General features: G+C 41.6%; 2 protein-coding genes across 2 annotated transcripts; both read right to left on the reverse strand.

Moving 5' to 3' along the window:
• Positions 1-9223: 9223 nt before the first annotated feature.
• On the reverse strand, positions 9224-44445 carry HDAC10 (histone deacetylase 10). Its single transcript, XM_054022525.1, is given in 22 exon segments — positions 9224-11167; positions 12560-12719; positions 14490-14675; positions 15262-15346; positions 21960-22013; positions 22914-22999; positions 24725-24815; positions 25718-26006; positions 28787-28854; positions 30686-30792; positions 34238-34327; positions 34693-34752; positions 35109-35174; positions 39416-39542; positions 40150-40218; positions 40415-40519; positions 40785-40882; positions 41427-41523; positions 42535-42669; positions 43250-43316; positions 44311-44397; positions 44400-44445. Coding segments are annotated over 22 exon segments (2199 nt in total). The 3' UTR covers positions 9224-11141.
• A 3132-nt stretch (positions 44446-47577) lies between these two features.
• On the reverse strand, positions 47578-52356 carry LOC128834071 (secreted frizzled-related protein 2-like). Its single transcript, XM_054022537.1, has 4 exons — positions 52073-52356; positions 51284-51453; positions 49971-50063; positions 47578-48760 (listed from the first exon to the last, which is right to left on the reverse strand). The coding sequence occupies exons 1-4, from the start codon at positions 52354-52356 to the stop codon at positions 48450-48452; spliced, it is 858 nt and encodes a 285-aa protein (XP_053878512.1). The 3' UTR covers positions 47578-48449.
• Positions 52357-55497: the final 3141 nt, after the last annotated feature.

The raw sequence follows: 55497 nt of genomic DNA on the forward strand, positions 1-55497 counted from the left end.
GCACCAAAATATATATATATGCACACACTATTTTAAAATTCTGCAGGATTCTGTAAATTTTATTTGTCAATAAATAAATGTGGAGGCTCTAGCACAGGGTGGCCCACTTTCTAAAGTGTGAAAACCAGGCACTGAGCACCAGAATCTCCTGTTGCTCTGCCTCTGTCTCTCGAGGCCCTGCCCCTCCCCCGCTCACTGTTCTCTCCACCTCCCTCAGTAGCATAGCCGGAGGAGGAGCCAAGGCGGGGTGCCTTTTTAATGTTTGCTCCCCCTGCTCTTAGAACCTGGCTACGCCACTGACCTCCCTCCACCCACCAGGTGATTAGGGTTGCAGGGGTAGATGGGTGACTGGGGCAGGACAGGGGGGGCAGGCGTGCTCCAGGGGCAGAGGGGTGAGTGGGGAAGGGTAGAGGAGGGGGAGCCGCCGGTACCGCTCTCCACTGGAGGGAGCCCTTCCTGAGGGCTCCTCCAGGCTCCAGCAGCTGCTGCTCTTCCCCTGCTCCACGTGGCAGAGGCTGGTTACTGCAGATAACCAGACTTAGTGTCCAGCCAGCAGTGCTAACCAGACATTCAACCAGACTATCCCGTCGAAAACCGTACACCAGGCAACCCTACTCTAGCATGGCAGTGGGGAGTACAGGCCACTGGCTGCATGGAGAGGGGAGATCACCCTGCAGCACCACCCAGTGACACAGAGGCTACACCCATCTCTGGCACAGTGCAAAGGCCGGACTTGCCCCAGAAACACCCCAGGGTCCTGCCCCTCTGCACCAGGTGTGGGTAGACAGGCTCAGCCTGGCAGGATCCAAGTGTGGAGGCTTCCAGGTGTGGAAGAGATGGTTCTGTGTGGGGCAATCGATGCAGGCACTCAGTAGGGTTTCCAACTCTTCCAGATTGGCCAGGAGCCTCCCAGAATCAAAATCGATCTCCTGGTGGCTACTGAAACCAATCTGGGAGATTTTAATAGGCCACTAAAAGTCCGGTCCTCAGCACAGCAGGACTAAGGCAGGCTCCTTACCTGCCCTGGCTCCGCATGGCTCCCGGAAGCGACCGGCATGTCCCTCTGGCTCCTAGACACAAATGTGGCCAGGGGGTCTCTGTGTGCTGCCTCCGCCCCAAGCGCCAACTCCGCAGCACCCATTGGCCAGGAACCGCAGCCAATGGGAGCTGCGGGGGCAGTGCCTGCAGGCAGGTGCAGTGCACAGAGCCCTCTAGCCAGTCCTGAGTCTATGCCAGTCACTTCCAGGAGCTGCCTGAGGTAAGCATCGCCAAGACGGAGCCCGCACCTCTCACCACCTCCTGCACCCCAACCCCCTGCCCAGCCCTAAGCCCCCTCCCACATCCAAACTCCCTCCCAGAGCCCACACTCCATCCTGCACCCCAACACTCTGCCCCAGGCTCAGCCTGGAGTCCCCTCCCACACTCCAAACCCCTCGGCCCCAGGCCAGAGCCCGCACCCCCTTCTGCACCCAACCCCCTGCCCGGTGAAAGGGAGTGAGGGTGGGGGACAGCGAGTGATGTGATGGGGTGAGCGGGTGGCAGGGCCTTGGAGAAGGAATGGGGGAGGGCCGTGGCCTCAGGGAAGGGGTGTGGCAGGGGGCAGGGTAAGGGTGTTTGTGCAATTAAACAGTTGGCAACCCTCCGGCTCCGTGGGGGACCTGGATGCAGGGAGGAGCTGGATGCACATGGGCTCATTGTGGGGTTCTGGGCGCAGGAGCAATGGGATGCTGCCGGGGGTTCCAGGTGAAGGTGGTTGGGGCTCATCGGAGGGATGGGTGTGGCGGAATGGAGCTCAGCACATAGAGGCCTGCGTGTGGGGGGTTGTGGCGCGGCAGGAAGAGACTGGGTGCAGAGGGGCTCTGGATGCAGGGGGGTGAGGCATGGCAGGGTGGGAGTTTGGATGCAGGGAGTTCTGGGGGAGGTGAGGCTTGGCAGGGGGGCCTGGGCATGGGGGGTCCAGAGGCACGGGGTGGATGGGGGAGCAACTCCCCATCCTCAATGACCCCTCCTCCCATGACTTAGGTGTGATGGGGGCAGGAAGGGGGAAGAGCTTCCTGCAGCCAGGGTAGGTTTCTGGGGGTGGGTCTGACCCAAACCCCGTCACTCCTTGCAGGGGAAGAGGAAGTCTTGTCCTCCCCAGCCCAGTTGGGAATAGCAGCTAAGCCCAGTACAGGCTAGGAGCCACCAGCTGGGGCGTCCTCAGCATCCCCCTCCTCTCCCCGCCGCAGTGATTTACCTCTCTGTCAGCTGTTCTGGGTGCCTGAAATGATGCGCCCATGCTGCTGAAAAGGGGCACATGACCACTCTTGCGGTTTCCATTTGCTTCCCCATCAGAAAGTCATTTTTTTTGCAGGAAATTAAAGAAAAATGTGGGGAACACGAATTCTGCGTGCACATAGTGGTGCAGAATTCCCCCACGAGTACTATTTAAACTCCTCTCTTCCCTCTGTCAGTAGTCAGGGTAGATCAGTGGAACAGTTTTGAAACTGCTTGACCTGCAGACAGATGATTGTCTTGATTTAGGGCAAAAGAAGGGCAGAAGAATGGGTACCTCCATTCTGCATTCCCACGCCTTTAAAAAAAAAGTGTAACATCAGTTTTGAATTTACTGTCTTTCAGACATTGAAAAAGCCATTTTGTGTGACTTTCCTGTTTCTTTCAGTAATGTGAAGCCATTGTTAGAAACCGAAATAAAAGAATACAATCTTAGTGAATTCTTTTATTTTATTCCGGTGGGATTCTACTATAAATATGTGAAAGAAGTGCTACAGAAGACTTGTATCTTTAATAATCATTTTGTTATGTGTATTTGTCAGTGAAAAAAGTGTCAAGTTATAACAAAGTATATGTGTTACTTGATTTCTAAGCTACAAAATTAGCATGTACATTAAAATGATAGTATGTGCTACCTGTATACATGATTTTTCTAAATATTTTCATAACAGTGATTTAGGCCCAAAGATGCTTAATTCTCAAAGATATTTTCCTCTTAAGTTTCAGTTACATTGTACTAACTCCAGCTCAACATTTTTTGTCTGGGAATTTTCTTTGGCTTTGAGCAACTTAATGTTAAGAGGTGCTCTGCAATACATTCATGTACATCATTTGCTTCCATGTATCACACTAGCCAGTAGTTCAAGGGTTGCCATATTTTGGTCAACTAAAAACTGAATTCAGCATCGTTTACAAGCTTCTCCTGCTCTGTTCGGTTTGGATCTGCCAAGCTGAGATTTTGCTGGTTTTTGGAAACAGCAGAGCTAAGATGAAGGGAGCAATGTTTACTTGTCTATTTGTAGTGCTGCTCTTGGATCTGCCCCTAGTAACAATAATAATAATTTTACATTGCTTTATGTTTTCAAAGCACAAGATAAATAAGTTATCCCTATTTTATATACACACAAACAGGAATAGAGGAATTTAGTGGGTTGCATGGGACACAGTTTAAGTCTCTCAATTGATTAGATATAGGACACCGTCAGGCAACTTGAGTTCTAATCATAGTGTTACCACTCCCTCACTTTGTAGCTTCTGGCAAAACACTTAAATCTCTCCCAGCTTCAAATTTTGCCACCTGAACAATGGGAACAGTGATACTTATTTATATCATGGTACAGGGAATACAAGGCATAAAGAATATTTGTAAAATATTTTTAAATTCTTGGATGAGATATGCTGTATATGTTAAGTAGTATTAAGGCAAATGAATGTAGCACTTTGGAATAGAACTGATGAGTTTTGGCTCCTAGTCCTTTTCACTCCCGGGGGAATTCTGTGCCACTGCACGCATGCATAAGTAATTAGCCGTGCATATTTTAAACGTTTTGTGCAGAAAAAAGCTGCAGTTCCACCTTTTTCCCACCAGAGGGCGCTGTAGTGACAGAACACAGCAGCACCTCCCAGCAGAAAATAACTTCTACAGTGCTTCCTTTTGCCCACCAGAGGGCGCTTTGGTGATAGAACACATCAGCAGCTCCCAGCAAGCTAGGGAAGAGAAAGAGCCTGCAGAGCCTTCTACACAGGAGACAGGGGTTATGGGGAGACAGCGGGGGCGGGGGGGGGGGGGGCAGACAGGGGCTCATAAGGGCTAGTGGGGGGAGGACAGCCTGGGGCCGGGGCTGAATTGGAGTGGAGGCATAGGGACATAGTGGGGAGGGAGGTGCAGGGCCACATGGTGATGGGGGAGGGGATGCAGAGCAACATAGGGACAGAAGGTGTCTGAGTAGGGGCACAGATACACATGAGGATGGGGAGGGGTTGCAGGGCCACATGAGGATGGGAGGAATGGGTGTCTGAGTGGAGGTGGAGGGACACGTGCCTGACTGAATGGGAGAGGCATAGGGGAAGCTCCCTAACAGTCCCTCTGCACCCCACCCCCCAAAAAAACCTGTTCCATACTTTTCCCATCCACACCCAACAACCCTCCAGGTTTTGCTCCTCTGTTACCCCTGATTCCCCCCAGCCTTTGCACTGCTTCGCGGGGGCGCAGGAAATATGGTTCTGTATTGTAGTTTAAATGAATTATTACTCAGAGTTCTGTGTTAATACGCCTAGTAAGGAATCTATTTGTCAAAAAAAAAAAAAAAATCTGAATCTTTTCTGTTGTCTGTATTGTTACAGACATACTTGCTGACAGGTATTTTGAAATAAATGACCAAAAATAATTGAAACTGGTGTGATTATATTGTGTTATTTTGACAAAGAAAATATGCAGAATTTGAAAGTATTGTGCACAGAATTCTAAATTTTTTGGTGCAGAATTCCCCCAGGAGTAAGCTCATCAATTAGACCAGTGGTTCTGAACCAGGGGCCTGGGGCCTCCTGGGGGACCGCAAACAGTTCCAGGGGGTCCACCAAACATGGCTGGCATTAGACTCGCTAGGGCCCAGGGCAGAAAGCCAAAATCCTGCCACATGGGACTGCAGTCTGGGGCCTCAAGCCCCACCACCTGGGACCAAAGCCAAAGCCTGAGCAATTTAGCTTTACCTTGCCCCCTGTGGTGTGGGGTCCCGGTCAGTTGCCCTCCTTGCCAGGGCCGGCTTTAAGCCGATTCAGTCGATTCCCTGGAATGGGGCCCTGCTCCTAAGAGGGCCCTGCAATGTCCGTGGCTGCTGGCGGAGCAGAAAAAAAAAAAAACAAAAAAAAACGCGTCCTGCTTCTCCCCCTCCCTCCAGCGCTTGCGCCGCCATACAGCAGATCAGTGCAAGCCTGGGAGGGAGGGGTGAGGAGGAATGTGGCATGCTTGGGGAAGATGCGGGGCCAGGACGGGGATTTGGGGAGGGATCCAATGGGGCAGGGAGGGGGCGGGGTCAGGGCAGGGTGGCCGCGAGACAATTCGCGTCCCGGCATGGGGCCCCCACACCTGCTAAAGCCGGCCCTGCTCCTTGCTGCCCCCTAACTCTGGCCCTGGTTTTTATATGCAGAAAAACAGTTGTTGGCACAAGTGGGCAGTGGAGTTTTTAATAGTTTGTTGGGGGGTCTTCAGAAAGAAAAAGGTTGAGAACCCCTGCCTTAGACTATGCTGCCCCTTTTTAGGTGCCCCTCTCATATCCGCTGCTGGTTATTGCAAAGTGCTTTGAAGAACTCTGTATGTTGTTTTGGTTCACCTTATTGATCATTTGAAACCAATACCTTAAATTGGATTTTCCTTTCAAAGTAAGGCTGGTGGTTTATTTTTAGGCTGATTGCTATTGTTGCATCACACTTTTTAGCATTTACACTTCCAATATATTTTTGTGTAGATAAAGTTATAGCAAAGAATGCCATCATTTTATTGTATATTATAATAGCTGGCTTTCTAAGGGTATGTCTATACTTACCTCCAGGTTCGGCGGTAAGCAATCGATCTTCTGGGATCGATTTATCGCGTCTTGTCTAGACACAATAAATTGATCCCGGAAGTGCTCGCTGTCGACACCGGTACTCCTGCTCCACGAGAGGAGTACACGGAGTCGACGGGGGAGCCTGACCGCGGGTCCACACTGCAGGAAGTACCTTGTAGTTCGAACTAAGATACTTCGACTTCAGCTACATTATTCACGGAGCTGAAGTTGTGTATCTTAGTTCAAACTGGGGGGTTAGTGTGGACCAGCCCTAATACATGTCAAGCGTAGAAACAATCTTCTGATATTACCTGCGAAGTAATCCTACTGAAAAAATATACTTGAAAATCTTCCACTTAATTTGATCAAGAGCTCAAGAACCTAATTATTTATATTAAAAATACTACGATCTTCATGTCATACAAGCATTGGCTATAGAATATTACAATTTAATGAAGGCAGGTCAAAGGTAGAACTTGTTGGGAATTTTTCAACAAAATGTTTTTTCATCAGAAAATACTGATCATTTGAAACAAACATTTTGCAGGAAAGGGTTGGTTTAGACAAATTCAAATTTTTTAGAAATGGTAAAATTAGTTTTGAAATTGTCAATGTCCCATTTTGACCTTTTTTTTTTTTTTTTACACAAAAAGTTCAATTTTCCAATTTAAAACAAAATTTTGTTTAAAAATTTAAGTTAATATATAGTTTAAAAAAGTCAAAATCAAAATGAAATGTTTCGATTGACCTGATTTGAATGTTTTGGTTCATGAGAATTTGAGATGTTGACATTTCATCCCAATTTGGAACAGTAAAAGTTTTCAAAATCTCAAAAATTCTCACAGAACAGGAAAACCTTTTCCTGCCCACCTCAAGTCAAAAGTCAGCATGAGCTAGAAAATCCAAAATAGGAATAGCCAAATAAGACCCATCTTAACAAAATACTACTACAATTTAAAGTTGTGATATTCAGATTGTTTAGGACATAAGTATTGTTACGTGATATATCCCCATATGGGCCCCAATCTTGCAAACACATGTGTATGCTTAAATTTTAAGCATGCGAGTAATCACTTTAGGTAAAATTTTCAAAAGCACTTAGAAGTCTCAGTCTCATTGACTTTAAATGGGCTGTAGGCGCCTAAGTAACTTATGAGTAGAACTAGTCAGAAATTTTCAGTAAAGGCTGAGTCCCTGGACCAAAACGTTTTGTTAAATCTATGCAGATTTGTCAAAACTTCTATAAAACACAGCTGGAGCCGGATCTCTGGGGGCTGTTCGGCTCCTTTCTCCTTAGCAGGGACCAAACTTGCTGGGGCTCCCATGGCTGGCAAGGCTCCTCCTTCTGTGGCTCATCTTAGGTGCTTTTGATACCTTTACCTCTGACTTGAGCAAGTTAAGCATGTAAGTATGTGTGTTTTAAGGATGAAGTTAATGTATAAAATATTTACCATTTATTTCAATCAAAGTGACAGGAATGGACTTGGTAGAGAAGTAAAAAGACACTGTTTTATATTAGAACCTGGAATTAATACACCTCTACCCCAATATAACGCGACCCGATATAACACGAATTCGGATATAACTGCGGTAAAGCAGTGCTCTGGGGGGGCGGGATCTGGTGGATCAAAAAAAGTTCAATATAAGTTTCAACTATAACACGGTAAGATTTTTTGGCTCCCGAGGACAGCGTTGTATCGAGGTAGAGGTGTACTCTGATTTCATTGTGCTAGAAGCATTAGTTTTGAAGCTGAGAACTGAACTATGTCACCAGATTAACAAGTAGGCTATTCTTATTCATTTTCAAATGTTCACCTTGTTCGTGTTGCTTTATCAAGATAAAATATTAATATTCCTATATACAATCTCTCCATTGCTTGAAACATTTAAAACTGTTCTTAGTAGTTAAAGTGCTCTATTTTTAAATATGATATTTCTTCTTTTAATTACTTCTTGCATTTAACATTTACAGACCCTACTAATTTCCAGTGTTAGTTGGGGGAGTGAAGAGTGAAGAACATAAAGTCCCTTTGACTAGAGTACTTTTAAAATTATGGTTTCAGAGTAGCAGCCGTGTTAGTCTGTATCCGCAAAAAGAACAGGAGTACTTGTGGCACCTTAGAGACTAACAAATTTATTAGAGCATAAGCTTTCGTGGGCTACAACCCACTTCTTCGGATGCATATAGAGTGAAACATATATATCACGAAAAGCTTATGCTCTAATAAATTTGTTAGTCTCTAAGGTGCCACAAGTACTCCTGTTCTTTTTAAAATTATGCATGTTTCAATATGAGCTAGCTACAAAGAATTTACGGTATTCAAACCTTGGAATTCATGTAGAAAGTTCCTGGGTATAGCAAGAGAATTCATATGGTAAATTACATCCCTAGCAGAACATGCATTTAAAAGCAAAAGTAAAAAACAATGCTGTACCTGGGACTAATTCCCTACCAAGGCTGATCAAGAAGCACTACTGTTGTAGCAGATTGTTCACTGCTATGTAGGTGTTTGCCCATTAACATTCCATTGAAAACAGTGGAATGCAAGGTTGGCAGCCACATTTAACAACACAGCAGGTGTATTCTGCCAAAACATTCCTGGAGTGTTCAGAAGCAAAGCAGCTATTAATCCCAGTACCCTAGGCCTTCATTAGAAATAAGATGTACATTTTAATAGCGAGAGTAATTAATAATTGGAACAATTTACCAAAGGTTGTAGTGGATTCTCCATCATTGGAAATCATAAAATCAAGATTGGATGTTTTTCTAAAAGATATGCTTTAGTTCAAACAGGGATTATTTTGTGGAAATTCTATGGCCTTGTTATGCGTGTGTGTGTGTGTGGTAGCGGGGTCAGACTACATAATCCCAGCGGTCCCTTCTGGCTTTAGAATCTATACATTAATTTTAGTTACATTAGGGAGGGCACATTACTCCAGCACTGCAACACTCCCTGCCTTGTTTTTCTTTTTTTTTTTTCCCTTTAACTTTGTTGTACAGGGAACTTTCTGCTCATGAGAAAGGCTGGCCTGAAAAGTCCACTGAACATGTACAACGCTTGCAGAGCAGTGCTTCAAGCCTGACCTGGACAGGACTACTTCTAAGGCTACATCTACATTGCTATCCAGGGTGTAATTTGCAGCTCATGTAAATGTACCGGCACTAGCTGTAATATAGCTAAGATAGCAGTGAGGACATGGTGGCATGTATAAGCCCACCTGGTCCCACTGGGTACGTACTTGCATTGGTAGCCCACCTGAAACTTGCATTGGCATTTCCTCACTGCTAATTTTAGCAAGATAGCTAGATTACACCTAGCATAGGTGCGTCTGCACAAACTGCAGACTAGGTTCAGTCCAGTCTCTATGCCTAGTCAATCCTTGCTGAGCCTCAACAGCACCAACAGATTTAAACATTTTATTAAAACTAATGTTAAAAAAAATTATATAATACATAGGTTGGGAAAAGAATGTCTGTACATCTGAGTATAGTTCTTAGATTATCCACAAATACAAAATTAGTTTTTTAAAAGTCATATGATACATAGAGTACATGATCAGCAATAACCCAAATTTAGGTGAATACATTTAACAATACAGTTTAGGTATTAGAATCCGAATACATGGGTACATCACTCATGAAAAGTTGTACAGAGATTTGGTTGTGGAAAGCAAAATATATCAATGAGAGGAGATTGTCCCTCAGTAATTGAGAATTAGGTTGGTTGTCCATTTCCTGACTGCGCTTCTCATCGGCACTCCAGCTCATCCCTCCTACTGTAGAAATCTGTCATACAACTTGAAGTACATCAACAAATCAAAACTCTTCTCAGCTCACCTAGCTACCACCTATGTAAATATCTTAAAAGAAACAAAACAGATCCTACTTCAGTGTTAGCTATTCAAACCACTCCATTTAATAATACTGCTTAGTGCAGGGGTCGACAACCTTTGGCACCTGGCCCGTCAGGGTAAAGCCAGTGCTTCACGACCCTCCTACTGAAAATGTTTTTCCTAATATCCAACCTAAACCTCCCCCACTGCAACTTGAGACCATTACTCCTTGTTTTGTCATCGGGTACCACTGAGAACAGTCTAGATCCATCCTCTTTGAAACCCCCTTTCAGGTAGTTGAAAGCAGCTATCAAATCTCCCCTCATTCTTCTCTTCTGAAGACTAAACAATCCCTGTTCCCTCAGCCTCTCCTCATAAGTCATGTGCTCCAGCCCCCTAATCATTTCTGTTGTCCTCCACTGGACTCTTGCCAATTTTTCCACATCCTTCTTGTAGTGTGGGGCCCAAAACCGGACACAGTACTCCAGATGAGGCCTCACCAATGTTGAACAGAGGGGAATGATCACGTCCCTCAATCTGCTGGCAATGTCCCTACTTATACAACCCAAAATGCCATTAGCTTTCTTGGCAACAAGGGCACACTGTCGACTCATATCCAGCTTCTCGTCCACTGTAACCCCTAGGTCCTTTTCTAGGGAACTGCTGCCTAGCCATTTGGTCCCTAGTCTGTAGCAGTGCATGGGATTCTTCCATCCTAAGTGCAGGACTCTGCACATGTCCTTGTTGAACCTCATCAGATTTCTTTTGGTCCAATCCTCTAATTTGTCTAGGTCCCTCTGTATGCTATCCCTACCCTCCAGCATATCTACCATTCCTCCCAGTTTAGTGTCATCTGCAAATTTGCTGAGGGTGCAGTCCACGCCATTCTCCGGATCGTTAATGAAGATATTGAACAAAACCGGCCCCAGGACTGACCCTTGAGGCACTCCGCTTGATACCAGCTGTCAACTAAACCTGGAGCCATTGATCACTACCTGTTGAGCCCGACGATCTAGCCAGCTTTCTATCCACCTTATAGTCCATTCATCCAGCCCATACTTCTTTAGCTTGCTGGCAAGAATACTGTGGGAGACTGTATCAAAAGCTTTGCTAAAGTCAAGGAATAACACATCCACTGCTTTCCCCTCATCCACAGAGCCAGTTATCTCGTCATAGAAGGCAATTAGGTTAGTCAGGACTACCTTGCCCTTGGTGAATCCATGCTGACTGTTCCTGATCACTTTCCTCTCAGGCACACTTTTGCAGACACACAGCAAGAGCTCTCAGCTGAAAATGTGGCCCTTTTAAACAAAAATATTTAATAAAAAAAGTCATAAAACAATTGTGAATGGCTCTTGCTGTGGCCATATCTTGATAATCTCTTTGTTCATTGATTTAAAAGAAAACAACCAAAAGTGACAACACACTTTTTCCTTCTGTCATGATGAAATGTGTTAAATGATAGAGCCCAAAGGTAGTCACGTGACCTCAGCTTCCAGAAATCCAGTCCTTTACTACAAAGAGAAAAAACACAAGCACAATTATTAGTGAAGCTACACAGCAGAATCCCAAAAATCCAGATTACATTTTTACTGTCTATAGGAGCTGGTCAGATGATCTCAACCACTTCCACAAACAGCTGCAGGGTTTTTTTGAGTGTGTGTGTGTATGTGGGGGTGTGTGTTTGAATCCCCATTTTTAATTTTGTTTGTCTAAACTTGTTCCCTTTCCCCTCCCTTCCAAAACAAAATGTTATTTAGTAGAGAGTGTTTAAAGTATATAGCCAACTGATTGACTACAGTTCTGGTTCCATATTAAAAATATTCAAGAGACCAAATAACCAAGCTCAGCCAGTTTACTGCCTAAAGCAAGATTGTATAATACGCAAAAGAGACATTTCGGGAAGCAATTTTTATCTCCCAGCATATTCACTTTGCCCAGTAAGTGCACTTCAAAAGATATTTTCCCAAAACTACCTTTATGTTATGGCTTTTTACAAGTTAAAGCACTTTATATGTTACCTAAGATCCAACCCACCAGATCATACCAGTTTCTTAACTTGTTGTTCTGTACCTTTCCTTATCTCTGGTTTACCACATTCCAGTACCAACAGGTGGGAAGGGTCTTCCTAAGCTTGTACCCAAGACAAATATTTATGTAACTTGCTTTTGGCAGGTTTTATATTCACTACTGCCAAAAGCTACGTTTTGCTTTGCAGATGATTGTGGGATCTCTCTGTCTTGACAGAAATAAGCAAAAACGTTAACATAACCGCCCACTTGCTGGATAAAACACGTTATTATGGTGTGCCCTATCCCTAACATACATGTATTGGCTAAGAGGAAGCTTTCTGGATCCAGAAGTTTGAAAGCATATTTCCCTGCTAAAGTCAGAGTCCTGTACCAACCCAGACCCTGATTCTGCAAATACTTATATATGTGCTTAACTCTGAGTACATGAGTAGACTCTCTGAAGTTTAATGGGACTACTAATGTGAGAATAGGTAAACAGATGAATAAATGATAGAAGACTCTGAGCCACATTCTGAAAAAGTTTAACAGATTCAGAGTCTGTGTGTCTCTTAATTGTTCACTTAATATAAAATATTTTGATACGAAAACTACTTTTCAATGTGAGTGCTTAACATTAAGTACTTGAAGTGACTGCATTCCATGTTCTATGCAGCCACTGTGGTACTGAATTTAGCGCTTTCTTACTTCAATGATGGGAACACCAGAAAGACAGATCTCACTAGGCATTTAAGATCTTGATCCTGCTCCCGTTCAAGTGAATGGAAAAACTCCCATTGACTTTAATGGTACACAACTGAACCCTTAGTAAGTTTATAGCCTTTTCAGAAACATGCTAACTGCACCAAGAAGCTGAACTACAAACAGATTACTTACCTGAACATCGAAGCATTTTCCATTCCTGTTGAAGTTGGTCTTTTAATTGTTTTATTTCACGTACATTTTCTTGGGAAGCAGGTGCGTAGGCTCCAAAGTCAGGTGTAGAAACACCCGATAAGGCTTTGGCCACACTTTGCACTAGTTTTATTTCTGTGTCCTATTTTTAAAAAAATAAATATTGTGGTGAAGCAAACATCTATTCGTTTCAACAACAAAATGCTATATTTTATAATAACCTATTGTAATGAAGTTGACAGTATCAGTAGTAATAATGAGTAACTTTCAGTTTTCAAGTCTGAAAGTACTACCAATGGAGGAGTTGAAGCAGATAATGAAGGAATTCATACTGTGAACGCCTATAAAACTAATTTATCTCAAATACAAATGACCTCTCAATTACTCTTTTATGAGACAAAAAAATAGCACAGAATTAAAGATGGAAAAAATGGAGAAAAATAGGTCTTATTTACTTCATAGATCACTGTATTTTCCATCACTAATAAACAGTGATTTATTTTGCTTTGACCAGTCATGACATTATAAAAAATTTCTGGGATCTTTTAACAGTTTAAATCAATGCTGTAAAGTCACTGAAAGCATTTTCTGTGGTCATTGTGATTAATGGTGAAGAGCATGCCAATTATTTTCATTCTTCAATAATGTTACTGAATTTCATTGAAAAGGAATAACATGGATTTTAGTTCTTCTAGGCCACGCACACCATATAAAATCTCAACATTTTTATTATAGGAACTACCTGCTAAGTGTTAAAATAAATCTGTTTGTTTCAGTCATTCATTAGAGGCTCACATGTCCATCTAAACTTCTCTTTCATCTCTCAAGCTACCCTTCAGACTCCCAATAATTCTTCCCAGCTGCATGCTCCTAATCAGTGTGCACAAATATACAAATGTTTCAGTATACTGTATATCAATGTACAGATTATTTTAATTCACAAAATTTAAATATCATAGCACGGTAAATTCAAAGAAAATGCTTGAGAAATGTAGAATAAAGTATGGTAAGATCACTTAATAGAAATCTTGAGAAATAGCATGTCCCTAACTGGGACAGTTTCCAAGAAAGAGATTCCATTTTATGTATTTCATTAAATTAAAACAATAAATAAATGGTACATTTACCCCACATAAGTACTTGTCAGTAAGTCTGTAAATGGATTCATGGTAACTTATATTTTCCAGGTTTCAGATTAGCAGCCGTGTTAGTCTGTATCCGCGAAAAGAACAGGAGTACTTGGGGCACCTTAGAGACTCTAAGGTGCCCCAAGTACTCCTGTTATATTTCCACTTTTTCTTTTTGTTCACTTTGCTTCTTTCCTGCTATATAATTCTGCTACTACTTTGTACTTATAATAGCACCTACTATGCAATTATCTTAAAAAGAGTTAAACTGCATAACACCTTTGTGGTAAGTAAAGCAGTATTATTCCAGTTTTACACATCTGGAGCAGAGAGAGTAAGAGCCACATCTGTAAAGGTATTTGGATGCTTACAGACCAGGTGCCTAGCGAGATTTTCAAAAATAGCTAACCCTCAATTATTTCAATGCACAGGGGATTTTGAAAATTCCAGTAGGCACCTATCTGCATCTTTAGGCATCTAACTACCTTTACAAATCTGATCTTTAGTGACTTGGACTAGGCCACACACACGTTCCTACCATTATATAGGCTTCTTTTATACAGTTTTTTTTTTTTTTTTAATATTGCTATGTTTTGTTTTTGTTATTTTAAAGGGAATTGGCCAAATAAAATTGAATATCTCCCAGCACAATGTATTCTGGTGAGGCTCTGATAATGAGGATGCTGACAGCCTACTGTTACTTCTACTCAAGGTGCTTAATAGAATAGTTTCTCTTTGTCAGCTAAAAGGATTTTAGGATAATCAAGATTAGCACAACTTCTTACCTGTATTACCACAAGAATTCGAGACTCAGCTAATCCTTGCAGTAAACAAGTAAGCAGAGAAATCGCATTTACACCGAGGCTCCTGTTTGGTCCAATGACTATTATCATTAAGTCAGGTTGATAGCTATACGCTACAGGAAGAATGAATCCAAGTACAGCACAAAAGAAATTGTTTCTTCCAGCATCCTTTAACAAGAAACAGAAAACAGTTTAACATTTATGTGAAACTCCAAAATCCCTGTATGAACCAAAAAACAGAGATTTTATAAAAAAATAAACAAAACACAGAAATAAAGGAGAAGAACTACAAAAAATTTATAGAATAGATCACTGTTGGAAACAGGACACTTGTCAGATCCTATGTAGTGTTCCTATTTTAATATGAGTCATTCATTGTATAAATTACACAGTATGCATTATTCATCTCCCCTTTCATTACAACTCCACCCCTCCAGGACTGGTGTCAGAGGCCATTTTAACCCGCTTCAAGCTGTCACAACTTTGGTACCTAAGATGCACTGTACACAAATGGAGAAAAAAAATAAAGAGGGAGATTTTTAAAGGCCCAATGGCAGTTAGATGTCTAACTCCCATTTGTATCTTTGAAATTTCCCCCCCAATTTCATTAGTAAAAACTTGAATCAAACTGATAATCTTAGACACTATTGTCAGTTTTACGAACTAGTAAATATACTTGATTCTATTCTAACTTAGTTAAAAAAGAAAAAAAATGTCCTTTATCTTATTTGGTTTCCAGAATTTTTTAATGTACCTCTTTCCAGTTCAGAGAAATATGGTATTTGGAGTTAGTCTTTTCAGTTTGTTGTTTCTGGCAAATGTTCATCAAAAGTATTTTTCTGTAGATTAAAAAATACATTTCACTATTTCATCAACAACTTCTAATGAGATAATAAATAATACTACTAAAATTAGTGAAAGTGGATATTAAAAATTATTCTTTGGATGATATTCGTGGCCCCTTATGTAAATTTATCTAGGCAGCAAACACTTCTGAATCATTGTAGTCCCTTGTTTAAATTATGACAAGTAAGATTAAAAAAGGTCAATACCAGTTAAAACTGAAATCTCAATAAAGTAATTTTTTTGTATTAAAGTTTCTAAGAAAATAATGGTCAAGTCACTTTTAGTGGAAAGAGGATCTGGAGAAGTAGGATATTGATATGTAAAGTTGGCCTTCAATAAAGAATTGTCCCTTTGACTCTTCTTCCCCCCACCCCACATATGATTAGTAAGCACATTTTCATAGTATGCAATAAAGAAATAACTACTTTCACAGTAGCAAAACTGGGTGACTATGTCAGGTTGGGAAAGATGCTTAAGGAAATGGAGGCTCAGATGATCTTCAGTGGGATTCTCCCTATTACTAGAGGAGGAGAACGAAGGCAATATAAGCTTATGATCAGATGGCTCAGGCAGTGGTGCTATACGTGGTGCAAACTTTGGGATGTTTGACCACTGGGAGGCATTCATGGAGAGAGGACTGTTCTCATGGGATGGACTCCACCTGAGTAGGGAGGAAAATAGACTTCTAGGATGGAGGTTGGCACAACTCATTAAAAGAGCTTTAAACTAGCAACTTAGGGGAGATGCTCATGTAATTTCCACACTTGATTTTAACACTGAGAGGGAGGAAAATCAAGTAAGAAAGGATACAGGAATGGAGAAAGGAACAGCAGTGGGTACGACAATGTACATTAAGAGGAAGAATAGTGCTGATACCAGTCAGATAGGTGATACTGGCAGTAGAATGACCGTACCCAATCGGGCGAGGAATGTGGGGGAAGCCAAGCAGCAACAATTAAGATGTTTGTATACCAATGCAGGGAGCCCGGGTAACAAAATGGAGGAACTAGAACTATTGGTGCAGGAAGTGAAACCAGATATTATAGGGATAACAGAAACATGGTAGAATTGTAGACATGACTGGAGTACAGGTATTGAAGAGTATGTGCTGTTCAGGAAAGAAAAATAAAGACAATGGTGGTGGAGTAGCACTGTATATTAAATGATAAGATAGACTGTAAAGAAATTAGAAGTGATGGAATGGATAAGGTAGTCTGTTTGTAACAAAATCACTTTGGGGAAGAAAGCTTCTAGAAGTTCCCCTGGGTTAGTGCTTGGGGTTTACTACACCACCAGGATACAATTTGGATATGGCTAGAGACCTCTTTAATGAAATAAATAGTACTGGAAATTGTGTGATTATGAGATACTTTAACTTCCAATATATAGTTTGGAGGACAAGTGCTACCAATAATAGTAGGGCCAGATTTTCCTGAATGTGATAGTTCACTGATTTCTTCACCAACTAGTAGCTGAAGCAACAAGAGGTGATGCCATTTTAGATTTGATATTCGTGAGTAGTGAGGACCTCATAGAAGAGCTGGTTGTAGAGGACAACCTTGGTTTGAATGATCATGAGCTAATTCTGTTTAAATGCAAGGATAAACAAAAACAGATCTGCAACAAGGGCCTTTGATTTCAAAAACTAACTTTAAACAATTAAGGTGAGAGTGTGCTAAGGAAGTGGACTGAACTGAAGAACTCAAGGATTTGAAGGTGAAGGAGGCTTGGAATTACTTTAAGTCATATTTGCAGAAACTATCTGAAGCCTGCATCCCTAGCAAGGGGAAAACATTTGTAGGGAAGAGTGGCAGACCAAGCAGGATGAGCAAGCATCTCAAACAGGTGATTAAGAGAAAGCGGAAAAGCCTACTAGGAATGGAAGAGGGGAGGGATCAGCAAGGAAAGCTAGCCTTTTGGAGGTAAGGAAGTGTAGGGATAAAGTGAGAACTCCAAAAAGCCAAGCAGAGTTGGACCTTGCAAAGGGAATTAAAACCAACAGTAAAAGGTTCTATAGCCATATAAATAAGAAGAAAAGAAGGAAAGTAGAAGTGGGACCGTTAAGCACTGAGGATGGGGTGGAGATTAAAGATTATCTTTCTAGCCCAACACCTAAACAAATACTTTGCCTGAGTTTTTAATAAGGGTAATGAAGAGCTTAGGGGTAGTGGCAGGGTGGCTAATGACAATGAGGATATGGAGGTAGAAATTACCACATCCGAGGTGGAAGTCAAAACTCATACATTTTAATAGGACTAAATTGGGGAGCCCGGATAATCTCCATCCAAGAACATCAAAGGAGCTGGCACATGAAATTGCAAGTCCAATAACAAATATTTTGAATGAATCTGTAAACTTGGGGGTTGTACCCTATGACTAGAGAATTGCTAATATAGTTCCTATTTTTAAGAAGGAGGAAAAAAGTGATCCAGGACACTACAGTCCTGTTAGTTTGACCTTAATTGTGTGCAAGATCTTTGGAACAAATTTTGAAAAAGAAAGTAGTTAAGGACACAGGTGAATGGTAATTGGGATAAAATACATTATGGTTTTACAAAAGATGGATTGTGCCAGACCAACCAGATCCCCTTCTTTGAAAAGATAACTGATTTTTTTAGACAAAGGAAATGTAATAGATCTAATCTACCTGTGTGACGTTGTGCAGTCTTTATGGTTTTATAAAAATATAAGTGAATATAATGTAACTGAGATATGCTTCATGCAAAAGGTCTCTTGGTAAGGTATCATTACAAAGCTCATAATCTACTGAGTGTGATCATCCAATTTGTAGAAATGTACCACTCTTGTATCTAAAACTAGAAATATAAAACATAACTCTGAGGGCCTATTGTAATTATGTAAAGTGTGGGCCATTAAGGATGGTTTGGAATCTTGATGACTCCTATTGTCTGCAGATGGCTGTATTTACCTGTGAGTCTTCCTGTATATGTGTTTGCTGGCAAGTGAGTAATGAAGTCTTGCAGTGACATGTGATCATGTCACCTGAACTGGAATCCATCTTTAACCTGGTGCTTTTCCAGTGAGGGGGGGTGGAAACCCAGGGGGACAAAGGGTTCCCGCCTTATGCAAAAGATATATAAAGGGGTGGAAGAGAACAGAGAGGGGGAGGAGCCATCATGAAGAATCCCCTAGCTATCACCTGAGCTGCAACAAGAGCTGTACCAGGGGAAAGAATTGTGCCCAGGCCTGGAAGGTGTCCAGTCTGAGAAAAAACTTACTGAAGCATCTCTGAGGGTGAGATTATCTGTATTCAGTTTGATTAGGCATAGATATGCGCATTTTATTTTATTTTGCTTGGTGACTTACTTTGTTCTGTCTGTTACTACTTGGAACCACTTAAATCCTACTGTCTGTATTTAATAAAATCACTTTTTATTTAGTAATTTACTCAGAGTATGTATTAATACCTGGGGGAGCAAATAACTGCGCATATCTCTCTATCGATGTTATAGAGGGCGAACAATTTATGAGTTTGCCCTGCATAAGCTTTATACAGGGTAAAAAGGATTTATTTGGGATTAGACCCCATTGGGAGTTGGGCATCTGAGTGCTAGAGACAAGCACACTTCTGTGAGCTGTTTTCATGTAAACTTGCAGCTTTGGGACAAGGGATTCAGACACTGGGTCTGTGTCTGGAGCCAGACGGGGGTGTCTGGCTCAGCAAGACAGGGTGCTGAAGTCCTGAGCTGGCAGGGAAAACAGGAGCAGAGGTAGTCTTTTGCACATCAGGTGGCAGCTCCCAAGGGGGTTTCTGTGATCCAACCCGTCACAACCTGGATTTCAGTAAGGCATTTGATACAGTTACATGTGGGAAATTATTGATTCATATGAGCACTGAAAGGTGCAAGGAACTGGTTTAAGGGGGGACTACAACAGTTCAAATTGAAAAATGAACTGTCAGGCTTGAGGGAGGTTACTAGTGGAGTTCTTCGGGGATCGGTCTTGGGACCAATCTTATTTAGCATTTTTATTACTGACCTTGGCACAAAAAGTGAGAGTGTGCTAATAAAATTTGTGGATGACACAAATTTGTGAGGTATTGACAATATGGAGGAGGACTGGAATATCCTAAAAGAAGATCTGGATGACCTTGTAAACTGGAGTAATAGAAACAGGATGAAATTTAATAGTGCAAAGTGCAAGATCATGTATTTAGGGACTAACAACAAGAATTTTTGCTATAAGCTGGGGACTTACCAGTTGGAAGTGACAGAGAAGGAGAAAGACCTGGATGTATTGGTTGATCACAGGATGACTACGAACCATGAGCGTGATGTGTCCATGAAAAAGGCTAATGCAGACCTAGGATGCATCAGGTGAGGTATTTCCAGTAGAGACAGGAAGTATTAGTATCATTATATAAGGCACTGGTGAGACTTCATCTGGAATACTGTGTGCAATTCAGGTCTCCAGGGTTTCAGAAAGATGAATTCAAATTGAAACAAGTACAGAGAAGGGCTACTAGGATAATCCAAGGAATGGAAAACCTACCTTAAGGGAAGATACGATTGCTCTGTATAAATACATCAGAGGGATAAATACCAAGGAGGGGGAAGAATTATTTAAATTAAGCCCTCATGTGGACACAAGAACAAATGGATATAAACTGACTAACAAGTTTAGGCTCAAAATTAGGCAAAGGTTTCTAACCATAAGAGGAGGGAAGTTGTAGAACAGCCTTCCAACGGGAGAAGTGGGGCAAAAAACCAAACTGGCTTCAAGACTGAACTTGACAAATGTATAGAAGGGATGACACGGTGGGACTGCCTATGATGGCATGTGGCCCACTGGTGACTGCCAGTAGCAAAAATCCCCAATGACCAGAGACAGGACACTAGATGGGGAGGGCTCTGAGTTACTAACAGAGAATTATTTCCCAGGTATCTGCCTGGTGGGTCTTGCCCCCATGATCAGCATCTAACTGATCGCCATATTTGGGGTCAGGAAGGAATTTTCCCCTTGTCAGATTGGCTGAGACCCTGGGGGTTTTTGCCTTCCTCTGCAGCCTGGGGCACGGGTCACTTGCAGGTTTAAACTAGTGTAAATGGTGAATTCTCTGTAATCTTGAAGTCTTTAAACTCTGATTTGAGAACTTCAGTAACTCAGCCAGAGGTTAGGTGTCTATTACAGGAGTGGGTGGGCGAGGGGGACCATCGTGATCATGTAAAGTTTATGAGTTGAATGTCACAATTGACTTGCCCCACAAACCTCTATATAGCATTATTATTAATTAAGACCCAATTGTGCTAGATACTGTACCAACACAATATGCCTACATCTGTACAAATAACAAGAAATTTGCCTTCCATGTTAGGTTCTAATACTGAGGTAGTTTGATACTGTTTAGCAAATTCAAGTCCTACATGGTATTTTGTATACATTTTGGAATATACTGTGTCTTTAAGGGACAGCTCTGTGATGAGCATGTGTAGCCATATTAGCCCAGATCCTCAAAGATACTTAGGCTCCTAGCTTCCACTGAAATCAACTGAATTTCAATCATTGATTTCAGTGGAAGTCTAAATACCTTTGAGAATCTGAGCCATTGCTCTGCTGGGATTTCCAAGAAAACCCCCAGCCCCCATGGTAAAACCCATTGGAGGTGACTCAGATGGAGGAAATCTTGTGTCCCCTGTGACACACATGGATCCTGTGGGGAACACCGGTGGACCAGGGCCAGCAGCAGGGAGGTCTTGTATCTCTGCAGCCGTTCTGTGCCCCAGTAGCTTTCCATTCCTCATGGCTGACTAGAGAACCCCCTCAAAGAGGGGTCCAAGCCATGGAGAGACCTCCAAGGAAAAGATATTATAGACATTTTTTGATAAACCGCAGAGCTGGGTGGGAAATGATGTATGCATGCCCTCTCCTTGCTCTCTCCCCATGCAGATCTAGAGAACAGCATAGAGACCCATTGAGTCTAGGGCTCTAGATGAGCATGGGCAAGACGACCCTTGCTACCTCTTTTACAGCATGCATCATATAGTTCCTAAACATGGCGCTAGTTCTATTGGCTGTTCAAGAGGGCATGACAATGGTCTGACCCTTTGTTGATGCTAGTTTCACTGTTGTTCCAGCCTGGAGGTGGCATTACCTTAGACAAGGACTGGGAGCATATCTGGCCCCTGTGCAGGGGCACATGATTGGGAACGCAGAAGATATTTTGCGCCCTCCCCCCACCATCACATTCACCTGTGCTGGGCTCTTAGTGACTTAAATAAAATACCTGTGATTAACAGCAATACCTTTTATCACATATTGCTCTTTTTTAGATCCTTTTTTAAATAGCCTGTCATTTCAATCTCAATTTTCAATAATATCGAAAAGGATTATACTTTAAATCTACAGCAAAACCTACATGAGACAAGCCTTATAAGGCAACCTTCTGTCTTTAGAGACCATCCCAAAATATCCCTAAACATACTGAGTACAATTCTGCCCCAACTTTATTAGGTAATCAACTCCATTAAACAACTAATGTTTATTGGGGGCTTGGGTAGTCATTTAATGCAAGTTTCCTCAGACATATGTGCACCTAGAATCATTTATAAATGATCCTCTGATCCTGAAATTAATGGAAAACCTTACCCGTCATCTAAGTCGAGTTCAAGATCCATGTCTCCAACAACTATGCAGAGCACTCTACAGAACACAAAGAATAATCATGCGTGTGTGCGCGCACGCACTTATAAGTGTCTAACTTTTAAAAACATGCAGTGCAATTAAGTAATCAGTACAAGAGAAAATGTGGCCATTTGGCTAAGGGGTTTACATGTGTGAAAGAGAATTCAATCCAGAAAACATAATAAACGACTGTGGGTCTGCCCTGAATTTGATCTATTAGCAATATAAAAACAGTGGGATAGCTTATGGGTTTATGGCAGTTCAGGACAAAAAAACTAAGAAAACAACAGGCTGATAAAAATAATGGGGACTTAGGCAATCAAAAAACAGAGTTAGAAAAACTGTTATTTAACAATCACCCTTAAAATTTTGAGTTTTGCCTTTGATAACTAGATAGCTTTATGGTCACATTTACAGGGTTGCCTATATTTAGTATAGGCCAGTGGTTCCCAAACTTGTTCTGTCGCTTGTGCAGGGAAATACCCTGGCGGGCCGGGCCGGTTTGTTTACCTGCCGCGTCTGCAGGTTCGGCCGATCGCAGCTCCCAGTGGCCGCGGTTCGCTGCTCCAGGCCACTGGGAGCTGCTGGAAGCAGCGGCCAGTACGTCCCTCGGCCTGCGCCGCTTCCTGATGCCCCCATTGGCCTGGAGCAGCAAACCACAGCCACTGGGAGCCACGATAGGCTGAACCTGTGGACACGGCAGGTAAACAAGCCGCCCCGGCCTGCCACGGGCTTTCCCTGCACAAGCAGCGGAACAAGTTTGGGAACCACTGGTATAGGCAATGCTATATATAGCGAGGTGATGTTTCATTACAGAGGCAAATGAAACGTTTTTATGGCGGCCCGTTCTAGTTTATGAACTTGTATCACATTTTCAAATTTTATAAGAGAGCTCCATATGCAATGAGCATAGCTCACCTTTGTAATCCAAAATCAAAGCAGTGCTTTAGTGCAAAGGTAGTAGAAACAGAAGCCACAGATGATTCTGCAATTCCATTGCACACCTAAAAATAAAAATATGTATTAATAAATCATAATAAATCCTATACCATACCATTTTTTAAATTTGTACCAATTGAACCTGTTTTTGTCTATATATTATATATAAATGCAAACAAAGCTACAGCTGTGTGAAAGGAACATTAATGATGTAGCTTAACAAGATTTGGTAAAAGTCTTTGTGGTCCACTACCTGCAAAGAGAATGTGTTTGGTTGTTATGCTACATAGTTGCTCTGTTTGGCAACTTTTTTAGAAGTGTTGTTCTATGCTGAAAAGTGACTCTGTAAATCGGCACCATGGGGTTCCGTATTTATTGTCTCTCAATGACTTACAGATCAAATTTGCTCAATTTACAAGTAGGCACTGCTCAGGAGGAACAAACACTGGTCTGGGAATCAGGCTGTCCTGAGTTCCAACTGTCACTGTCATTGTGATCTTGGCCAAGTCACTTCACCTTCCTGTCTCCCTATCTGTACAATACCTACCCCCTGCAAGGATTAATTAGCTAACATCTGTGTCATGTCTTCAGCTGCTATGGAGTAAAACAAGGGTTTCCCAATTCCCAGCATGGCAAGCTCAGCCTAGAATCTGAAAGTCAAAATGGGAACTCTTTGGATTTTGAACAATAAAGGTTCTCCAACTGCAATTCAGTTATTAGTTCTCTTGACTGTTGTAGAATCCAGCTCCCTCTCCCAGAGCTGCATGGGGTCTGTAATGTTAGCAGACATCTTAAAACTTGCTTTTCCCACCAACATCTGCAAAAATGACTCTAAATATCAACAGCGGGAAGCAGACCTGTTGAGTACAAAGGGGTCATTTTGACAGTTACTTTTCTGACAAGTACTGTACTTTAGAATGAGACATTCATCCAGAGAGAAAGTTTGCAATTGTACAATGACAAAATGCAAACTCATTTATGTTTCGCTTGTTATTTGTAATTCTTCTGGTCACACTTGCTAATTGTTGATGATATTTGTGTTTAAATATAATCTTTCCTTAGTTCCTGATCCTGCAGTGAAATCATCACACTGAATTTGGGCTATCACATTAATTTTTGTGGCAATATACTGTGATGTTTTAAACAAAACAAACAGGATTATTGCTTCGCGGGAGAGTTAAACATACAGAAAAGCTCAGTTCTGAGTAAACTGTTATTCAGACATCAACAAAAATAATAATAAAAGGGCTAAACTGCGCATTTAACATGCAACCCATAATAAGGGATGATGTGTAACTGCACTGCCCTAATAGTAGGATCAAAAGGCAAAATTACTTCCAATGTGCACTGGGAAAGGAATAATTTGTGACGCTCCTTTATGGGGTGGAACATACTCCATTTGCATAGCCATGGCTCTACCTTCTCCCCTCCCAGTTTTGCATGAAGCATCTAGCGCACAGCCCTCTGCACTCCCTTAAGAGTCAGAGCAATGATCTGGGTAGGCCTAATGCACAAGGGGGATTCTTGCTCCCTCACATGCCCGTGCTCACATAAAGGCAGGGCACAATCTTGATCAAACACAATCAAAAAAATTACTGAAGTAAGATGTTGTTCATATATATTTTCTCATCTTTCACATTTACTTTAGTAAGTAGACACAATTTTAACATAGCTACAATCTGGCGGAGACTAGCAGGATAGGAAAAGACATAACTAATATTGAGCTAACACTGAAGAACAAATAAAAGAGCAGAAGAAACATAGAACACAATCAAGGCAGTTAATATTACCTTTTTCTTTAGTATTTTATCTAGGACAGCCAGCACATTCTGAAGAGAGAGTAAAGCTTTCTCTTCCTTCACAAGTTCCGCATCAAATGCACTGTAAAATAAGTTTTTTAAAACTACCGTAATTAAAAATTGGGTTATGAATAATAATCTGTTATATTCTGAATAGTATAGTTATAGGGTGCTTTTCAGTAGTAATGTTAATTACTAAATGTTTCTAAAGCATTATGTAGGTGCTACACATTCGTCCTCAAAGAACTAGAGGTGGTCAGAGGATGACAATTTTGTTTCATGACAATTTTTGAGATCTTGAACTTTGATTTCACTCCACAAACCCCTTTGGGACACTTTCCAAAACAGAATTGTGTCAGAACAGTTGTTTATGGATTGAAAAGCTCAGGTTTTCAATTCAGGTCTCCATCTATCTCTCTCTGGTCAGAGGGAGGAGGGATAGCTCAGTGGTTTGAGCATTGGCTTGCTAAACCCAAGGGTGAGTGCTGAATCATTGAGGGGGCCACTTAGGGATCTGGGGCAAAAATCAGTACTTGGTCCTGCTAGTGAAGGCTTGGGGCTGGACTCGATGACCTTTCAAGGTCCCTTCCAGAGATAGGATATCTCCATTAATTTATTTATTTATTTTAAGTGAACAGAGAGCCCTGGCCCTCAGAAAACTTCCTACTGCAAACTTCATTGAAATCGGTATGTTTCTGCAAAATGTTTCAGTTTTGAAAAAAAGAGCATATTTGATTAAATTATTTTTAGTCACAAATGTTCTGACAAGCTCTACAAAGCTTGGGAGGTAAATATCATTTACTGCATTTTGCAGATGGGGAAACTGAGGCAGAGATTAAGGAAGGCCACGGCCAAAGAGAAAGTTAGTATCAGAGAACTAGGATTAGAAGACAAGCATCACTGGTTTCCAGACCTGTGGTTAAATCACTATACCATGCCCCCTCTCCGCAACATTAAGTTGATAGCCACATAAATAAAGCCAACCTGACGAGAGTTTTCAGTTCTTGTGCATTCATTTCCATCTCCACTTGAACATATATTGGTAGCAAATGTGCATCAGCTTTAGAGACAATTGCTGCTGCTGTTTTAACAGGAGGCACTGGAAAGAGAATTTTTTTCATGTGTGATTCCAAAAACCGGTCTGTTTTGATGGCTTCATCACTGTTAGTTGTCCCAACCGCTTGCTTTGCTGTGGGATGTGTACTAGTTTGAATTAGCTCAGCCTCCATCATCTGTTGTGATTTGGTGCTAAGATTGTGTAAAGGAGTTGCTTCTAGAAAAAAAAATGTAGTTTTTAGTTTCACAAGTATCCATAAAACACAAGTGTAATTCCTGGGCACTAAAAATGTTTACATATTAACATGTTCAGTAATTGTATTTATTTACCATAGCGGGGTGCATTTGCCTGGCAGGTGCAAATATATATTTTCAGGTGCTGATTTAAAACATTTATGCTACAAAGAATATGTAATTTTCAGAAGTGATATTTGGCATTACTGTGTTCATTTTCATAAAAATATGGCTTCAACTTTCCTTTAGTTAAAATGAAAGATGAGCAAATAAAGCTGTTTCTAAAAGATTTTAGTTACAGTGTAAAATAAATTGTTCCGTATTCTTTGAGGCCCTAATCAGCTTAACTGAGTTAATTGCACTGAGTTACGCACATGTGTAAGTGTTTGCAGGATTGGGGCCTAAAGGTATACTCATCCTTCAGGTACCACTATTTGAATAAAAGCATAAACATTACTGGGAATATCGCTGTAAATCTCAAGAGATTAGAATCCTAAATATGATGCTTTTACCCACCACCTCAATTAAAAAAAAGCCTACAATGTGTACCATTAGCTGGGATGGACCACAGTAGAAGGAACGAAATAAACAACATGGAAGGAATATTTTTCAGAACATGTACCGCTTTTATATTCTCAATTGGTAGAATGATTCAGCAAAATGAAAACTAGTGGCAGTTAGCATGTTTTTTTGTCTCAAGGAGTATCATTAGTAGTTGTAAGAAGAAAGCAAAATAAATTAACATAAACAGAAAAAGAACACACAATACTCCTCAGCATGAGATTTAACCCAGACTTATGACACTGGTGCCAAACCCTCACAAAAGCATCCTATGCCCCTCTGTCTCTCAAGCGGCCAATCTGAGCAAGCATACAAAGGGAGGAGGAAGCTGAGCAAAGATTAACCCTTTGCTCACTGGGCACCAGATACTGATTGTGCATCCCGTCATACATATTAGCACTTCCAACCAAGATGTAATTCAATGTTGATAAATGTATCACTTGTCTTAGTGATAAATGCAAAGTAATGCACATTGGAAAACATAATCCCAACTACACATACAAAATGATGGGGTCTAAATTACCTGTTACCACTCAAGAAAGAGATCTTGGAGTCATTATGGACAGTTCTCTGAAAACATCCACTCAATGTGCAGCGGCAGTCAAAAAGGCTAACAGAATGTTAGGAACCATTAGGAAAAGGATAGCTAACAAGTAAGGCTATGTTTTAGTCATGGGTATTTTTAGTAAAAGTCCTGGACAGGTCACGGGCAGTAAACAAAAATTCACGGCCCATGACCTGTCCATGACTTTTACTATATATCCCTAACTAAAACTTGGGCAAGCGGCTGCAGGTGCTCAAGGGTGGGAGGGCGGTCTGGGGGCACCACGGGTGCTGAGCAAGGTGGCCCAGGACCCCGCTGGTGCTGGGGGACGGTTGGCAGGGCTGTCAGGGGCTCACTATCTGGCTCCGTGTGTCCCTGCAGCTCCTAGGCGGCAGAGGAGCCAGGGGGCTTCACGTGCTGCTCCTGCCACAAGCGCCGGCTGCGCAGCTCCCATTGGCCAGGAACCGCAGCTAATGGGAGCTGCAGGGGCAGGGCCTATGGGTGCGGGCATCGCACGGAGCCCCCTGGTCCTTCCGCCGCCTAGGAGCGGCAGGGCCATGTCAGTGGGAGCTGGGGAGTCTCCCGCCCCGAGGTAAGCACCACCCAACCCCCTGCCCCTAGCCCTGAATCCCCTCTCACACCTCCAAACTGCTGCTGCTGGCCCAGGGGTTGCCTGGGTTGGGTAGCCCCTAAGCCAGCACCAGTCGCTGCAGAAGTCACAGAGATCACTAAAGTAACAGAATCCGTGACCTCCATGACAGACTCGCAGCCTTACTAATAAGACAGTAAATATCATAATGCCACTGTATAAATCCAAAGTACACCCCCACCTTAAATACTGCATACAGTTCTGATCACCCCATCTCAAAAAAGATATATTGGAATTGGAAAAGGTACAGAGAAGGGCAACAAAAATGATTAGGGGTATGGAACAGCATCCATATGAGGAGAGATTAATAAGACTAGGACTGTTCAGCTTGGAAAAGAGACGACTAAGTGGGAGATGTGATAGAGGTCTATAAAATCATAACTGGTGTGGAGAAAGTGAGTTAGGGAGTGTTATTTACCCCTTCACATAACACAAGAATAAGAGGTCACCCAATGAAATTAATAGGCATCAGGTTTAAAACAAACAAATGAAAGTACTTTTTCACACAACGTACATTCAACCTGTGAAACAGGACGTTATGAGGCCAAAACTATAATAAGGTTCAAAAAAGAATTAGATAAGTTCATGGAGGATAGGTCCATCAATGGCTATTAGCCAAGATGGTCAAGGATACAACTCCATGCTTAGGGCGTCCCTAAGTTTCTGACTGCCAAATGCTGGGGCTGGACGACAAGTGATGAATCACTTGATAATTGCCCTGTTCTGTCCATTCCCACTGAAGCATCTGGCATTGGCCACTGTTGGAAGACAGGATATTGAACTAGACAGAACATAGGAATGGCCACTTGGGGTCAGACCAATGTTCTTCTGAGCTATGCCAAATTACACCAGCAAAGAATCTGGCCCTGAATAACGATCCCTCACAGTGCTCTCATGAAGTATATAGGTTATTTGAACCTATGGATATTAATTATAAATCTTTTCTAGAGTTCAAGTATGTATCACATTTATCAACCACATTAGCAAAAAGAAACAGAAGAGCAATTACCTTCATACATCAAACATTTCCAGTATGGTTTATGTGCAGCTCTCACATTTTGTATAGACTCAACAGCACTACAAAAGATAAGTGATTAGCATCATCAGTTCAGATGAAAATATAGGGAAAGTTACTTGCCAAGCTAAACATAAGACTCCGTTTCTGAAGTCTTGGCTAGAAAAACAAAGAGAAGGGCATGTTACTTGGAAGGCTTACTTGCAAGTGTCAGTCACAGAAAATGAAAGGGAATGTGTAGTGTTATGGTCCTGTGCCAGCTATCAACTGAGTACAGAGCTTGCTTGTGAGCAAGAGACACACCAGATGTGTTCACTATACCATCCTTTAATGCTCTGCCAGCAAGTACAGCTGAGGTTAGCTTGAATAAGGTATTTCTCTCACAGTGCCACCTAGAGGCTGAACAGTATAATACACTTTAGTGTTCCATTACATGAACACATTGCTTTCCATCTCTTTCAGTACCTTGGAAGTGCATACACTTATACACTGTTGAGTGAAATCCTGCCCCTCAAGATGTCAGTAGCAAAACTGCCACTGCCTTCAATGAGGCCAGGATTTCACCTGTTGTCTTGCATCTTTCCATTGCTTCAGCAGATTAAGACATCAATCCTGCAATCACATCTATCCATGCACACACTTGTGGACCCCTCTTGAAGTCAGTGGGGCTCTGTGCAGGCACAAGGAGCAAATGCAACACAGGTTTGGGACCTAAGAAAAGAGCGATATATCCTTTGCTATTTCATTGTGTTGGAAGCAATAGGTCATTTTTCATATTATTATTGCTATGTAAGTATATTACAGTAGCATTTACAAGCCTCATCCAGAGCCCTGGTCCCCGCTGTGCTGGATGAAGGGGCGACGGAAGGTGGGGGGACCACCAGCAACTGAACCGTGACCCCACCCCTTCACGCCACCCCTTCCCCCCCCGAGCCTCTGTCCTTCCCCCCGAACTCTCTCACTGTCCCTTCCCTGACACCGCCTCTTCCCCCCGAGGTCCCACCTCCTGCTCGCTTCTCTCTGCCCCCTCCCACATCCCTCCCACCTTTAAGTGATGGGGCCATCGGCCCCTGGCCCCCCCTGTTCCAGCACCCTTGGCTGAGTGTCATTCAAACAGTAAGTAAAGAGACAGTTGCTGCCCCAAAGATATTACAATCTAGATGAATGACAAGATGTTGTGTGCATTCATAGCTCGCCCCCACTGGCTGTTGTTATTTGATATGGCCACTCACAGCATTATGAGTTCAGCTTTGACTGATGTGGATGTCTATACAGAAATGAGGTTTAAGGATAGAGATAGTAAAAAAAATTCCCCTCCTGAGTTCATTCAGATTTTAATCTTAAATTGGAAATAATCCCAGAAAAGGAAAACAAAACCAGAAATAAATTGATCATTTTGAAGTGGGAGTGATCAGAGTCAGAAAAATAATGCATTCTAGCAGCATATTAAAGCCCTGATTCAGCAAGTATTATAAGCACAAGCTTAACTGTCCCATTGATGGAACTATTCATGTGCTTAAGGCTAGGCATGTGCTTAAGTACCTTTCTGAACTGGGGCCTAACTTCTTAATTTGCATTTATCAATATCATCATCGTATTGTTTAATATTTTTGAGCATCAGGATTAAGAATGTGAGGAATGAGAATTTTTATTATTTTCTGGAATTGTAGCATTTTTAATGAAATGTTCTGTTTCCCACATTTAGGTTTTAAGGTAGTTTTCTTTACACTTTTAGGCTTGATGATAAAAGTAGAAAAAATATTATGAAATGCCCATATGACTTGATTTCTAGCTCACACTCAAATAGCTCCAATTCAATGTACAATCAGTATCTTCCACAAACAATAAGAACAGACACATATAGCATGAAACAAAGTATTTCTTGAGCCATACCTTAAGCATGGTGCCATTTCTCCAGAGATCTGGGGGAGAGGGTCTCTAAGCAAAGTTTTTACAGTCATGCAGACTGATTCAGACAATGATTTCAAATGGTATCCACCCTGGGAAAATTAAACTATGTTTTGTGTAATGCAAAGAACAAATGCATAGTAAATAAACTACCTGTAAAACATGCTTATACAAAGTATATTTTTTCATTTAAAAATATTCTACATCCAGCTTTTGAAATATGCCTGCATGTTAGCTAAACGGAAAGTAGGATCTAATAGCTAGTGCCATGGAAATAAATAGTCAGCTACAGTTTCTGTTTCAGTCTGGAAACACTTATTCAGAAGTCATGGAGCAGGTCTTCAAGGAATCAATTCTGAAGCACTTAGAGGAGAGGAAAGTGATCAGGAACAGTCAGCATAGATTCACCAAGGGCAAGTCATGCCTGACTAACCTAACTGCCTTCTATGACGAGATAACTGGATCTGTGGATGAGGGGAAAGCAGTGGAGGTGTTATTCCTTGACTTTAGCAAAGCTTTTGATACAGCTTCCCACAGTATTCTTGCCAGCAAGTTAAAGTAGTATGGGCTGGATGAATGGACTATAAGGTGGATAGAAAGCTGGCTAGATCGTCGGGCTCAACAGATAGTGATCAATGGCTCCAGGTTTAGTTGGCAGCGGAATCAAGCAGAGTGCCCCAAGGTCGGTCCTGGAGCCAGTTTTGTTCAATATCTTCATTAACGATCTCGAGGATGGCATGGACTGCACCCTCAGCAAGTTTGCAGATGACACTAAACTGGGAGGAATGGTAGATACGCTGGATCGTAGGGATAGGATACAGAGGGACCTAGACAAATTGGAGGATCGGGCCAAAAGAAACCTGATGAGGTTCAACAAGGACAAGTGCAGAGTCCTGCACTTAGGACGGAAGAATCCCATTCACAGTTACAGACTAGGGACCGAATGGCTAGGAAGCAGTTCTGCAGAAAAGGACCTAGGGGTTACAGTGAACGAGAAGCTGGATATGAGTCGACAGTGTGCCCTTGTTGCCAAGAAGGCTAACGGCGTTTTGGGGTGTATAAGTAGGGGCATTGCTAGCAGATCGAGGGACATGATCATTCCCCTCTATTCAACATTGGTGAGGCCTCATCTGGAGTACTAGGTCCAGTTTTGGGCCCCACACTACAAGAAGGATGTGGAAAAATTGGAAGGAGTCCAGCGGAGGGCAACAAAAATGATTAGGGGGCTGGAGCACATGACTTATGAGAAGAGGCTGAGGGAACTGGGATTGTTTAGTCTGCAGAAAAGAAGAATGAGGGGGGATTTGATAGCTGCTTTCAAGTACCTGAAAGGAGGTTCCAAAGAGGATGGATCTAGACTGTTCTCAGTGGTAGCAGATGACAGAACAAGGAGTAATGGTCTCAAGTTGCAGTTGGGGAGGTTTAGGTTGGATATTAGGAAACACTATTTCCCTAGGAGGATGGTGAAACACAGGAATGGATTACCTAGGGAGGTGGTGGGATCTCCTTCCTCAGAGATTTTTAAGGTCAGGCTTGACAAAGCCCTGGCTGGGATGATTTAGTGGGTGTTGGTCCTGCTTTGAGCAGGGGGTTGGACTAGATGACCTCCTGAGGTCCCTTCCAACCCTGATATTCTATGATTCTGTGAACTTGTTAAAATACGTCATTGTGAAATGACACCAATAAGCATAATCTGGTTTGAATGCATCACTGGAAATCAGTTATGATCTTACAAAAAAAAAAAAAAAAAAAAAAAAACCCCACAACACCAATTGGGAAACTTAGGCTGAAATTCTGTACTGAGCCACTAAGGGTATGTCTACGCTGCAATTAAAAACCCACGGCTGGCCCCTGCCTCGGGCTCTCAGGGCTCAGGGGTTGTTTAATTGCAGTGTAGATGTTTGGGCTCGGGCTATAGCCTGAGCTCTGGGACCCTTCCACCTCGCAGGATCCTAGAGTGCTTTCACAAGGGGACTCCTCAGCCAGCTGGAACAAGGAATTTTAGGACCCCTTTATATTGCTCTGGCCCTCTTACCCAATATAGAATGGTCAGAGTGGGGGGTGAGCAATCTTACCCTTGATGCTTTATCTCTATTAAACTCATTTTCATCTGCAAGTATCTATTCTGATATATACCTTAGTGCTCAAAAGTTGCAACACTGACACCTCTGGAGACTGAAATCCAGTATTCATCCATTGACAGGTATAGAATGGTAAAAGACCAATATACATTAATTTTGATGTACAAGAGCCTTTTCCAGTTATTTTACTTTGCATGCTCTTTCAGTTCTTGGCCTTTCTGCTAAGACTAATGGATTGTAACTAGGGTCAGGCAATATCACAAATAGCATGTGTTAAAATTATGAGATGTGGCTGGCCTGGTGGCCCATCAGGGGTGAGGTACTTGGGTTGCAGCTGGTAGCCATCCTGCAGCAAAAAAACTTCAGGACCAGACTCCAAAGAGAAACTGCTGAACTTCAGTTCATTTGCAAATTTGACACCATCAGCTCAGGATTAAACTAAGACTGTGAATGGCTAGCCAACTACAAAAGCAGTTTCTCCTCCCTTGGTGTTCACACCTCAACTGCTAGAAGAGGGCCTCATCCTCCCTGGTTGAACTAACCTCGTTATCTCTAGACTGATTCTTGCCTGCATATTTATACCTGCCTCTGGAAATTTCCACCACATGCGTCTGACGAAGTGGGTATTCACCCACAAAAGCTTATGCTCCAATATGTCTGTTAGTCTATAAGTTGCAACAGGACTCTTTGTCACTATTTAATGGAGAATGAGGGTGAGAAATGGGTTCGCCTTAGGAAAGAAACCAGGCTTGGATGCCTTGAGTGAGTAGTAATATCTCTACAAACTCTACATGCCCAAAAGAGCCATCAGTTCTTTAGGATACTATCGAGAGGGTGAGTTTGAAGGATGCACCATGAAATGTTCAGAAAGATAAAATATTTTCTTAGTTAAAAAGAGAGCTTTCAACAGCAGTAGGTCATGTAGAGGTTTTTTAATAAATACAATGAGAAATCAATAAAGGACTCCATTACTGGGTAAATATGTACTTAGGCAGATGTCTTTAAAAGCTCTACTAGGACAAGGTTTACGAGCAAAAATGTCCATAATGCAGCCTTGTTCTTAATGGATCTGATATGGTTTGGAATAGCACTCCAGTTTGCTGTGCACAAGCACTATGAACCCACATTGAAAGCCTTATTTTTTTAAATCAGAATATAAAATCATCATATACATTCTCTCTCTCTCAAAAGTGTAGACTACAAAATGTGTTTAAAAGAGATTCAGTTTTCCTACACACTCACAAGAGCACTGTAAAATCTTAACCATTCTTGCATTCCTGGTTTCAAAAAAAAAAAAAAAAAAAAAAAAAAAGACATTGTAGTAAAGCTTTACATGCATAGGGAAAGAATTTATTTTGCTGATCTTTTTTATTTCTAGCTCCAGGCTATGTGAGGCTCTTATACAAAGACCCTCCCCTCCAAAATGTACCAAAAAATGACACGTTTAAAGCTTTACCTCTAGAACTGCACACACCCTTCCATTAGCTAACTGCATTAGGAAATGTGTAAGGTGAGCAAAACACTCCGGAGTAGCATTCATCTGACCCTAAAAACCAGGAAAATGTTAGAAAGAAATAGAAGACTTGGTCAACAAAGATGGTAACATAACAACTGCTATAGTGGATCACCCATGGTCCACGTAGCCCAATATCCTGGTTCCAGCACCATATATTTCAGAGAAATGTGCAACATGTGGAAAAATCTGTACCTCCCCCCACCAACCCATAAATGTTTCAGCCTAATCCCTAAAAGTTCAAGATTAGTTTAAGGCCTGAAACATGAGGTTTTATACTTGGTCAAAGTGAAATCTACCTATCAATAGCTGGACAATTATGACATTTAAAATATAAATATACTTTAAAAATAAAATTATAGATGAGAGAAGGTGCAAAATCCTGTATAACTGCTTACCTCAGGGTCACCAATTCCTGAATCATATCCAGAAGAGACCAGAATAAGTTCTGGAACAAACTACAATAAAACAAAGATCTATTATATGGCATTTTTGCAATCCCTGGGCCCAGCCCTGTCAACTGGACTACACACATGAATAAAGAATTTTCCTGAGTAAAGGCTGCATGCCTTAGCCTTTGTATTGTTTTCATTAGAGCCTTTTATATTGAATATGTAAAAATAAAAATCTCATTCATGTCAATATTTCACTATTCAGACATCAGTCATTCAGACCACTCCTTTCAGTAGAAACTATGGACTGACTGCTTTTCAAATGCACACAGCATTCCTATACCTACAGATATTTATAAAAACACCACTTTAAAAGGTTTTTTTAAATTATTTTTATTCAAAAATCAGAACAAAAACATTACCTCAAAAGCAACTGGAAGCAACACATGGAAAAATGCAGCTAGATAATCGGAATTCCCCATTCCAACCTGCAAAACCAATACATGAGATATGAAGCAGCTCTTTTTTCTGAGAAAGTAATGTGTTTATTTTCTAGGGGCCAGATCCACAAAAGGTTTTAGGTGCTGTGATCCTAAGTATGCCTGTATACTATTGTAATAATCTTTGTACAAAATATGCCTTGTGAGGTATCATTTGAAAATTAATAACTCATTGACCATTTATATTCTTGTGTGATATATGTATGCGGTGTATATTAAGAGTTATGGATATATGGTGGAATGATGACTGAAGTGTGTTGAAATCAGGTATGTCAGTGGAGCTGGTAAACAGGAATGACTTACACAAAGCGATGTGTATTTGATTCTCTGACCAGCCCAGTATTCTGTTAAAGACAATGACGGTCAACTTTTAAACATTAGGTAACAAAGCTATTAAACTAACAAGTGGGGGGGGAGGGAAGCATGGAGCTTCCTTCACCACAAGATTCCATGTTGCATTCCTCACAGCTTGAATAAACTTTACTTTGAGGGGTACCCTCAGAAGAATCTGTTTCAAAGGTTTACTGGTCATAAGCACAGGGTGGCGAACCTCAAGTGATAAGCAACTGAATCAACTGATTTTTATAATACTGTAGTATTGTATACAGTGTACAGAGGTCTTTTCTGGAAGCTAATGACACACTGGTGATTAATATAATTGTGAAAGGTATTTACCAACACTATATGAGGAAATATGGATACTTAAATGATACTATGCTTTAAAGTCTGTGGCCAAACAAGGTGAAACAGGTTCCTTTCCAGACAGGATAGAATGCAACTATTTACCTGTCTCCTGTAAATTAAGCGTGGTGGAATCAAAAAATGGAAGCCCATTTACATGCAAGGGGGTGGGAAGCTCACAGGAAGGGAACAACAGCATGAGATCAGCCCGCCTCTTGAAGCAAAGTTATTAAACTTTGGAAGATAGAAGCCATCTTCGGCATCCATCGCTAGATAGACACAAGGGAACAGAGTTCTTGAAAGCTGAGAAAGATGGGTTCGTCAATCAAGGAGAGGTTGAAGTCTCAGGTAACTGAATGTAGGTGAGAAACCATCTTGAACAAAGCTTGTACAGCAACTCCTTGCTTAACGTTGTAGTTATGTTCCTGAAAAATGCTACTTTAAGCAAAACAATGTTAAGCGAATCCTATTTCCCCATAAGAATTTATGTAAATGGGGGGGGCGGTTAGGCTCCAGGGAAATGTTTTTCGCCAGACAAAAGACTACACACACACACACAGTATACATTTTAGACAATTTAATACTGTACACAGCAATGATGATTGTGAAATTTGGTTGAGATGGTGAAGTCAGAGGGTGGAAGAGGGTGGGAATGCCTTACTGCTAAATGATGAACTAGCACTGGCTGAGCCCTCAAGGGTTAACACATTGTTGTTAATGTAGCCTTACACTCTACAAGGCAGCACAAATGGAGGGAGGGGAGACAGCATGGCAGAGAGAGACAGAGACACATGCTGTGTGTGTGTGTGTGTGTGTGTGTGTGTGTGTGTGTGTGTGTGAGAGAGAGAGAGAGAGAGAGATGCATTGCCCCTTTAAGTACTCTGACCCCACTCTAAGAACACTGCCTTTTTAAGTAGATCAGCAAGTTGAGACAACAGCTACTGCCAGCAAGCTCCCTCCGTCCTGAGCCCTGTAATGACCCCCCCGCTCTGTAGAGATGGCCCGATGGGGTCAAGGAGTGGGGGGGCAGGAGTGTGGAGGAGAGGGACACGCTGACATTAAGTATCAGAGGGGTAGCTGTGTTAGTCTGAATCTGTAAAAAGCAACAGAGGGTCCTGTGGCACCTTTGAGACTAACAGAAGTATTGGGAGCATAAGCTTTCGTGGGTAAGAACCTCACTTCTTGCATCTGAAGAAGTGAGGTTCTTACCCACGAAAGCTTATGCTCCCAATACTTCTGTTAGTCTCAAAGGTGCCACAGGACCCTCTGTTACTCTGACATTAGTACCCCTCCCCCGCAGCAAGCAGGAGGCTCCCGGGAGCAGCTCCAAGGCAGAGGGCAGGAGCAGCATCTGGCAGTGGGGGGAGGGACAGCTGAACTGCCCAGCAATTGATAGCTTGCTGGGCGGCTACCGCACAGGGAACTTAGGGGAGCAGGGAGCTGATAGGGGGGCTGCCGGTCCACCCTGGTTCCAAGCTCCCACCAGCTAGCTCCAACGGGCTGCTCTTCCTGCAAGCAGTGGACAAAGCAGACGGCTGCCAAACAACGTTATAAGGGAGCATTGCACAACTTTAAACAAACATGTTCTCTAATTGATCAGCAACATAACAACGAAGCAACATTAACTGAGACGACTTTAAGTGAGGAGTTACGAGGAGTTACTGTACCTTGCTAGACTGGGTTTTAGACTGTTAGATGTGTGTTTTTCACTTTTATTTGCTTGTAGCCCTTTCTAAGTATATTCCTTTTACTTGACATCACTTAACTGATGTCTTGTCATTAATTTTTTTTTTTTTACTATAAACCAACTCAGTGCTGTGTTTAAAGAGAAAGCTGCATTTATTCAAATTAAGTTAATAAGCTGTAATGTGCTTGTGTGTCTTTAAAGAAACAAATGAACCTTATTATTTCTCTGCACTGTCCAGGAGAGGACTGGACACTGCAGAGCACATGGCTTTGAGAAAATGTGGGATTGGGAGCGTGTTGGGGTCACCTTGCTGGTTGTAACCCAGGCTGGTGGAAGACAGAGTGGGGCTATAGACAGGCTGCTGGGGTCAGAGCTGCTGAACTAGGACTGTCTAGCACACAGACACTTCAGGGTGTGACCTGTATGTTTGTAGGATGTGAACATCCCAGGCTGGGAGCTACAACAGCAAAGCATTGTAAGGCATTCAGGGTTGCAGGGCAAATGATGACAACTGCTCACTGGTCTGGATTGCATCCTGAACCCCATGACAGGTGCCTATGTCCCAGTTTTAGGCACCATTGCAATCCGCAAAACCCCGCCTGGCTGCCACCTAACCCTACAGGTACCTAAATTCACTCAGTACCTAAACTTTTGCTGTAAAAGTCCCTTAGGCAGGTAAGTTTCTGTCTCTGAGCATGCACACTGCTGCCTAAGACAGGCATCTGGATGCCTATCTCATGGCTAAGCTCCAACCTGATCCTCAAACCAGGAGAAGACAGAGAGAGGTATGCCTCTTACTTTAATCCAGTAGGCAAGCTCAGAGCATGCCTAACACTAACAAAAAAGGCAGTGAGGATGATAACCTTTAGCCCAGTGGTTCGAGCACTCACCTGGGATGTGGAAAACCCTGGTTCAATTCCTTCCTTTACCTGATGAACAGAAGGGATTTGAACAGGGATTCCCCCCACCTTTTGAGTGCCTAATCACAGGGCTAAAAGTTATTAGGGAGCTCTCCTTCTCTTCCCTTCCTCCGCCATCTTGTGCAGAGTGAGACAGGCCATAAGAAATGGTTTAGGCACCTAAGTCACCTGACTCCAGACAAAGGGTTTCCACAAGCAGAGACAGGTGCCTCTCTGCAGGCTGGACTTAGGTGCCTAACTCTATAAGAGCGGAGGGACTTAGGACATCCCGCTCTTGTCAGCATTTCCCATTGCCCCGCCTACAGTGCTGGCTTTTATGGATCCCATTCTCAGGTGCCTATCTCTCCCCGAGTATTGTACAGAGGGCCTCGCATCCTAAGTCAGGCTTTGTGGTTTTCAAGGTGCCTAAAAGTTAGGCATTGCAATGTTGAGCACTGTAATGCTTAAGTCGCTTTGTGGCTCCAGGTCTCAGTTCCTTCAAGATTTTAGGAAAAGCCAGGTGCACCGGTTAAACAGGAGGAACAGAATACAAAGCTGGAGCCTTAGCTTTTAAGGCCCTAGTACAGCCATCCATCCCTATTCGGCAAAGTATGTAAGCATTCAACTTCAATGAGTCTTAAGCACATGCTTAAGTTCTTTGCTGAAGAGGGATGGATTTCATCATGTGCTCAAATGCTTTGCTGTACTGGGGCCCAACTAAATAACATACAGATAAAGGAAGGGGAATGTGTGAATTGGTGAAAGATTGTTTAAATCATCACATTGGAAGTCATTTTCTCAGAAGAGATTCCATTCGCCGGAACATGTGACCTCTGCCAAGTAATCAAGTCAATGCATTTCTCATCAAAAGTATTACTTCTAAAATTGCTAAGACATTGCCCTGAATGCATGACAGACAAAGCTATTGAATGTGCACTGTTATGCTGTCAAGCAACATTTACCTTATTCCAAGGTACATTTAAATTGAATCCCTTTCCTTTTCCCTGACCAACAGCATCATAATCAGATTCTCTGAGCAAGGGCCAGAATTGCTGATGTTCATAGCGATGCCAGGAGTAATAGAGAACACTGAAAGAAAGAAGAAACAAACCCAACTGAAACAAAAGTTATGAAGGATCTTTTCACATCTGACCCTCTCTGGCTCATTTCACAGAAAGCATGAAAATAGGCCTTAAGTACAAACATTCCCCATTTTTCTCTCCACTAATATTGCTGAACAAACTGGCACTCATTTACTTGAAAAGCTCTGTATAGTCTAGCACAACAGTCAAATTCAGCTAGGGCACTTTTGCTGTAAGTTTCTGGCATAGACTGCTCTAGGGCCAAAGAAAGGGAATTTTCGAAAGAGGGGTCTTGCTGATGGGCTCAGAGTTTGTAGCTTTTAGAAAACAGGTGTGGAGAGAGCTTTCTATCAGCAAACAAAGGTAGCCACAGGGCGCATGTTGTGTCAATTTTTCTAGAGTAGAGTTACAAATTACTTTTAATTAGGTTTAAAGGTTTGTTTCAGTTTGATTGACAAATGAGAATAAATAAATACAATTTCAGAGAGAATGAAGTACCTAGAAGAATGAGAGGCATTTTGTAGGAATTTCAATTTTCAAAATAAGAAGGGTTTTATTCTACAGAGGGGCAACCAAAAATAAACCAATTTGACATGCAAAAGAAAATTACAAACCTGGGATCCTCTTCAAATACATATTGAATTCCTTGCCCGTGGTGCACATCCCAGTCAACAATGAGAATTCTGCATGAATCAAAAGGAAATATTCACTAGAACCACCACAGCAACCCAAGCCAAGAGGATAGTAAGTAACAGACAGAGGAGAAGATTGTTAAAGGCACTTTGGTGCAGAAAGCCTATGGACTTTCAGTGGAAGTTAGGCACCTAACTGCCATTTGTGCCTTTTGAAAACCTACCCCAGAGACAAATATACACTAACCTCTGAAGACCATATTGTCTTTTGGCATATTGAGCTGCAATAGCAACATTATTGAACACACAGAATCCATTGGCTGCATTTCGCTGGCTGTGATGACCTGGAGGCCTGAAACAAAGCTTGATATGGTTACTCACTATGAATGAACTTTGGTTGAAAGTAATGTAACCCCTGCTTGGTTGGAGTGGCACCCTGTCCCGCTCCAGTGGTGGCTAGGCCAGCAAGAGATTGATGAGCCTACTACAGCCATGGCTAAGAGACATATCTTTTAGCTCAGGCAGTAGAGGCTCATATATTTAGCTCAAGAGGTCCCATGGTTTATCCCTGCTGCCGGTACCTCTGTGAGGGTCAGAACTCTTAAGTGCTTCTTTACCTTACTAATGCTATTCCATTGCGCACTTTTCCTGATATCACAGAGTCCACCAGTTGCAAAGTTGCTCCTACTGCTAGCTTAGCACAGCGGTAAGTATTCTAAGAAAAGAAATCTCATTATTATCATCAGCCACCCACCAGCTGGTTTAAACTAAACATAACTGACATTTTTTGCATCACTATAACAAGTTATTTGAAGTGTTCCCTCCCCAGTGAAGTTGGATGTAACTGAAAGCAGAATTTGACAATGGAAATTCAAGTATGACTTTTACTAGAAATATTTGTGTATATCATGCACTGTTCTGAAGCATGAGCAATACACAGGCAAAAATGGGAAGAATTATGGGAGAAAAGTGTTGGCCTTAACTCTCAGTCGCCTTATTTTTATCAGTTTAAAATAAAATCCAGAACTATACTTCAATCGGGTGGTGTGGTTAGAGAGCAGAAGTTGTGGAGCTGTTATGTTTGTCAGTTAAAATTACTAGACTGATACTTGTAAGTACCTCATGAAAAAAACTACTAGTATATTTAAAGAAACAAAAAATGTTGGCTATTTTAATTCCAGCTATAAAAAATGGATTTCTAACACAACAGTAGAAACACTTATATAAATCACAATAGGGAAATGGCCATGCCCACATACCGGATGAAAGTAAACAGCATCATAATTTTCTGAGACTCTTCGGAGTTCTTCTTCATTCATTGTCTGGGTGCTCTTTACAACTTCCAAGTATTCTGAACTTTAATAAAAAAAAGAGAAAGCAGGTTAACTGAGCTCAGATATGCCTGAAAAATCTCTACTAATGTGAAAAAAAAAAACAAGACTTGCTCAAGGACACCCAGCAGGCCAATGGCAGAGCTAGGAATAGAACCCAGGTCTCTTGAGTCCCAATCCATTACTGTATCCCCTAGGAAGAGTAAGAACTTTACATGTCTTTTGAGGGAGGCAGGTGGCAGAGTGGCTCACCATGTTGGCCTCTGACCTCTTTTGGGCCTGATTTTCTACATGCCTGTGCATCAATCCAGATTCAGATCACAAGTAAAATTGAGCTTGGTGGTTTCATCCTAATGTACAATCAACTTTTGCCCATACTGAAAAACCACTGCACAACATGGCACAATTAAGTCTGGGCCAGGGCTACAGCCAGGGCCTTCTGAATTCAGGAATCCCATCTCTGGGGCACCCTCTCTGAGTATGTATGCCACAGTCCCTCTGGGCCCAGGGCCTTCTGCAGAATTAAATACAATGCCTTTCTATTTGATTCAATTTATCTTGGATAATTTCCCCTCCTTTTCTCTTCAACATCTCTTCCTATTTGATTTATACAAATCCCCATTTTTCCTGTGTTCATTTGTTCTGGCAAAGTTGGACCAGTTTTGTTTAAAGATTACTTTTAAAGTTTTACATGTACAGAGCCTCAGTTGCACACAGTTAGCGCTGTATACAATTGGCAATCTCTGCTCAAAAGAAGCCCAGAATAGGAAAAGCAAGAAAATTGTTGGACAGGATTCAGGTGCATTACAGACTTGTGCAGGGAAGTTTGTTCAGCACCTGCCCCCACTACACCTAGATCTAGCCAGTCTTTCATTTTAGGCCTGATCCATTCCCCACTGATATTAGCGGGAATCCTTCAATTGATTTCAGTGAGATTTGGGTCAGGACCTTTCATAGCAGCAAAATATATGAACAGTTTTTGTAAAGATCAAATAGGATCCAGGTGATTAAATTAACATTATACTTGATATCACACCTGTGAACCAACATAATTTCTTCTTCAGTTCCTTCCCTGACAGGTACATGGATACATCTTTCCACAAGATGATAATGTTTAAGTTGCTCATAGGAGGATAACAATCTTTCCGGCACTTCGATATCACACTCAGGGCTACAAATAAACAATAATTATCTTGTTACAATACAATATCAACAAGGTTTATTATAAATCCTCTTCAGGGATGCTTAGGCTTAAATATTTCATTGTGAGAAGATTCCTTTTTCTTGTAGGGGTGAATGAAAGAAAAAAGATATTTGAAAACTTTCCAGTTTGTGGAATTGGGGAGGTGTGGGAACAACAAACATTTTTTGGTTATAAAAATGCAAGAGTAAAAAGGAATTTTATGTGGCTCTTTAAAAACATCAGGAGTGTAACCAACAAAGAACAAAGCCAAAAAAAAATCAATAAAAAAATAGAGATAGAGACCCAAAATAAAGAAGGCAGGAGTACTCAAATGAAAAGAGTATCAGAGATAAATAATGCTCAAGGCCAGCAAAGAAAAAGGGATTTACAGCAGGATTCTACTTTGATCAAAAGCGATAAAATCAAAATACTCTCTGGGTCCCAAGAAAATGCAGCTCACAAAATGGAAATCAGGGCCACCCATCAGCTCTTGTATACAGCATTTCTAAAAACTCTCGAATAACGGATTGTTGATAAAAAAAATGCAGCAAATCTGCAGCTGACTTACTCATCCCAAAGTAGTTTGCAACTTGTCATTTCATCATCATAAATCAAAGCTGTTCCTGAAGCCATTGCTAAACAAAACAAAACAGACATCCCAAGATACATTTGTGCATATTCAGGCAGAAAATTGCCCTGCAATTGTCTAAATACGCAGCAACATTGTTGCCATTAGAGCACTAGACTCTCTGTTATCCAAACTGTAACACTGCAATACATACCTATCTGTCAGGTCTGAATGTATGTTTGTGAAATATTGGGTAATCCTCAGATTGGTGAAACCAAAGTGTTATTATTTATACCATAGCCATTACAGTTATCATAATTTATCACGTTAACCTTTATAAGGTTTACTTTTAGAAGGATGGGTTTTATGGACATAAAAATAAATTAATTTAAAAAACGGATATAAAATGACATACAGGAAATTCAAATGCAAAACAATAAACTGGTGTCATCAAAGGCAAGGACCAGAGATCAGTCAGTGGGATGTTAATATGTAACCTAGAACTGCCCATATCAGCTCAGCTTTCCAGTTCAGTCTCGATTCAGTTTATTTTAGAACGTCTAAATTACACGGGGTTGCCCTATTATTTAAATAGATCGCGTGTCTGCAGCAGGACCAACTGCAAAATCAAATCATCCAGTCACCCCCACCCTCCACCAGTAAAAATAATCCGAAGAGCGAGTTGTCTGAACACGGGATGCTAGTGAAGCTCCAGCGCTCTCACACCATAACCCGAGGTCAGTGGCACCCCACAAAAGGCCGTGAGACCGCTTGGCTCAGCCGTGCAAACACATACAAAGAAGTTGGGGGAGAGGGTATGAGAATGCACCAGTCCTGCAGGCAGGCAACCACCACGTGGGGGCGGGCGCGCATAGAAGAACGGTGCAAGTTGCGGGAGGAGAAGGCCATGGACTCTTCGTTCTCTTCCCGGGCTGTGCCTGGGCTTTAGGGGTGCAGGTGGTACAAGACTTCAGGTTACCGCCCCTCGGGGGAAGGGGGGTGCAAAGGAGAAGGGGGGGTTACTGTATCTTTGCTCTGAGCTGGGGCCTTGCGTCCCCTACCTGGGCTGTCTTTGTACCGCTGCTGCGGCGTGGCCCCTTTGTCTTCTCTTCCTGTTTCCTTTGTCAGCCCATGAATCCGGAGTGAACCCCCCCCCAACCAGCTCCACCTCCACCTCCCTCATTCGTCCTTCCCATTGAAGTGGCTCACGTGACCGATCTCTGAGGGAGGAGTTCCATGGTAGGGCGTGTGTGTGTGTGAGAGAAAGAGAGCGAACTAGGGATGGCGGAGCACTGTGTGTGCGAGGGACTAGTGGGGCTGGGCACTCTGTGTGTGAGGTACAGGGCAGTGTGTGTGTGTTGGGGCGGGGTGGCAGGACACTGTGTGTGTGAGGGGCAGGAGTGGCGGTTCACTGGGACGGCGGGGGCACCGGCAGGGCACTCTGTGTATGTGTGTGAGGGGCAGGACACTGTGTGTATGAGGGGCAAGGGTGGCAGGGCACTGTGGGGGAGGGGGCACCGGCAGGGCACTCTATGTATGTGTTGGGGCAGGGGTGGCAGGACACTGTGTGTATGTGTGAGGGGCAGGGCAGTGTGTGTGTGTGTGTGTGTGAACCTCACTGAGGAAACTTAAAGGTCCTGGTTTTCATTACACTAAGGTCACTTTACACCTCTCTCATGTGTAAAGAGGTTTTATGGTGGGTAAATATGTAAGTTATATCCATTCTGAGGCCCCTTTACACTACCAGAGCTGTGTAAATAAACTTAGGCCTGATCTACACCTGAAACCTAGCTATGTCGCTCAGGGGTGTGAAAAAATCACACCCTCAGAGACAGTCTGCTGACCTAAACCCCAGTATAGATACTGGTAAGTCAACAGAAGTATTCTTGCTTGGACCTAGCTACCACCCCTCAAGGTAAAATCCCTTCCATCGCTGTAGCAAGTGTCTACGCTACAGCGGCACAGTTGCCACGCTGCAGCTGTGCCGTAAACATATCATTAGTGCAAACTGGTATCAGCCCCTTTGTCAGGGATTCTTTTGAATGTGTTTTCTGGGCCAGTCTTTGTTACACTCCCAAACAGGGACGGTTTAAAACAGGAGTATTTTATTAAACTTTTTTGCCATAATCCAACAAAACCCTTCAACCTAAACCCTGACTAAATCCCCCAATATAAAGGTAAATAAAACTAAACTAAGGAAATAACCCATTTTATTTTTTATAAAGAACCACGAATCTAATTCCCTGTAGATCATACTCAAAATGTACCTTTTAATATGATCAAAACCAGGTTAGTGATGTTGCTGACCATTCTGAGAGCTATTGTGCTTCTAAAATGGGTCACCAACTGCTGGGTGTGACTGTTACATTGAAGAGAGCCTTTTTATGCGACCTTTATGGGGGAGTTGGTACTTGTATAAGCACTGACAGAGTTCTTTAAATATTTACCATTGTATCACCAGAGATTGACAAACAAGCCACAGGACAGAATGACCTGAGCTTTTGAACGACATGCTTTTTTAACCAGTTGCTTCATTATACAACACAGCTTCCAAGTTTCAGCTTCTGGATATTTTTCAATCTGTATTAGCTTTCCAGTCCATAATATCAAACTATGGGCTAGCTCTGGTTCAGATGCATGTATATAAGAACATAAGAATGACCATACTGGGTCAGACCGAAGGTCCATCTAGCCAAGTATCCTGTCTTCTGGCAGTGACCATGCCAGGTGCCCCAAAGGGAATGAACAGAACAGGTAATCATCAAGTGATCCATTCCCTGTTGTCCATTCCCAGCTTCTGGCAAAAAGAGGCTGGGGATACCATCCCTGCCCATCCTGGCTAATAGCCACTGATGGGCCTACCCTCCATGAATTTATCTCGTTCTTTTTTTGAACCCTGTTATAGTCTTGGCCTTCACAACATCCTCTGGCAAATGATTTACATTTAATTAATGTCAATGGGAATTGTGGACACCTACCTAAGGATGGGATTTTTCCCAGTAACAACACTACTCAATTCATAACAAGGGTTCCACAATATATACAGAAACTTCTATGCCATATGGATTTTAATTACTAGAAAAGATTCATATTGGGGCCTATCTGCACTACTTGAATAAACATGCTTGTACACAACTCTCTGTTATGAATAGGGGATACTGTTATAACGGTTTAAATACAACTTTTTTTTTGCCAGTATGGATGGGCAAACAGCTTTAAAAATATTTTATTAAAGTTAATGTTTGAAATCAAATTTACACAAGAGGGAAGGTACTGTACATCTGGGGTTGGGCTTGGGTTATGGGGGATTGCGAGTATCGGTTACAAGGTTCACGAAGTACATACATATCACATAACCAGCATAGATCCAGATTGGGGTGTGGGAGTTTTTAAAGCATCAGTGGATATATAGGTTCGGGTATGCCACCCATGGAATATATTAAGAGTCCAAGTCAATATTGGTGTAAAGAATAAGTACATGGGTGGGGTGCGTCCCTCGGTTCATCAGGGAAGGAAGTGGGTTATTTATTAAGATCTGATTCAGTCCCGTATTTTCTTGTCCTCACTGGTAAGAAGAAGCCATGTTGTTACTATTGGCCTTAGGCAAAGAGTGGGACTCCATAGTGCTGGGAACTGAACAACATGGGACAGAAGACAGTCCCTGCCCCAGAGAGCTTACAGTCCCCAATGAGCTCTGTAAGGGTAGACTCAATCAAAGACTTTATTAAAGGATTGGGTCTAACTAAGGACAATATGTGACAGGTGAGTATAAGACATAATGGTGGGAGGAGAGAAGCCAGGGCTAACAATGATAGGAACACAAAGTTGTATATATTAGCTAAGTGTAAGCTAGATTTTTAATTTTTTGTATGTAAGTGAACAAGAGGGAGATTAATGAATCACTAAAAAACTATTTGCTTAGTTTTAATAAGGATGCCCTGGAGCATGGTAGAGGACCATGTGCTAGCAGATGTAGTTGGGACCTTAGACAGGACCTTGCTTTAAAATTCCAGATTCTTTTTTAAACTTTTTAAATATACAAACACAAGAGGTAGCATATTACTGGTGTAGCTGATAATTTATGCAGTAGCTATTACATGTTTTTGTGCTGATTATACATATTTATGAAATTAGTTCTTATGTGTTTGAAATTAAGCTGAGCCCCATCCATCACTACTGTTTTTTAAGATTAGCACAGGAATACTACAACTGATGATGCTAATTACAATCATTTGGCCAGTATAATGTTTTACATTTCTTGAATATTAGCAGTGCCTTTTGCAGTTGTCTTATTCCTGTGTAATTCCCAGAGACAGCTGGCAGAGCACCTGTGTTGATTTTTTAAAGTAACAAATGTTTTATTTTAATTAATAAAATGAAAACAGACTAGATACATTCAGCAAAGTTCTGATTCAGATTCCAGTAGGAGTGTACACTTTCAAAATGATCACACACAATAAAGAAATTACTTTTTCAAAAACTGTACTCGTCTTATGCATTAAAATATTAATACTATGGTATTGTAAGTGCTACCCATTATAAAATAAAACTAGCCATCCAACTATGTCCTTCTGAGGCTGAGGCCCTTTGGCCCTGAGGCAGTCAAACTGATGTCTATTTGACAGAAAAGGAAACCATTTTATCCATATAGAAATGTCCAGTAGAGGGCCACCTTCTTTTAAAACACTCCATCAATGTAAGAAATTAAGTAGATTATTAGTGTAGATCTAGGCCAAATTTTATCAAAGCAGGTGCCTAAAATTCGGCACCTAAAATCACAGTTAGGCATGTAAAAGTCAATACTGAGATATTACAGTGATGAGCAATACAGAAAACTTAAGAAACTGTAGACAGACAGATTTTCAGAGGTGCTGAGCACCTCAAACAGCATTAGAAGCATTCATTGTTATGATTTGCCTAAGCAAGTGTTTTATGACAGTGTTATACATTTTATGCAAGATTTTTCACAACAATCTGAGGATACACATTTATACATGCTGGGCCAAAGTGGCTGGACCATTTACCACACAGAACTTATGTCCACTTACACCCAGGTTGAATTCAACCTATTATAACATATTTAAAAAACATTACATTAAGACTTTACATTGCATTTATAATACATTTCTATTTACAAGATTGCATTGGTATGAGGAGTGTAGTCACCTTTTACATGTATCAGGGACCACAAGATAAATATTTATAAACATTTATGGTGTTTCCACTTCCGTGTGGCCAAAGTCAGCTGGGAGTCCCTCCTCTGCCAGCGGTAAATTTGGTTTACTAAAACGGTACCCTCCTCAATATTCCCCACAATGAGATACACCATGGGGCGGTAGGTTTGGGTCATCCTCTGAGTACAATTTTCATTCATAAGCAACCACTGTTGTATCATATTCCGAGTATCATAAGGCAAGGGCAAACCCTGGTTGATGAATTCCACCTGGCATTCAATATTATACTCCTGATCACCAGAAACTGTTCTCTTTTTGGACAGCTTTACCTTCACCGCTGGGGGAAAAAAACACATAAGTTGCTTTAACTATTTAAATGTAGCAAGGAATACTGCCTAATGAGCAGTGGAGGGATCCATAGTGTATTCTACAGTATAAGTATTAGGCCATACCTTTGTTTTGGGTCATTGCCATTGATTATGGCAGTATTTTAAGAGGGACATAAATAAGAGAAGTTTTTCAGTGAATCACACAATCAGGAAAATGTAACCCCACAAAGATCACTGTCATATATCTTTAGTGACACTGCATGTGTCCAACTACTAGGGTGACCAGATGTTCCAGCACACTGGTATTCCAGCTTTGTAGGGCAGTCCAGTATCCCAGATGGTCTTATTGAAATTGTGACTTTGTCCATTTTTCAGCAGAATCAACCAGCAAAATATCTGGCTACTGCTGCCTGCTCTTTGCTCCACCTTCTTTAGTTTTTCCCTTTCTCAGTAAAGCTTCCCATCCAGCTCTTTCCCCACATCCAACTGCATTATTGCATTTCCACACACGCTTCTCCTAAGGCCTGATCCAAAGTCAACTGAAGTCAATACAAGTCTTAGCATTGACTTCTGTGGGTTCTGGAAGAGGCTTCTAGCTGTAATCTCAAAGTATTGTCAGTGGAACCGCAATGAGGCAGCAGCCAGAACTTTCAAACCTCATCAGGTAAGATTTTTTTTAATGTTACTGTTTACTGAATCTTGCTTTGTGTGGTTAACAGGAATAATGCACATGTACACACTCAGTAAGGAACTTTCCTCTTAATGTCAAACAGCCAAGTGCCTCAGCTTTCTTTTGGTTTTAACTACCAAAAAAAGCCACTTCACTCCTTTGCCACAGATGTTATCCATAAAGTACACTGCAGTAAAGTACAGCAAACTAGACTAGAATAAAAAAGCCACTTGGTTATAAAATAGACAATAAGGCAACCTCATCATTCAAAAGAAATCAGCATAGGACCTATTTATATATGGTTTATAGGAGAAAAAAGTTCCAGAAAATATTCATTTGGGGCTAAATCCTGACACACACACACACGCACACCCTGAAATCGGTGACCAAACTCATTGACATCAGGATTTAGCACTTGATGTCCCCTCACAAACTACCAATTATATTAGAGATAGTTTTTGAATACATCTGAAGTGACAAAGTATGTCCACTATTCAGGAATCAAAATAATAGTGTCTTTAATCATACATACACTAACAAGAACTTACCAAAGTTGTTGGCACAGAAAACGTCTAGTACTCTTTTCTGTGTAAAGAATTCCTCCACTGCTGGGCAGGTCTGGCATATAGGCTTTGGCAATTCTGGTAAGAAATATTAAAGTCTCGTTAAGTTTTGTCATTTGTCTGAGTTTAGTGCCAATGAAAGGTGCTAGAGTGACAGGCCTGAAGAGCAATGTTCAGGGCCGGCTTCAGGCTGATTCCCCCAATTCCCCCGAATCAGGCCCCGCGCCCTAAAGAAGAGCGCCTAACTTTTTAATTTTTACTCATCCGGCAGCGGTCCGGGTCTTCAGCGGCACTTCGGTGGCGGGTCCTTCACTCGCTCCGGGTCTTCAGTGGCATTTCGGCGGCGGGTCCTTCAGTGCCACGGAAGACCCAGAGCGAGTGAAGGACCCGCCGCTGCCGCCGGGTATTCAAGTAGGGCCCCGCACTTCCTAAAGCCGGCCCTGGTGATGTTCTCCACTTAATCACAGAACAGGTGTGACATAGACAAGCTTCCAGACAGTACTCTGAAAATGGGCCCCCTTCTATGGATGAAAAGGGGTTTCATTTTCCATACCCATTCAGTCCTTGCTAAGAGTGACAAGGGTGTCAATTTGTACCATTTATGGTATGTGTATTGGAGCAAATCTATTGGTGATGCTATGCTAAATTCATTAGAAGGAAGATCTTGTGGTTAAGGCATTGGACTAGGGCTCAGGAAATGGTATTGGTTCTGCCACAGGCTTCCTGTCTGAGTTTGGGCAAGTCACTTATGGCCAGATTTCCAAAGGTGACTTTAAGAGGAGCTGCTGGGTGCTAAAATCTGGGCATTAATCTCTCTGTGCCTCAGTTTCCCAGAACTAAAATGGGAATCCTTCCCTACCTCACAGAGCTGTTGTGAGGCAAATTTATTGTGTATATGAAGTACTCAAATACATGGTGATGAGGGCCATAGACACGCCTATCAGTAAATAAATAAAATACATTGACCTCTATTGATACAGTGTTGATTATGCTGCATATATGCATGATTGTATTAGCCTTCCTCCTGCCTTCTGACCATCCTTCCTTGACTTCAGTGGAGTTATACTGATTATACCAATTAAAATCTGGCCCAGTTTACACTGAAGGTGTTCAGCACTTCACAGGATGGGGTGCAAAATGGATCTGCATGCATGCACAAACTGAATAAATGTGCACCATGGAAATGACTATTTACAAGAGACTGTTTTCAAAATTTGTCCCTCAAGTTGTATTTGATTGATTCTGTACACTTGATTTTAGAAGAGCTCACCGCCCTCCCACCCATCTACTCCATCTACCTTTATGAATATGTTTGTATTCTTTGCTAAGAGATGCTAGACACATGTCCTCATCAGCAGGGAAACGATCACAGTCCAAACTGTCAGGCCAAGACAGTCCATGGCAGAGGAGCAGAGGAGCACAGCTGTCACGAACAGCGACACACATACTCCTACAAGGATGGATGAAGCTGTGAAAAAATAAAAATCAGGTCCAATCAGCTAAATTTATTGGAAGTCAGTGACAATAGTGATTATTCCTACAGTAAATTCTGTACAGAGTTGTGCAAGTCTTTCTTACATGTCAGCGTTTAACATCCTCAGTCTTCATCAGTGATGCAATTCTACACAGACAGAGGGTGCTGCTGAAGATTCTGTATCTGGGCCTTCGGCTGGCTTTTAGAATTCATGCATTGTTTAAAGAAAAATGCCTGTATGTTATTTTTGATAGGCACTCAATAAGGGCCTACTTCTATGTCCAATAAGTGATTTCAGCAGTAGTTGGATTGGACCCTAAATTATTAAAATGAATAACACAGCAATCAAACAAAATAAAACCCAACATTGTTTGATCACAGCGCTCTCTCTCTCTTTTTTTTTTTTACATCTTGACCAACGTTTAAGTAGAACACTTGTGTGGAATTTTTTCCTGGAACAGGCAGGCAAAAGAAAAGTTAATAAATAATGCTTCAGCAAAAGAGAAACAATTTGGCTGAGAATTATCTTCATTTTAAGATTAACAACATGCATTCAGATTGATATCTATTCAGGTACACAAGGCAGGATTTTAGAACATGACATGGTACTTACGTATCTAAACAGACTGGCGCAAACAGAGAGCACAAGAATGTCCTTGCATGAGGGTGGCAGCCAGTTTCCACAAAGTGGTGCCATTCAGCAGATTTTGGAATAACCTCTGCCATACTTGTGTGTCCCATCAGGTTGGGAAGCCTCATTTCAGAATAACCAATGCTGTGGCACATGCCCATCTCCATAGGTATTGCTACACACTTAGTGGATAATCCAATGTCAAAACCCATTGTCAATCTTAGGAAGCTACTCAGAGCAAAGAGCATCTGTGCTGCAGGAAACATCTTTGTGTGACTCCTGAGTTGCTAAATATGGAGTTGTCAAGTCCCTCGCCAGTGTTCAGACACACAAGCCTTGTGGTTTATATACAAGCTCACTGCCCCATTCGTTTATCAACAGCTTATCAAAACACTCAGGACAAGACCAAGAGCTTATTGCCCATTCAAGTGATTGTTGTGATAACCAGGGAGGTGGAGACAATGACTTTCCTTAAATGCAAAAATTTACATATGGGATTTCATGAGTCTGAAAATGTCAGTGCTGCAGCATGCTATGTGGCATATTAAATTGTGACACATGGTAGTTTTGTTATGTGCATGCTAAATCAAATTAAGCAAGCCCCTAGAAAAGTACTTGACAGACAGGCTGTCTCCTGGGGTTGGTGTGTCTCTTTTGTTGTCAGACATTGCTGATTTGGCGGAAAAAAAACAGCCCAGTTTACTTATCAAGTGAAAATGTTTTGCTTTTGGTAATTGCCCTTCAAGAGGCACTTTCTTTATGTGACCAAGAACTACAAAGGAGACAGCTTTCTGTTCGTAAAAGAATATTCTGTCTGGAAACTTCTCTTAAGTCCCAATCCCATGAAGTGTAAAGTGCACCACAACTACTGTTGATTTCAACAGGAGTCAGAGAACTGAGCACTTATGGAATTTACTGTATTGTCTCATTGAGTAGGATATCCAGAGGCAGGGTTATATATTTAGCCATGGAATGTTCATCTTTCATTGACTAGATTAGCAGAAGGTATATTCAAGTTCAGAGGTGGGGGAAGTTTTTCCTAAATGGAATAGTATAGGACCATATTCTGGCTTCAGCTAAAGTCATCTATGGCAACACATACTTACACAAAGCCAGAATATTGCTTATAGTTTGTACAGGACTTTGGGAGTGTTTGAGAGGAAAGATGATACACATTTAAGGCATTCAGATGATTATGTATTTTAATTATTTTACTAATAAATGAATATCATTTCATTAACATTTTATAAATACATGAAAATGTATAACTGCAAATACTACTCCCATCACCCTTTTTTTAGCACAAGTTCTGTCAGTTTTGTAAATTAAAAATAAATAGAATTGCTGACAGTGCAAGTTATTTTCTTACATAGTATTAAAACAAAGGGTGCCAGATATCCCAGAAAAGGGAGCAGACTAGTTGAGGCCGTATAGGATCTGAGTTACAGCTAGCATACATATTGCTATTAGAAAAAATATATCAAAAGACGGATGAAAATTTTTGAGTTTCAAACTTTAGATAAAAAAATTTCATGGAAATTTTACATTTTTATGAAAACAGATTTTCCCATCAGCTCTATTTATATCATTTTTTTAATCCATTTCTTATCACTTGATCCATTTCTCCTCAAATAATTCATTTTTTACTCTGAAACACACAATAATTCGGCTGCTTTACAATATGTAAACTTATTTCAAGAACTTTTTAGATATTAATAAAATGTCAGGTCCTAATCAGAATAAATCTACTACAAAGTATTTTCGCTGATAAATAGATGTGTATATAATTAAAACAAATAGACTCATAATAGCTTTTTGAAGGGTTCAGACATGGTAGATATAGTGCTTGATTTAAAATAGACTCTTCCAGAATGTTTTCAGACCTCTAGCAGCAACAGATTTTAGAAAGACAATAACTAGATATCAGGTATCTAGTGTATGTGTAAATGTGTAGGGGTGAAATCCTAGACCCATTGAAATCAATGACAGAACTCCCACTGACTTCGGTGGGAGACAGGATTTCACCATATATTTTTGTTTTATTGTTTGTAAGCTAGCAGGAAAATTACATGATCTGTTTAAATACCCTGAAAAATGACAACATAAAAGTTCCCAGGGATTAATACTGTTGTTTGGAAAAAACAAATATTCCATGGATTTTTTTCTTTCATTGTTTCATTTCTTGCTCCTTGTTTCTGAGGACAAATATGGTTTATTTATACCTGTCTCCATTTCCTCAAACTAGAGAAGAGCAATACAAAATAAGACTAATTAGGGCTATGGGGAAACACTTCAAGCCTTTATTCATCAATGTCAAGTTCATCAAGTGCTCCATCTTCAACTCAAATTTAGGAGCCACGTTTAAACTTAGTAAAGATGTAGTTCCAAAGAAACTGGTTTAGTATCATTGACTTCAGTTGGGCCAGGCTTTTACCTGTTGGTTTTAGAGCTACTTTGCAATGACAGTGTGGCACAAAGCAGCCTTAACACAGGAGAATCTGGGCCTGAGTTTCAAACCAATTCAAAGAAACTCTTAAAACTGTCCTCTGACATGGTTTGGCTGCTCAGTGTGCACAGAGCTAAGTCGTAGACCTGATCCTGCAAAACCTCTACGTACATAACTTCCAGTTAAATCAATGGGGGAGGCCTTAATGGGGTCACCTTCACCCAACATATATAACCCATGGGAAGATAACACCATGTAGGTAAAATCCTCCTCTAAAAAGGCCCTTAGGGCACCACCGCTTCTTCTGATTGCCAAAGTAGGAGGCACACATGAATAAGAAGCAGAGTTGTGATCAAGGCTTCTCTGTGTCCTGGCAATCCCTGGCAGCTGTAACAACTGCTTGGGGTTCTTTACAGGTGATGTAACATATGCTGATGGGCTGGCCCAATGCCCAACTGAAGCAGGACTAGGAGAGCACAAAGGTGGTTTACAGCCCCTTTTGCATCCCTCAGCCTTAGTTGCACTGCGTATTTCGGAGTTGCAGGAGAATGTGTACAACTCCAACAAACCCCCATGTGTCCAAAATACTCAAACAAACCCCAAGGAGTTCTGTATTCATCCATGCTGTGCACAAGCCTTTGCTGAGTAACCTCATAATCCTATTGTTGTAACCCCTTTCCTTCAGCCCCTCAGAATTATTTTGTTGTGTTTTTCATTGTTTTATGTCTGAAATTAGGTTGGAAGCTCCGGCATAGGAACCCTGCCTTCTTATTAGTAATGTGAGCTTCCTAGCACATTTTTGAGTGCTGTAAAACATATATTATTAAAAGGCCTGGGGGCTATTAACTATTTTGAACATAATTCCCACACTCTTTATATAAAAATCCTATTTGATTTCTTCCAAACTATTATATAATGGCAAAACATAGATCTAAGACAAATTATCAGCTTGTTGCAGGCA

This window comes from Malaclemys terrapin, chromosome 1 (assembly GCF_027887155.1).
Source record: "Malaclemys terrapin pileata isolate rMalTer1 chromosome 1, rMalTer1.hap1, whole genome shotgun sequence".
Taxonomy (NCBI): Eukaryota; Metazoa; Chordata; order Testudines; family Emydidae; genus Malaclemys; species Malaclemys terrapin.

What these genes read in the sequence shown, in the direction of transcription:
- LOC128834071 (XM_054022537.1), bottom strand. Translation starts at nt 52,356, where the DNA reads ATGTTTCCTGCAGCACAGATGCTCTTTGCTCTGAGTAGCTTCCTAAGA. An exon ending in GCGCCAGTCTGTTTAGATAC is followed by an intron (nt 51,454 to 52,072) that starts GTAAGTACCATG and finishes ATTTTTTCACAG; the next exon opens with CTTCATCCATCCTTGTAGGA. An exon ending in TTTCTGTGCCAACAACTTTG is followed by an intron (nt 48,761 to 49,970) that starts GTAAGTTCTTGT and finishes TTTTTCCCCCAG; the next exon opens with CGGTGAAGGTAAAGCTGTCC.